Raw genomic sequence first — 72,089 nt, 5'->3', positions numbered from 1 at the left:
CGGCATGTTAGCGAGCGGAATATGAAGTTATTAACAATAAGAAGGATACGAGTCCTCGAAGAAGCTCCCGATCTCGGCGAGGCGGTAGGGAGGGAGCTCCTTGATGTCGTTGAAGTGCCCGTACTCCGGGTCGTCGGCGCGGATGGCGGTGATCTTGTCGTCGGCCTCGCCTGTTCGTTTAGAAATGTGAATGTCGATATTAAGAAACAGAGGAGGCATGTCGGAACTCGGATGTGTGACACAAATACAAACTAAAGCTGGTAAGCTAAGTTAATTTGTTGAAGCAACGACTTACGGGCAGCTTATTATTTCACTTGCGGATATAGTAACTGAGGTGATAAGCACACGAGCATATGAAAAATAAAACATGGTTATTATCGTTTTGATTATCAATTATGCACCAATTAATAGTATTGGATGTACCGTAAATCGCACATTATTTGAGAGTCAGGAGTTGACACAGGATACATAACTAAAAAATGCCAGAACTAAGCCGTCCAAGGTTCATCAATTTGAAATAAAATAAGACTCTTGATTGATGTAACCGAACCAGAACTAAGCCGTCCAAGGTTCATCAATTTGAAACCATATCAAGATCATTTTGTGATTTTCCCTTGTCCACTTATAAAAATTTATCTGTTGCAAGAACTGGATCGAAAAACAAACCACGAAAGTTTTGGTCCAATGAGACTCCAACCATATCTTGACAGTATGTGTTTATCATAATATCTTATCGCCCTAACTAAATGCCCCAACACATGCGCAGTGCAATAGAGCCAGTTCAGCAAACTTCAGTCGTAGCCAAAATAGACACCCAGAAACTTGAAGTGTAATCAAAGCTTCAGAACATGGCAAATCCAGGAAAAAAGAAAAAAGGTGCAGCACAGAAACTAGCCTGCTAATTGGTCCATAGTTCTTAACCTGAACTTTGCCACAGAATGGTCCAGCTTCCCCAAGGTCGTAGCAACTACAATATGATCCAATGCTGCAAAAGGAACAATTTGAAAATCAGGTACGCAGTTCATAAATATATCTAACACATACTCTAGCATGGTGGCTGACCATAGCATTCCAAAACAAAATCCAGTTACCCTAACATAATGCAGGCACTAGGATCCAACCGTACAGGGCAAGATCGAAAAAAAATTCTTTCAGAAATGCCTGCGTCCTGCCAGATTTTGGAGAGAGAAGACAAATAGAAGTCTCACCGTCGGGCGTGGCTAGTTCGCGGCGATCAAGTCAGATAAGATGGCCAGGACGCAGCCGAGCAGATGCACCGGCCGGCCTGCAGCACCCACCCATCGGTCGCGCGCGCGACGCGGGCGTCAAAATCTACGGGGAGCCGAGCACCGCCCTGTCGGTACAGGCTCGCGCCGGCGAACAAGCCGCCATGGACGCAGACACACGCGCGAAGACCCCGGTAGGACAGATCGACGGAGGGCTGCGCATCGTGGTACAGATGCGCGCGCGCGCCGACGAGCAAGGCTGCCGTGGCTCCTGGGCGCAGTGTGGGTCGACGACTTGTAGAAGGCCCGCCAGGCCAGTGCCTGTCGTCCTCGGCGCCGGTCTTCTATGGTTAGCGATTGTAGGGGCTGGGGGATGCGGCGTTGGCGAGGGAAGGAGGAGCCGGCGGGAGGTGCGCCGGCGGGTGGGTGGAGGCTGGGGGGAGCGGCGGCGAGTGGTAGCACAGGCGGAGGCGAGCGGGGCAGAGAGAATGAGAATCAAACTTCGGGGGATGGAGAGGGCGAGGTAGGACAGGAAGGTACCTGGGGGCCGTAGACGGGGTTGGAGGCGATGAACTCGTCGAAGTTGCTCGCCCAGTGCTGCTTCACGCCCTCCAAGTGCTAGCTGATCCCCATCTCCGCCACCACCGCTGCGGTTTTCCCTCGGTCGCTGGTCTGTGCAGATGCGATTCGACGGCGAGCCTTGGTTTCTTGGGAAAGCCAAGGGAGAGCCTGGGTCGCCGGAGTTGGCCGGGATCTAGGCCGGAGAGGAGGGGCGGCGGAAGGGAAATGGCTAGGGTTTCTGGCCTGCGGGGCGGTCTGGGTCGGTTTTGTTGGAGTGGTCTGGTCGGTCGCGCGCGTGGTTTGGTGGTCTGGTCGGTCGCGCGCGTGACCCAAAAATTTTAGGCGCCAATGGGAAAATCCCGCGCGTGGTTTGGTGCGTTGGATGCTTCGGACGGTTGAGATTCAAGTTTGGAACTGATCCTTGGTAGGTTGTTTCCTGTCTTCTGATTGGCTAAATTTTTTTTGGCATGCTAATGACGTTTTGACCTAAATTGCCAATGACGTTTTTGCTCAATAACGTCACGATTTTCTAGGGTTTTGCCCCTCCTGAGTGGCCAAGGACGGTCAAAGCTAGGAACGTCATAAAGCTATGACATTTTGATTTCCAGTCATAAAAAAAGGTAATATTATGGCAGATTTCTTGTAGTGATTCGAGACGGTCCATGCCGCCGTCGGTGGGTGGGGGGAGGAACTACTAGCTAGCTCGCTAGACTTAATTTCGTCTCCTCCTGGATTTTCCCCTTAGGGCATCTCCAGCGGCGAGACGCAAACGGACGCTGAGCGACCGTTTTCGTCCACCGCGTCTGGGGCCTGCTCCAGCGGGGCGACGCAAAGTGACCGGCCCGTCCGCGGAGACGCAAACCTGGCCCAAATATGCGCCAGGTTTGCGTCTCTGCGGACGCTGCACGGACGCAGCGAGCGTCCTCCATTTCTTACCCGGTCCCGCAAGTCAGGGATAGCGAAATCGACCGCTTCGATTTGCTTCTTTTTCCCTTCTTTGCTGCCCTAGTGCGACGCCACCACCCCAGCCCCACCCGCCGCCGTCCCGCCAGCCGGCGCACGGTACTCGCCGTCGGCTCCGTTGTCGCCGCGCGGGAGAGCAGGATCATACTCGGGCTTGGCTCCGCCGCGTACCTGCCTGCTGTTTTGGGGCCAAACGTTGCCGTTTGCGCCATCCGCCCACGACCTGTTCGGTCAATTGTGTCGGTAGGTTTCTTACTCGTGTTTTCGGCGCTATTGTGCGCGACCATTGATCCGCAGTTCGTACCCACGCAGATGGACATGTGGCAGATGTTGGACAAGTTCCGCGCGGAGGTCGTTGACTCCTCTTCCGACGAGGAGTCCGATCAGTCGATGCAGACATTGGCAACTACTGCGGCCTCCATGATCCACGAGTTCACCTCAAACCCGGGGCCGGAGCACCGGGGCTCTGTGAAGGGGCGCTCCAAAAACCTACCGCGCAACAGAGTGGTAGGGCAGACCCGCCTTCACAAGGACTACTTCCACCTCACCAATCCGGTGTTCTCGAAAAAAGTGTTTCGGCGCCGGTACAGGATGTCAAGGGACTTGTTCTTGGTCATTCTACGGGGCGTCAGAAACTATGACCCCTACTTCCAATGCAGGCCCGATGCAACAGGTGCGCTAGGCTTCACCTCCTACCAAAAATGCTCTGCGGCTATTCGCATGCTCTCATATGAAATGGTTGCGGATATACTCGATGAGTATCTTCGAATGGGTGAGAGCACCTGCCTTGAGGCCATGTATAGGTTTTGTCGAGCCGTGATTGCCGTGTTCGGAGAGTATTACTGTAGGGAGCCAACTATTGAGGATACAAGGCGGCTCGTGTCTATCAACGAGTCTAGAGGATTCCCAGGAATGATTGACAGCATAGATTGCATGCACTGGGAGTGGAAAAACTGTCCATTTGGATGGCAGGGTGCATACAGCAGGCATGAGGAGGGACGGACTGTCATTCTTGAAGTTGTCATATCTCAAGATTTATGGATTTGGCATTCATTCTTTCGCATGGCCGGTTCCAACAATGACATCAATGTGTTGCACCGATCACCAGTTTTCAACCGGCTCATGCAAGGCAAAGCTCCCCGGGTGAGCTATGAGATAAATGGAAATGCATATGACAAGCCATATTACCTTGCTGATGGCATCTACCCTGACTGGATCACATTGGTGAAGACTGTCCGTAATCCAAACTCCAAGAAGACGAGGAGGTTTGTCAAGATGCAAGAGTCTTGCAGGAAAGATGTGGAGCGCGGATTTGGTGTGCTCCAAGCTCGGTGGGCAATTGTCCGTCACCCGGCAAGAACATGGTCGCTGAAGACAATGCATGAGGTGATGACATGCTGCGTGATCATGCACAACATGATCGTTGAGAACGAGCGTCCTGATGGCCGCAATGAGAACCCCTTGGAATTCCAAGGTGAGCTGGTGGCGCCACTTCCTGGAGCATCATCTTGGCAGGAGTATCTACATATGAATGTAGAAGTCACTAACGAGAACGTCTGCAAACAACTGCAGACGGATCTGATTGAGGATCAGTGGACATTGGCTGGCCATGAAGATCATGCCTAGAGAAATACTATCTTATTTTCATGTAGACTTTTAAAAATTTAAATGTAATAAGTATGACTTCGTTGAATTCTTTATTTTGTTGTTTGAAAACTTTATAATTGATGCAAACGCGGAAATGCGTCGGGCCGCTAGAGCCACCCCTAGATGCAAACGGACGCGCGAACAAAAACGGTCTGTCTCGCGTCCACCGCGCGACGCAAACGGACATTTCAAACATCCGAAATACGTCGCGCCGCTGAAAATGCCCTTATTGATTCCGTTTGGTTGTTCAGGATTGGTGTCTAACTCGCCGTTTCTTGCTTCCCTGCAATGGCGAGGGAGGACCCATTTCTTTCTCACTAGACACTCCTGTACCGCTCGTTTCAAGTGTCCTCCAAGATTTCAATCCACTATATATTTCGTAAAAAAAGCAAGTGTCCATTTATTTACTCTACCATTAGTTATTTGATTTCCTTAAAACACTTGGTGTATTTGGTTAAATGATCGTTGTGAGAAAAAATATGTAAATCTGGCACGTAGACTTGCATTGGCAATTTGTGAAACTTACAAATAAGATGATGGGTTATAAGTTCTTACCAATGTTCAATGTCTGAGTTAGATTGGCTTTTGAGTGGACTGATATTCAAGGCTGAAAATTACTACTCCCTCCGGTTCATATTAATTGATTTCAGTTTGTCTAGATTCATATGTATCTAGTTAAGTTTTTAGTCTACATGTATGTGTATCTAGACAAAATGGAGTCAACTAATTTGAACCGGAGGTATTTTAGTTCAGTCGAGACACGCATTTTATGCTATTTTTTGATAAAGGGAATATATTAATATCAAAAGATACTAATTACACCCAGCCTCTGCAACAACGTACCACCCTAATGGCACTACAGATGCACACAGCCAAAAAAAGAAAAAAAAACTAAGAAACAAAAGTCCCGCTACAGCATCTCGGGCTTAACAACATCAATTCATCCACCACCAAGACAACACCTGAAATATAGACTCTTCAAAAACGACGCTTTTAAGAAGGGAACAATGCTCTAATACCATCGTCGCCCAATCAAAGATCTTAGGTTTTCACCCTGAAGATAGTCCCCGCTCTCAAAACAATGCCTCCAACAAGGTCATTGTCAGGCACAATCAGTTAAGGACAGACCTTGGATTTTCACCCTGAAAGGTAGAACTCTGAACTTCACAAGTGTTGTCACCCCCACTTTCATACCGCTGCAAAAGATTTAGCATTTAAAATATGCATATACCGACGGGCAAGAAGATGGAATTTGCGTTTACACTCTCATTGCATACACACATTGGATCGCATATTCGCATGCAATGTCAGGCTTGGCGGTTCACCTGTCGCATCATCGCATCGTTTACATTATCATTGCATACACACGTCGGAGGGCAAGGTTGGGCTTGCGCTTCACCACAGGTTGGAGGGTTTCGAGGCTGATGTCGTCGAGGTGGAGGAGAGTTGACGCGGGGTATTTACGGGAATTTCGGTCAATCTCGAAGCAAGTTGGAGAGGGTTTGCAGTCAAGTTTGGCGGCCTCGTGTGTGGCTCTGGGGCTGGGGGTCGTTGGTGTTTGACTGGTCCTCTTCATACAGCTGCCCATAAAGCTTGTCATTTTTCAGATTCTGCTTCCTCGAACATGGCTAGAAGCTGAAAAAGGAGAGAGTCGTCGAACCATCTGTACACAACTGGTATGTAACTGACAACTCCCTATTCCTACGTATTTATGTTCTTGCAATTAGTATTTCGGTTACCGGCATCGCCGCCTGATATGCAACAGCTTCAGAAAAAAAAATGCAACAGCTTCAGAACACTTCAACATGTCTAGCTTCTTTTTTGTGTTTCCCAATTAGATAAGCTAGAGAACACAAGTGAGAGATTCTGAAAGTTTTATATTGTGTAGACAACAGCTTGCAAGCAAATAATATTCATCAAAACCATTTTACTGATCTTGTTGCTTCTTACCGATCAAACACAATCGTGGGGTTCTTGCAGTACCTCAATCTCAGATCTGGTTCCAGTTCTGGTCCTGTTAAGAGCATATCTAGCATACCCTAAATTGGTCAAACCTAGATTTGGGGTGTTGTCTAGTCAAGACACCTCAAAGTGGTCAAACCCGTAAATATTTTGCAGGTATTTTTGCAATCAAACCTGAGACCTCCATAATTGGGGTTTCGAAGGCATTTTTGCAAGCCAACATGTATACCGTTAACGCACTAGCGACGCACTTGGCCGATAGACTCGCCAAAATCCGACCAAATTCCGGCGAACTTCCACGTAATTCGACTGGAGATTAGGCAAAATCGAACCGCGCTCGCCGGAATTGGCCGCCGGTTGGGTTGAATTCGACGAGCGGTAGGGAGGCCGGGCTGCGTGGGCGGGCTGCCAGGGCAAGCGGCCGGCACAGTTGGGGGCGTGCGGGGCTGGGCGGGCGGACGACGGGCGTGAGCGGCGGGGCCGAGCTACCGCAGGTGGGCGACGAGGCCAGTCTGCGGGGGCGGGCTGCCGGGGCGAGCGACCGGCGTTGCTGGGCCGTGGGCGGTGGGGCCAAGCGGGCGGCCGCCGGGCATGGGCGGCGGGGTGGGCGGGCGGTCGGCCGGCCGGCAGCGGGCGGCGCACGGAGATGGCTCGAGCAGAGGTTGAAGAAAGGAGAAAAAAATAAAAAAAAGGCTGAAATATGTTTTTTTTATCCTTTTACGGTCTGATTTGCGAGGCCGTTTTTCAGCCCGGGATGACCTAGATACGGCTATTTGTGATTTGCAGTTTGGAGGCCTGCTAGAGATGCTCGGCTCTCCAACGCTGCGACCCAAACGGACGCGCTGGGCCATCCGTTTTGGATCGTTTGGGTGGCTGGGCCGACATGTGGACGGAGCCCCGCGTTCGCGTGTCCGTTTGGGTCGCGCGCTGCGCCCAACGCGACAGATTTGGGTCGCGGCACCATATAGTTGCTATTTGCCTCTAAATTCACTATAAAAGCATAATAAATCATTAAAAAAAAAGTTTAAATGCTCAAGATTTATTACATAAGTTTATTGTCCACGTATTCAATGACAAAGTATTATTCAAATAAAATGTAAAAACAATACAAATACTCTAGGCTTCGGGATTTTCTTCATCATTGTTGTTTGGAGCATTGTTGCCAACATGCTGCTACATGTGCTCGACCAAATCAGCCTGGAGCTGGTTGTGTACAGCTAGATCCCGAATTTCGTGGTGCACATGGAGGATATCCTAGAATGATGCCGGTACACGGGGATCTGCGAGACATTGTGCTTGTGGATGATCAGCGCATCCTCCGTGAAAATGTCGTCGTCGGACTCCTCGTCTGACAATGTGTCGATGAAGTTCTTGAAGAAGTAGTCGTCATCGCTGTCCACCATGATCTACAGATGAAATGGGACAAATTTTAGATTGCCCATTTCATCGAACACCTCGCAGGCAGAGGCCATCCAATGCGTCCGTAGGGACCTGCAGGCAATGGTCGTCCCGGCCGACTTGCGGTCTGGAAACACGGTGCACGAGAGCTCACCTCTGACGGCAACGGCGAAGCTGCTGACGGCGGGAGGTCTCGCGACGGTGAGAAGACAACAGCGTCGGCGACAGCGTCGGCCGACTCTGCTACGACGCCACGAAAGCAGCGCGGGGCCGCGACCTATGCTTCCGCACCGCTTGTCGGCGTCTCGACGACGGTGGCCGGCGTCAACACCGCTCCCAAATCGCCGGTTCTTGGGTGGCGGCGGAGCGGTGGGAGATGTGTGCGAGGGGGCTGTGTTTTGGAACGCAGACAGGCGGACCAGGGGTGGACAAGGGGAGGACGCGAGCGGCCAGCGATAGGAGTCCGCCGCCACGCAAACTCGTCCCAGATTTGGGCCGGCTTTGAGTCGTCCCAGACGCCACGGCCATCCATTTTTGGGATGGGTCCGCGCGATGGGTCGCTTTTTTGTCCGATTAAACCCATTCGAACGCGCGGGCGTGGGATGGGTCGCCGCATAGCCAAGCTGGTCAACCTTATAAATCGTACACATCGTACTGCAGTACCACAGGCCTTCTTCTCTTTGGCGAGGTAAGTGTCCTTACAAATGCTCTGTTTTCAGGTGCGATTTTGCAAGTTCCTTCATACTGTTCACTGCATATGTTTATAATTAGCACAAATCTTGATCAGCCACTAGCAACTTCCTTCAATACTCAGCATTGGCTCACCAGATCTCTGCTGCATCGAACATTTCTATTTATGTTGAAACTAACTTTTTTGCACGACTGTAGTTGCAAAAGCTAGAGTGGATGAATGGCAGAGAACAAGTAAGCTGCCTGCTGCTGCTAACTTATCTTTTGACGCTTCTTATTCAAGTTGAAGGAAAAGAACAAATGCTTGTTCTGATGTAATCGCATTTTTATTACCAGGAGCAGTAGCATGGGGAAGAAGGTAGATCACAAAAGTAAGCAGCCATGCGAGTTTTCTCACAAACAGATAAAACAGATTACGAATAATTTCGACAAGGCACTACTACTTGGCTCTGGTGGATTTGGAACAGTTTACAAGGTATGACTACGACTGTCAGACAAATTTATATATTCGTTCCCGATACTGAATTTACTTAAAATTTCAGAATTTTCACTGGAAAAGAAATAAAAGCTTCATCAAAACTTGGCATTGTCATCTTTGTAATAGCCTCTATTACTGTACATTCAAAAAAAATAAGTAATAGCAGCCTAGGCATGTAATTATGGAGTAATGTCTCAAAAAGATAACAAAGGGAGCGTAAAAAACAAAAGTTCAACATGCATCTCTTGCTTTTTTCAAATAGGGGAGCACAGCCCCAGCCTTTGCATCAAAATGATGCACACGGCTTTCTTTATTTCAAAGTAATAGTATCAAGTACCAAAGTATATTGCAGCTCATGAATCACATAAAATTGCAACATGGATTAACCAACGAAATAGATAAAATGAAAGGCGTCTAATCATCTTGGATTCTAAGCAATGGGCGCCAGCCACCCTGGTTGAAGATAGCCCGAACGACCGCCATCAGCCGAGTACAACCAAAGTCCATATGTTCTCGCTGCTTCGCGGGAAGAAGGAAAGACCACATGTGAATCCAATACAAAGCCCTGTAGATGACCTGCACAAAATTTGGAACCAAAGTCCATATGTTCTCGCTGCTTCGCGGGAAGAAGGAAAGACCACATGTTTCGACAATTCCATATTGCCCAGACCAATGCACAAACACCCACTCGAATTCTTGCTTTAACAGAAGTTTCAATCCCATTAAGCCAGTTGCCAAACATATTGATTACATTAGTAGGCGGTGGAATATTAAAAGTAAAAAGAACAACTCTCCACACACATCTCGCAAAAGGACATGAAATAAAAAGATGATTAACAGATTCTTGAGCATCACAGAAAACATATTTCGTACACCCATGCCAATTCTTTTTTACTAAATTGTCTTTGATTAGAATAACTTTTTTTATTAAGGAACCACATAAAAATCTTAATTTTAAGTGGCACCTTTAGCTTCCAAAGATATTTTTGCAAGAATCTTGTATGATCACTCATGAAGTCAGCATACATAGACTTAACCGAAAACAGCCCCGAGGTGGTCAGGTGCCAGGAGAATCTGTCGGGTTCATCAACCATTTATATCTACATTAGTCTTTCTACTAGATTCAGCCACATAGGCCACTTATCTCTCGTTAAAGCCCGCCTGAAACTAATATTCAATAGCGAATGCGATAAAACATCAGCGACAGTAACATCTTTATGTCGAACAATGTTGAAGAGAGATGTATATTGAGTAGAAAGAGATTGATCACCTAACCAAATATCATCCCAGAATCGAATTTTCTCTCCATTGCCAATTATAAAAGAGCCTCTATCAAAGAACACATCTTTGACTCCCATTAGATCCTTCCAAAACGGTGAATCATTTGGTTTGGCTTTTATCTGAGTGAGAGTTTTTTGACAAAGGTATTTATTTTGTAGCCGCTCTTGCCACATCCCTTGCTCATTTAGTAACTTAAAAGGCCATTTACTTAGTAAGCACTTGTTTTTTAACTCAAGGACCTCGATGCCTAAACCCCCCTGATCCTTCGGGCAATCCCTTGCTGACATGTGCTAGAGACCTAGCAATCCCTACACTGATATGCAAGGCCATTTCTAAAATATCATCACTCTTCGTAGAATTTATTAAAGAGTTGCTGAACAGGGTATTTTTGAAAACGGACGAGAGATCGCTGTCAAGGTACTGAAGTTCACGTCAGAAACTGATATTAAGGACTTTCGAAAGGAGTTGGAGAATCTTAGAAATTTCAAGCATCAAAATCTTGTTGATTTAGTGGGTTTCTGCAACGAATCAGAACAAGAGGTTGTAGAATATGATGGGAAACAAGTTATTGCTGAAAAACTTCATATGGCGCTCTGCCTCGAGTTTGTACCCAATGGTAGCCTTACCAAGCATATTTCTGGTAATTAAGCTGGTGCACGCACACTTTAAATATTCAGCATGCTTCATCAGCTTACAATTTTTACAGTTCTTTTCCCGTTTTTCTTTTACAGCTGAATGTGCGGGGCTTAATTGGCCTACTAGGTACAAAATAATCAAAGGCATCTGTGACGGTTTAAAACATCTTCGACAGGGACCAGAGTTTTTATTATGGCATTTGGACTTAAAACCTGACAATATATTATTAGATAATGATATGATTCCCAAAATAGCAGATTTTGGCTTATCAAGACTCTTACACGATGAAAACACAAGAAAGACAATCAACTTTCGTGGTTCATGGTAAGCTACCTCACACAAAACATTATATCGGGTTATTAGCTTTAAGGCGTTCTAAAACTGAGCATGTCATTTTTGTCAAAATGTTCCGTTCATACTTTTTTGTTTTGATTAATCATTAACTAAAAACAACAGTACAATTCTAGCTTTACTCTTCAATACGTAATGGCGATGAATGTTGCTGCCACCACCAGTTTTAAAGACAGAATGATAGAAATTAAATGAATGTACGAAGGTATGAGACGTGGAAGTTAAATTTCCATGAATCAAAATATTTATTTGTTAGTATTGAAGAGGAGAATCTGTCGGTAAATTATTATTGTTCGGTAAAAACGCACAGGACTTGCTAGTCAGAAAGTAGGAATCTCAGAACTTGGATGTCAATCTATATAGTTGCTCACGCACAGGAGTATTGTTTAGCATGTGTTTAGTTGTACCTAACCTTATCTAGTTAGTTATATTGGTTAGTACCTAATTTGTCGTTAGTTAGAGTTTTTGTAATCAATGCAATTCACCATATGTATACTTTTCTCTCTCTCTCTCTCTCTAGCTCATGGCCTACACATCAACTCAATGTTCAAAACGCTTTTTGCATGGCACTCTCGATGAGTTCGTCCATAACACCCATCATTGTAAGAAGGAATGCTGAACTGTCAGCTAAAGCGCAACATGCTAATAACGAAATCTGACATCATCTCCCATGTACCGAAAGAACATTTGACATAGGCAAATGAATAATCACAAGAGGAAGCATACAACAAGGTCATCAATAAAAAGAGAGCTGGGTGCTGAAGCTAAAGCCATACGCTACAAGAGAGCAACGACCCATATGTTTCAAGCACATACATAGTACTAGGTAGGGGCTAGCTCAATAATCCTACACCTACGGAATGAATCATACGGACTGCTGTTACGGACTGACATGGAGGAATGTAGTTGGTGGTGATTTTTATCTTTCCTTAAATTGTGGATCACTCTCCTGTTTTTTTCAGTCTCCTGTACAAAGTGATTGTCCTTAAGATTCTTTTTTATAAAAATTGCCCGTAGATTTATTTGCTTGTTTAATTAAAAGATGGATTAAGGAGTCCAAAGCCATGATTTATCAGGAAGTGCCTATGAAAAAACTGGGGTGCTGCGTCGTCTATGGGGTTTGTTGCCCGGACAAGCCTGGTTGTGTTAGTTGTCTAAGCAATTCCATGTAAAGCTTGAAACAAGCCCCTCGAGCCTGCTAAGGTCGCCCACTTCATCGTTTCCATCGGTTTCTCCCCATCAAAAACGGATACATCCCTATTTGTCTTTCTTCGTGGTGTTGATGCTGCGAATCTCTTACTGTACGTTGAGGAATAGTGCTAATCTTCGGTGCACCCAGCCTTGCTTGCTCTCATTACATCTTTGTTGTGGGTTGAATTCTTGATGAAAGACAACATGGTCTTGGATATTTGGCCAACCGCATCCAATGCCAGTATCAGAAAGGAAATTTTGCACTAATGATGTGGTCTTGTGGGACAGCCAACATCCTCAAAGTCAATTTTGGATGTAAGGTTCTAGAAAAACACGGAATTGAACAATGAGCCTCATACTCAAAGACACTAAGACAACATCTTTACAAAGAATTGATGCTTGGGCACCGGTACTGTCGTGTCTAACCAGCAAAACTAAGCCTACACTTTCAGCATGGGTATTGTATACGTACACTGACGCCACGGCCCAGAGGATGCACCAAATATAGGTACCATGCAAGCGTCGAAGTACTTAAAACTGGTTTAGTAATAGAAGATCATCATAGTAGGTTGAAATACAAAATTCAGCTCGTAGCATATCGAGTGAAAAACACACACTTCCACGCCTATTGGTAACTTGCAAGGTTAATAATTTTTTTCTTACTGACCATGGAGAAAATATACATTTCAATGAATAATCTTTAACACGCGTGGTTCAAACGTTTTCCAGTATTTCACAATTCACATGGACATTTATTTTGCTGCACCCACACATACACATGGTAGGTTGATGACTAGCATATACTACCTCTGCCCGTCTTTAATTGACGTAGCCCTCAGCTAATTACATACCTGTGTGCATGTCACTCCGCGTCAATTAAAGACGAACGGAGGGAGTACATACCATGCCACTTATCACCCACCTCCTCCCATTAAGATTCGTAAATAGACATTTCTGGTTAGGGATCTCCATTCCGCAACAATAAACTCTTTCTGTTAGAATTACTGTCGTTACTGCATTGTTTTAGAATTAGTGAACTTTGTTTCAGCATTCCCTGGGCATGTTATGTTTTCTTAATTACCGAAACGAGAAAGTAACTTTTATGTATGATGACATGCAGTGGTTACATGCCGCCAGAGTATGTAGATAATAAGATACTCACAAAAGAGTTCGATATATTTAGTTTGGGTGTTATAATTACAAGGATATTGGCTGGCAATGAAGGCTTCTCCAAATTTTCTGACATGGAAGAAAATAAATTTATTAAGCATGTAGGTATATGTTTATTCTTCACATTTCAGTATCTATGGTAACATTTGGACAAAACATGTTTGAAATTTGCGATATAACGCCATGTTCCAATGTTAGGTACATGACAATTGGAGGAAAAGGCTACATAAGACATTGGCACATAGACCACTTACGGTATATAGCGAACAGGTCAAGAAGTGCATTCAGATAGCAGTACAATGCATGAACCATGAACGAAAAAAAAGGCCTAGCATAGAGTCAATTATCGCTGATTTGAGAGAGACAGAAAAGAAGATATATGATCTAGGGCCACAAACAGATCTGGTAAGGTCACTTCTCTGACATAATTGCCATTTTCTCTTATCAGCATTTATCTTAATCGTTGTACAATAGTATCTAATACGCTTGTAACACTTCGAAGCTTTACAATTGCTTTTTATCACTTAAAGGTACCAGTATTCAGGCATGTGACAAGGTCCATACTAATTTTTTTTCTAAATATATATATTACCTTTGTTCGTAAATATAAGACACTTTAGGAGTTCACTGTCAAAACATTTTTTTATTTAAGAACAAAGAGAATAGTACACATGCGTGGTGTTCTCCCTATTTCATGAAGTAGCGTACGACCAGAAACGGTAACTCGTCATTGAGTGAACACATGTTTGCAGCACCCTCGCTAGCCATGTAAGAGCAAGTGCAGTGTGTGAATAAGAGGGGTGCCTAAGGGAATATTTCTGATAGGTTCGAGTCCATATAATGTGGAATCTTTGCGATATTAATATATGCTCTTTATCGAAAAATATAATGTGGAATGTGGTGTCTAAGAAAATCTTTGAGCCGAACCCTCTGCTAGACACAGGTACCAATTAGAGAAAAGAGAGTGAGAAGAAAAGTGCCAACGTGCACACACTCGGCTGGGTTTTACGGAGGAAAGAGTATTCTTAAAATTGCTAAACATAAGGGAAGGAACACCACGCTGCACGCTGCAAATATTTTGGGCCCGTTTGATAGGCTAGGTCGACTTTTGCATTACTGCGCCAGGCAGAAGAAACTCCTGCGCGTTGCAGATGGGCCACAGACCAGATTCGGCCCATCGTTGGTCGCCTAGGTTGCATCAGTGCGTACACAAGTGTCGGTTTGTTTGGATGCCTGAAAAAAGTGTTACATCTGTGATCAGCAACAACATATGTGTTTGGTTGCCATTTTAGACACACAGCTTGTGCTTCTCCTCACCACGTTTAAATATGTGACCTTACCATCACATAACGGCACATAACCGCACAAAGACGGTCATAAGCATAGCACACAGTTATATACATATGGAATTTAGTACTTAGTACACAATCTTAGCGTCAGAGTGGTAAGACGCCTACTTAAATCTGGAGGCAGACTACCTAGATCCAAAAGCAATGTTCAATAGCCTGTAGAGGCGAACATTACAGGCACATGTGCACAAAAGCAAGTGTTTAACAGCCTTCTGGGGCTAGCACAACAACTAAAACTTCACAAAATCAGAGACAGAGAATAAGCAGAGAACCTTAACGGCGAGGATCAGCATAAAGGCCCTGGCGATACTTCCTGCATCTGGAGATGCTCGAGCAGGAACTGTCCTTAATGTAGACGTAGACCTAGAAGCCATCGTCCTTAGGGGTGAATACGATCGTGTCTCCACCTTAAGGTCATCCTTACCGGCAAACTTGCTCCAGGACTTGATGAAGCCGACGCGCTCGGCCCTCCACTGGAGCTGCACCATGTGCTCGCAGCGCTCGCCCATGTACAAGGCCACCTTCACCGAAGGGCCATTGTTCTTCAGCTTGTACTTCCTGATCAGGAGCTGCTCCATGTAGGGCGGCACGGAGAGGGCACAGAGGTCCTAGCTCTCCAGCTGCACGAAGAACGTAGGCAACCACTGCCTGGGACCGTGCCCTAGGTCTGCCTGAGTCCTAGGCGCGGTGACCTTCCGGTGGGCTTCCATGAACCCTTAATTGGCGTCCCAAAGCTGCACCCGGACGACATAGTACCGTGCCTCCCACTTGGGCCCTTCCGGGAAGGTTTTTAGGAAGAGCCAGTTCTGCAGATGCAATGAGAATGTCAAGATCATCATGCTAATGAGAATGTCAAGATCATCATGCCAATGACAATTTCAAGATCATCATGCCATTGACAAACTCACTATCATCATGCCAATGACAATCTGAAGATCATCATGCCATTGACAAGCTCAAGATTATCATGATAATCATCCTGCTCATCATTGACATGCTTATGACTAACATGCAATGCTTATGAATACACCTGGGCATGGGCAGCCCGGCCCGGACGACCCAGCCCGAAAATCCTGGGCCGGGCCGAGTCGGGTTGCATTTCGGGACGGGCTCGGGCTTGATTTTTTAGCCCGAACATTGGGCCAGGCTCGAGCTTGCAGTTTTTGTGATTTAGGCAAGATTCGGGCCGGGCTTGTCAGGCCGGGCCGGGCTTTTGCCAATTCGGGCCGGGTTCGGGCTCGATTTATAGGCCCGACGGTCGGGCCGGGCTAGGTTCGGGCTTGACATTTTAGCTTCGGGCTTTTTCGGGCTTGGCCCGAAACCCGACCCGGCCCGAGTTTTGCCCATGTGTGCTTATGACTAACATGCAACACACATTGACATCAATCCGATCTACACTGACATTAATCCAATCTACATTGACATCAATCCGATCTACATTGGCATCAATCCGACGAGGAAGGAAAATAGTACTCACAATGGCGCGGAGAGCAAGCGAGCCCGTCAGAGGAGGAGGCCACGCACCAGCGCCGGCATGTGGTGCAGGAGGTCGCACCCCAAATCCAGGAGGAGACGGAGCCAGAGCCGGAGCAGCAGTCGGATAACATCGCCAGAGCAGCTGTCAAAAAACGGGGCATTGGCGGAGCAGACGGCTGCCGACGAGCATGGGGTCGGCCGCAGGGCGGTGGCGCGGCCGGCAGCGTGCCCTTGGGAGCAGCCGGAAGCGGCTGGCCCATGGCATCGATGCGTGCATCGGGGTGGAGGCGAACCCCGGCAGAGGCTCCAATTCCCTATTGGAGCCTGCTACACCCGTCGCCATTGCGGCCGCATTCGCCTAAGGAAACCCTAGGTAGGGCTGAAAAACCCCCATCGCAGGATCCGCCGATCGAATCCCGGCGGCCTGTAGTGCGGCGATGGCCGCGCTGCGCATACCCATGCCGACGGGCCTGGTCGCGGCCGGCGATTCAACACCGGTACTCGACCGGCATCGATCTGCGTCGCTGAATCACGGCCGCCGGTCTCGTACTTCCGGAGGATGCACATCAACGCATCTTTAGGCTTGGTGACCAATCGGGCCGGCGGTGGGATCCGTCAGCGCTGGGGCCAAAGGAGGCAAGGAGGCCATGGGCGGCGGTTGATGGGACAGTGGCGTGTCAGTGAGAGAGTTGAATGGAGAGAGAGAGAGGAGCGAACGGATGACTGGAATTGGGGGGCGAGGGCCAAGACAACGCGGTGTCTCCTGCGCTTCTCCACGCGTGCAACCGTTGCACGAGGGCGTGCAAAAATGGACGACAATGGGACAGGCGAGCTGGAAACTGCCGATTCGGGCCTTCCTATTGGGCTTGTCTCCAGAGTGCTTTGAGAAGTGATTGGGCCACAACGCGGAGGCTTTGGACAATCAAACAGGCCAATATTGCTAGACCGATGTGAGCCAAGGCGCCAGCCTAACAAACGCGCCCTTTACTAAGGTGGGTATCGTATGTTAGGTCGGACTAGACATGTCCAAGAATAACTAAACGTTGTGCATGCTCTAAGTTCATGAACAATTGAAAGTGCTTACGTCCCCCCACCATCTACACCGATAGGTGCACACAGCCATATATTATTGCAAAATATCATTTGGTTAGAGCATCTCCACGTGTACTCCCGTACGGCGTCTGGCGTGGCTGTATTTTGGCACGTACGGGGGGTCACCGACACGCACACCAAAATGGGGGCTGTTGACATAGACATGGATTTTATCGAAGGGCTTCAGGTGGGAAGTAAGAAGGTCATATTGATAGTTGTTAGGGGCTGCACCTTGCAGCCCCTCTTGTTCTTCCGCACAATCTCTCAATCCCACTTGTATCTCACAAACACACACACGCATACACCAAGAAAGAACACACAAAGGCTTTGCCCAGAGACTCTCCCTTGGCATTCACAAACGCTACATTGTTTCTCACTACCCGTAGACTCTACTTTCTCATTCGTTTGTTTAGACTTATACGAAAATTCAATTCGTCTCCCGGGTGCGTATGCTCCCTATACCAACAAATTATATTTCGAGTTGTCGAAAAATTTTGATAAAAAAATCTACATATACATCTCCATAATATAATACTCCCCCCTTTCCCTCCTCCGCACGCACGCACGCATTTACAAACAAACATTGCAATCCAGTCACACCACACCAGTCCCTTGGATGTGAAACATCAGTCCAGGAAAGGCCATTCAACCTTATCATAGACCGTAGACCTTTTTAGAATCAACCTTAAATATGACTCCATCTATTTTTACGCTTATACTCATGAATAGTTTTATGCAAGACATACATCCCTTCTAGGATGTTTGGCCCTTGGCATAAAGCTGTTTTGTGGGTCTAACAACATTATGTGCAATGGACTTAGTATGATTGGTTCTCACCTTAGTGAAAAATTTAAAGATCACATTAAGGAGACAACAAAGCATTTTTGATTGCCTATGTTGGAATAAAATTGGTATTCTGAACCAGCAATGTTGGAATAAAATTGGTATTACCTCGTCCACTTGTAATATTTATTCCACATTAAGTATCTATTACCGCGTACATATGAAAAATCGTTAACTTAATGGCCTAATTGTTTGTTATTCTTGACAGCTGTGGGAAGAAGAATCCATTCTTCTCAAGGAAGGCATCAACGATGGACCTTCAGGTTAGTTCTCATTGCTCTATTTTTCATATACTATCAACTACTATTTCCGTTTTAAAATAAGTATCATAACTTTGTCTAGATAGTGATGTGTCTAGATACATTGTAATGTATAGATTCGCGGAAATCCAAACTGGCTCCCAGGTCCATTTGCTCTCCCGACTTGAACCAACCAGCAGAGAACAGTTGGTCCCCGATTGTGTATATGCTCAAGTATTGGACTTGGTATCCATAATATTGAACAGTAGTATTAGACTAGCCCTAACGCTGGTATCATGACAAGTATCATGCAGTCCAGCAGGCCAAAATTGCTGACGTGGCGGGCAATTAAAGAAGAGAGAGAGGTTTGCGGTAACATAAGTAGATACCGTAACTTAGCGCTTGGAACGAGAAAGTTTATCGCTGAATTGATCCCGTGCGCAGTTCCCACGATCCCACCCTTTCCTTCCTCAACTCCCCCGTCTCCCTCCTACACGGCTGCACCTCCATCTCTCTCCCATGTCACCTCCATATCCTGCTTCTCCTAAGCCCAAATCGACTCCATCTCCTGGCTCCGCCCTCTGTCCCATCTGAGCGGCAGCACCGGCCGCGGTCTCCGCCCTCACCATGGCGAGATTAGGTGCCCACAAGGAGACATCGGCTGTCCAGCCATCTGCCAGCTCTCTACCACCACACTTCTCCCAAGCTCTGATGGTGTCCAACGATGTATGTATTAATCAAAAATCACCAAAAGTATGTTTACTGTACTAGATCTGGTTGACGTTGTGAACTGATTTTGCAATGTCTGGATTCATCAACTCGTTACTCGTAACACAACCTGAATTTCAGTTGGACCTAGATAGGACCAAACTCACGCTTTACAGCAAGCCTCAACTGTCAAATTGTATATGTCACAACTACATCACAATGTTGATGTACTACAATAGATCCCACAAAACAATAAATGAAACACCCTATGTTACAACACCTATGATACTAACCATTGTGGACGTACTAACATAAGCTAGTTTATGTTACTCCCCATTGTGAGTAGTCTTAGGCTCACAGTCCAACACATTTATTACCATCCGTTTGTCACAGGTGCCAGTACAGACGACGGACGAACGTGTTGGACGAACGAGGTTAGTACCGATTTCGCTTGAACAAGCTTAGGGCATATCCAGTGAGCTGACGCAAAACTGACGCTTAAATTGATCGGTCATGTTCGTATGTGTCGGTTCAAATGGTCAAAATCGAATGCGCGTCCGTTTGCGTCTGAGTGTCCAACGATTCGACGCATAAAAAGGAGAATCTTTTTATTCATTAAAAGGCCCATTATTTACATAATTATAAAAATGCAGAAAAAAACACAAAATTTAAAAGGGCCAGCAAGACCTGCTAAACCCTAGCCATGGAATATTGGTCGTCGTCGCTGACAAGGTCGATGATGTCTGGCGTCCGCTGTGGCAGTTGGTAAACCAGCAGGGGAGGAGGAAGGGGAGCCGACGTGGAGGATGGAGGGGATCATGCGGTGACGGCGGCCACGGATCCCATGCCAGGATGGAGCAGGAGACGGCGCGCATGGCTGCGTGTCGGCGTGGCTGCAGGAGTCGTCGGCGTCCCCTGCGAAAGCCAAGATTCATGAAGCTGCATGCCGAGGCCATCCCCTAAAAACATTTGGAGGACACTTTGGGGACGCGGCTGGAGATGCTCTTAGTCACATCTTGGCATTCTCTTTTCTCTTTCTGGTCTCACTTCTATTTTTTCCTGGGTTCCTAGTTCTTCGCTACCGGCGGCGGGCCCTAAGGTTCTTGTCGTTTGTGAACTTTTAAAATTTTGATTTTTTAAATTTAAACTTCTACAAGTTTGAACTTTTATAGATTTAATTTTTTGAATTAAACAATCTTATTTTTGAACAATTTTTATTCTGAACATTTTTCGAGTTTGAACTTTTTTGAATTTTGAACAATTTTTAATCTAAACATTTTTCAGTTAGGAACGCTTTTCATATTTGAACAGTTTTGAAGTTTGAACTATTCTATGTTGCTTGTGCGAATACATAAATCAAATAGCGAAAAAGTGATAGTCACGCTTGGAGGCGCCCCTAGCTGGCGGTCGATCGTCCGCGCGGTCGATTTCCAACCGCCAACTTACCGTTTCGGTCACGCGCGGTCCCGCTTTCCTCGTGTTGACGCGCGCTCACAAATATAACCCTGCGGCGTGAAAAAGTGGGGGCGGCTCTAGCTGGCGTGGTCGAACCTTCCCTTTTCGTCTCGCTTTCCTCGTGTTGACGCGCGCTCACAAAAATAACCCCGCAACACGGAAGATCGAACCCGCGACCTCCAAGGCAACCTAAAGTGCCCACGCGAACCGATTGAGCTACTAATATTTCCCGCAATAAATCGAGACGCACCTGATTTGTACTGCACAATTTTAAAAAGTGAAAAACGTGAAATTTTCATTGATCTAGTAAAACGAATCTAGTGAACCGTGACAACCAATAAGTAGACGGAAAAAAGTCTAACATTAGCCAATATCTTTCTTAATTAATTTTTTTCCATTCAAACGGTAACTTCAAGTTCAAATCCGTTTCCATGAAATAATCGTCCTCAACGAGATTTTCCGAACTAGCACCCGTCTAGATATATTTAGAAACTTTTTTGGTCTAAAAATTATGAACCCAATATACAGAAAATTTAAAAAGTTATCAACCCTAAAAGTTAGTTTCATTTCAAATATTTTGGGAAATATTTTTAACTCATAATTTATCAACCCCTCGTTAGTATCAACCCGAAAAAATAATTTTATTTAAAATATTTTAGAAAACATTATAGCTCACAAATAATCAACCCCTCCACCCGTTATTTATCAATTGTAAATGTGAAAAATTATCGATCCAAAAAAGCTAATTTAATTTAGAATATTTTGGGAACATAATTAGCTCATAATTTATCGAACCCCCTGCCAGTTATTTATCAACGATAAATATGACAAGTTATCAATCCGAAAAGCTAATTTTATTTAGAATATCTTTGGGCCATTTTTAGCTCTTAAATTTATCAATCTCTTTGCCCGTTATTTATCAACGGTAAATATGAAAAAGTTATAAGGCCGAAAACTAATTTTAATTTAGAAAATTATGGGAACATTTTTAGCTCACAATTCAACAACCGCTTTGCCCAATATTTTTCAACGGTAAATTTGAAAAAGTTATCGAACAAAAAAGTTAATTCTATTTAGAATACTTTTTGGGAACACTTTTAGCTCATAATTTATCAACCCGTATGTTCATTATTTATCAACGGTAAATGTGAAAAGTTATCGACCTGAATTATTAATTTAATTTAGAATATTATAGGAACATTTTTAGCTCACAAATTATCAACCGCTCTGCCCATTATTTATCAACGGTAAATATGAAAAGTTATCGACCCCAAAATCTAATTTTATTTAGAATATTTTGAGAACATTTTTAGCTCTTAAATTTATCAACCCTTTGGCCCGTTATTTATCGATTGTAAATGTGAAAAGTTATTGACCTAAAAATATAATTTTATTTAGAATATTTTGGGAATATTTTTAGCTCACAATTTATCAACCCCTCCGCCTATTATTTATCAACGTTAAATGTGAAAAGTTATCGACCCAAAAAAAGTTAACAACCTTGATTAAAAAAATGGTACTTAATTTGAGTGGAAATTAGTAGTCTATTTAAGTTGCAAGTGGTAGTTTATTTGAGTTGCAAGTGGTTTCCCAACCCGTTGTTTGCCTCGTATAACCCACTAGCCCGAAAAAGGGAATTAAAAAGATAATATAGTCTAAATGATATGAATTTTGATACAAATAACACAGACAAGGAACATATAGAATTAATAAAAAATAAATGAGAATTGATAAAAGGGAATTGATAAAAGATAAAGGAAATTAGATAAAGATAGTATAAATAATACAAATTTTAGTACAAAAAACAGTGAAAAAATGAGAAAAAGGAATTGCACTAAGCAGTCAAATAAAATAACTATGTTATGAAATCACAAACATCTGCCTAGCGTTGTGAACCTGGATGCGGAGTTAGTGCTAATCGCTAGCAGAATCGCCAAAGTAACCGCGCAGGCGGTCGACCGTGAGAGAGAGATTTTACACGCGCGTACATGTACGGTTCAACTGAGATAGGCAACGCCTAAACAGGCCAAGCCTATAAATACCGAATTCAATGGAGAGTATGCGGAGCCGATCGTCTGCTCGGCATAAAGCGGACAATAGGTGCCCTCTCATCATGAGTCGGGAATCTTACTTCCAGTCCATTAGCGGGGCGTATTAAGCCATGCACGCATGTGGGAGCGAGCGGGCCACATCCAATTCAATACAGATTTCCTTCTTTTTCTTTATTATTTCGGTTCTTTTGTCTAGTTCTGTCGGGTTTCGTTATTTTTTTGTTTATTCTATTTTTTCCCTTTCTGCTTTTTTTCTTCCTCTGTTTTAAGCAATTTTCAAATTCGAGCAAATTTTTAAACTCGAGTATTTTTAAAATTTGAGAAAATTTTCAATTCAAGCAAATTTTAAATTTAAGCATTTTGTAAAGTCGAGCCAAATTTTAAAATCGAGCATTTTTTAAATTCAAGCAAATTTCAATTTTGTGAAAATTTTGAAATCTGAACATGTTTGTAATTCGAACTGTTTTAGATGTGATTTTTTTCTCAATCACAATTTGTTTAGATTTAATTTTTCCTTAAAGCAAATTTGCTTGAAATCAAAATTTGATCAGATTCGAAAAATAGTTGCGAAATCGTTAAAGCTAGGATTCAAACCAGGTATCTTTGCTAGTGGGTCGGAGGATGCAACCAGCGAGCTACTGCTCCGTTGTTGTACAAAGGAGGAAAACATTGCTCTTCTTATTGGTGCGGGAACAAGTTAATGAACCGGCCCACCTAGGTTTTCCTTCAGGCGATGCCGGTTAACTCCCGCCACGAGTGCAGGAATGTAGTGGAAAATAGCCGACAGGAAAACCTATTCATCACCTATTGGTGCGCCTTACTAGGCTTCACTTTGGCGCAAACATTTTTGGGCCGCGACCCGTTATAAACAAATCTGATGTATTGTTTCATTTTTTCCGGTTTTAGGAATAATTTAGAAGGTTCCGGACTTTGTTTGGTTTTTTGTCTCTCCGTTTGGTTTTTAAAAATTGCTCATTTTAAAAATTGTACAAATTCAAATTTTGCTCACATTTAACATTTATTCAAAATTACTTATTCCTCGGATTCAAATTCTGTACAAAAATATTTTTTTTCCTATATTTGAAATTTCTTCAAAATCATATTTTGCTTAGATTCGATGTTTGTTCAAAATAAATTTTTGCACACATTTGGAATTTGCAATTTTGCTAAGATTCGAAATTTTTTCAAAATAATTTTTTGCTCAGATTCTTAAAATTTTGCTTAGATTCGAAATTTGTTCAAAAAGTTGCTCTGCTTCAAAATTTGTTTTAGTTAAATTTTGTTCATATTCAAATTTGTTCAAGTCGTATTTTTGTTCAGTTTTGGAATTTGTTCAAGTTCAAATTCTTTGTCGGTTTCAAAATTTATTCAAGTTGCGAAAAAATGGTTTGATACCTGCTGCTCGAACTCTTCTAGTCTACAAGGTGATGTATCTAAGCTGCAACCACTGGGCTAGTGTTTAGAGTTGCATAAGAAGAGAGAAACGTTTGTTTAAACAAGGAACATGCGTGTGTGTGCCCTATAAACACATGCTGTTCGTCGCTGGCCCAGCGGCCCTAGCCTGGCTCCGCTCTTCTCCTTCCCCACCTCTGACGCGCTCTTCGACTGCGCCTGGTCCGAGTCGCACGACTCTCTCTGCGTCGCCGCCTCGGGGGACGGCTCCATCCGCCTCCTCGACGTCACGCTCCCGCCCGCGCAGAACCCCGTCCGCCTCTTGGGAGCACGAGCGGGAGGTCCACGCCATCGACTGGAACCCCGTCCGTCGTGACGCCTTCATCTGCGGCCGTAGTTCCGTGACACGACTGCCTCAATTGTGGTAGTTTTTTTGTCATTTACTCCAATTCCGTGCTTACTTCGCAAGCATCTTATACCTAACCCCTCTAACCATTTCCCGAGGTGCTTGACAAGCATGAACAAAATTGGGAGGGCATTTTTGTGGGCCGGCACTAAGGAGATCACCGGAGGAAAATACAAGATTAATTGGAAGGTGGTTTGTAGGCCAAAGCACCTTGGTGGCTTGGGGATTCTTCACCTTTAGAAGTTTGCTCGTGCCCTCCGATTGAGATGGCCTTCCTTTGAATGGCGTCACCCTACCAAGCTTTGGTTTGGTTCGGGCAACCCTTGTGACAAGGTGGATATGGGCATTTTCTATGCCGCCACCACCATCACCGTGGGCAACCGGAATATTGCGCCTTTTTGGGACTTCCCATGGCTCAATGGGAAGCCCCGCAAAGATATTGCACCTCTCATTTATACAGTTTCCGCGAGGAAAAACTGAAGTGTCGAGCAAGCCTTGCATAATAGCGCTTGGATCGCGAAAATCCAGATGGATGCCAACTTGACCATTGCTCACATTCACAAGTAACTCCTTTGGAATGAGCTCAACAACTTTCATCTAAACGAGGAGAATGAAGACTGCATTGTTTGGAACCTAATTTCTAGTGGAGAATACTCTACGACCTGGGCTTACAACGTCCAATTTTTCGGAGCGATGCACACTTGCATGATGAAAATGGTGTGGAAAGTATATGGGGTCCGTCTAAGGTTAAGTTATTCACCTGGTTGGCTATTCAAAATAGGCTTTGGACGGCAGATCGCCTTGCAAGGAGAGGTTAGACAAATTGCGGACTTTGCCCACTTTGCAAGCAAACTCAAGAAACGGCGGCACACCTCTTCTCACATTGTCGGTACACAAAGAGCCTTGGGGGGTTGATCAAAGAGTGGCTTGGACTTCCTTCCATACACACACATGAATGGACGTCGGACACCTCCATCAAGGAGTGGTGGAGCACCATGACTTGCAAGGCAAATACAAACCGGAAGGCCATTTTCACCCTTACCATGCTTGTTAGTTGGATGGTTTGGAAGAAAAGAAACCCAAGAGTTTCCACAAGAAGTTCGCCCCAACTTCAATGCTCCTACAGATTATTAAGGGCGAGGCTAGACTTTGGGCCCTCGCGGGGGCGAAACACTTGAGCAATGTATTTTTGAGAGAGTGATCCTTTTTGTTCTCTTGGTCCGTTTCGTTGTAACAAACTTCTCTTTAATTAATGAATGAGGCAAAGTTTTTATTTCCGTTTCAAAAAAGAAAAAGGAAATGAGCGCTAAATATTTGCTTCCATCTACAGATATGGTAGCTGACGCTATCAGACGTAAAGCCCACAAGACTGTCCTGAGATTATTACCCAAGGAAATGACGTTAGACTTCTTGCAGACCATCACGGCTCAGTTTTCAAATGAGCTGATTATTTCTCGTTGCGCGTTCGGAACATCGTATAAGGTACAACTTTACCTTACTTGTTCCTGTCTTTTCATATGAAACTCAAAAGTAGATGCGACTATATCCATTTTCTATGATGTTAAACAGGGATTTCTTCCAGACGGCGAGGCGATTATCGTGAATAAACTTGCGGAAAATGCGCCACTGTCACGTGACAAAGCATTTACTAACGAGGTTCAAAATATTATGGCCCTCCAAAATGAAAATGTGATACGGCTGCTTGGCTACTGTCATGAAGGTCAGAAGAAAGTGGTGCTGCACAATGGAAGATATATTGTTGCAGACGTGTTCGAAAGTTTGGTCTGCTACGAATATTTACCTAAAGGAAGCCTTCAAAAAAATCTTTTCGGTATGCAATAAACATTCTGGTATAATTTTGCGTTTCTATTTTACTTCTGCATAATGTTCGCACTACTGATTGGAGTTTGGGCAGCCGGTTTCCGTAGGATTACATCTTTATTTGTTTAACTGGTACAGAGTGGCACAAAGTGTGATGATATTTTATATCATTAGAAGGAGAAGCAAATTAGTTATTTTTGTCGAAACATATCATCCACTTTTATCTAAATATATATCAATATATGTAGAGCTTTTGGATGAATTTGCTAGGTGCATATATTCTAATATGACAATTTTACCCACGGCTACGTGTACCGTACCCGCGGGTAACATACCCACATGGACTGGGTATGGGTACACTTTTATACCCATGAGTAGTACCTATAACCTAACGTTAAGTTATGGATAGAGCACGGATATAGCCTTATACGCGTGGGTACACCCATATCCTACCGGTCTATTGTTAATTTGTCATGTGACATGTCTACTCTTGGTTTTGACTTATGAGTTAGAATATGATGTTGTCTACATTTTGATAATTGTTATGTACTCAACTACTTGTTAATGAAGTTGAGATAAAAAAATTAATCAAATTTGCTATCGATTTGACCTACCTGCCGGGTATCCAGTGGGTACATGTACCCTTCAGGTATGGGTATGGATATGGGTATAGGTATGATATTGCTCTACCCTACCCATTACCATCCTTTTTCTAGCGAACCTTTTTTTAGATATTGACATATCTTGTGTTGTTAGTATTATAACAAATAAATACTACTGGACACAGCTGATCATCTTAGAGTGCTTAAATAGTTCAATGCTTTACTTCTTTAGAAGAACCCAGTAAAATGGATTGGGGGACACGGTTCAAAGTAATTAAGGGGATTTGCCAAGGTTTACTCTTTCTACATCGCATTCCTATTATCCATATGGAAATAAGGCCTGAAAGCATACTGTTGGACAATAACATGCGGCCAAAAATTGCATGTTTTGGTCTCTCGAGACTATTCGGTCAAGAACAAACAAGGGCGCACACGCAAAATGTCGTGGGATCATAGTAAGTCAATCACAAAGTATGATGCTAGTTTGTTCATTTATTAGAGTAAATTGCATTTTAACCTATCCAGTAATACTTATAATGCTGTTAATGTTGATGATATTCAGTGGATATGTGGCTCCGGAATATCTGTACACAGGTGAAATCTCGGCCAAATTGGACATATACACTTTAGGCCTACTCATCCTACAGACCACCACCGGAGAGAAAAATATTCCCAAACAGAATGACCCAAGTGGACGGGATTTTATTAAGAATGTAAGAGAAAATATGACTTTGTAATTTTAAGACCGAGATTCAGAAGCTTGTATTACATTCTTTTTTTATGGCCTCGAGGTATCACAATTCCAGTTCTGTATGTAGGTACATCAAAAGTGGACACTTGAGCACATAGATTGGGAGTACCTATTCTTGGATTCAGATGGCCTCCGGCAAGTGCAAACTTGCATCGAAATTGGACTAGAATGTGTGGAGATTGATCGGCACAAGAGACCATCCATAGAACAAATTGTAGACAAGTTCGACAGACTTTCGCAGATAAGTTCCGATAGTGTTCTAAGCCTGCAACCCCAGCGGATAAACTTCCCCATTAATCCGAAAAGATTGACCTCCAGCTCGCTTTACCTAATAAACAGGACAGATGACCGTATTGCTTTCAGGATTGTGACCCAAATCCCAAAGAAGTACCGTACAAAGTTACCATTTTGTGGCATTGTGCTGCCAAAGTGCACCTACACTCTCAACGTGATAACACCCGAACAGAGGAAGGCACCACCCTTGGAAAGCGACAACTCTCTGACACTGCAAAGCAGTAAAGCACTCCATGACGATGAGGACCTCGACAGTATGGACCCAGTTTCCGTGGCCATGTTCCTTGACACCGCCGGAGATAAGGTGCAAGAGGCGAAAGTTGTGGTTGCTTGCGGGCCATTAACTGAAACTGTCTCTAATCAGGTTAGTTCAGTTGAGACTTGATACTACAGCACTGCACTAATGTCCAAACTGTAATTAATATTTGCATTGTCTTATTTTAATGTGGTTTCCACGGTGGTCTGTCTTTTCTGTTTTTACTCGACTGTGAAAATTTTCCTAACTTTGTTTCTTTATGGTTTAGGTCATAGACGGTCAGAATTACCGCGAGGTGTTGTCCGTAGATGTCCATCCAACAAAACCATGGTGAGTGCTGCTAATCGGTGTAGCCATATCAAATTATCAATTGTTCCTTTCCGTGTTTTGATAACCCATCGTTGAATGCAGGATCTTGTCGAGCAACAACAAGGGTTATGTTTGCATTTGGAACTACCAAACGCAGGTAGGTTTCCATCCTTTTATGGTTATCACAGTGCGTTTAGCTGAGCTAGATCGTGCACTGAGTATCTGGAACTGATCAAACAATGGTCTTCATGTGCAGGCAGAGATGGAGTCCACTGAAGTCACTAGAGAACCAGGCATGCTTCCTAACCTTTTGATAATAGCTTGGTTTCCTTAAGGAATTTTTACGACTTAATAAGTAGCAGTAATCACCTTCAAAAACTACCACTCTAATATTATATTTTCCATCGCAGTATATTCGGTAAAATTTATTGAGCGAGAGGAATGGTTTGTAGTTGGTACAGGCAATGGGTCCATCTATGTGTTCGATTATAATACCATGGAAGAAGTCGAAGAGATCGAAGCTCATGATGGTCATGGTATCATGTGTCTGGCGGTGAATCCCACGTCTTCATATGTGCTATCAGCATCTGATGACCGTACGATTAAGCTTTGGGACTGGACTAACGAATGGCAGTGTACCCGAACTTTTGAGGGGCACGAGGATACAGTCACACAAGTAATGTTTGACCCGAGAAATAGCAAAAGTTTTGCGAGTGCATCCTTGGATCGCACCATTAAGGTTATATTTTCCACTCTTCTGAATTTGGTAACAAAATTATACAAAGTACTTGGTTGGAAGCTACATTCTTTGGTTCATGGACCGCACTATCAAATGCTAGCAAAAACAATTAGGCCAATGCTTGTAATGTACAGATCTGGAATATTCACTCTGCAACGTGCAACATCACATTGGATGAGCATCAGGATGGTCTACTCTGTGTTCATTACCACCCTCGGAATGTTGAACAGATGATTTCCGGATCTTCAGATGGAGCTGCAAAGGTATATGGCTTCTTAACACAACAATCCAATATACAGTACCTATGTGTGTATACTAATGTGTTGTTTTACTTTATTATTCAATAAGATCTGGGATCTAGATACGGACAGTTGTGTTGCTACGCTCCAAGAACATGCAGAAGGTCTCAGTGCTCTCTGTTGGCACCCTGAACTTTGGTTGCTAGTTACTGGTTCGCTTGATGGAACTGTGCGAATCTGGAATTTTAACTATACAACCGATACGTATAGGTATTTCCTTCTACTTCTGTACAGTCTTGCACTAGGATAATGCAGAATCTACCTCGGAAGCTATAGATCACCTTTTGATTTGATAGGATCTTGAAATAACATCTGATGGACACATCAAAGTGATTACTGCCCAGGGGTGTAAATAGATAGGGTACTTTCCGCACTGAACTCGTTTCCAAATCCATTTTAGAGAATCCATATCCGATTTGATGATTAAATAAAAGGCGTATGCTGATGCAGAGGCTGAGGCTCCCCCATTTCAAAAAAAAAAATCCAATTTGATGAAATCCGATACCGAACTTGACACCTAATGCGGTATAGGATATGGTACGACAATAGCACCAGAATATCCGTATTCGAAACTATTTAGGATTATCCAATGGTTTTTATCCGAATAATCCGAATTTGATCCATAACGAGTCGAAGATAATAGAGCATATTTATTAGTTAGTGAGTTACCGAGTTCATCCATTAAACCATAGCTCATTATCATAGTCACTCTATTGAATATGGAGCCAAATTTGTTAGGATATCCATTTACTTATGCGCATACGTATCTGATTAATTTTGCTTCCGCCCGAGTCCACCATATTGATGCGCCGGGGGTAACTTGATTACCGCCGGCGCACCGTCCATGTGTTATGTGATCTAGTTTTAATGAAAATTTTAAAACATTAATTTTGACATATTATGCATAATGACGTCATGTTTCGGTAATACGAGATTTCTGGTTGCATACGACCTCCGATGAAAAGCTTTTTTATATAAAAATGTATCTAGGCAAAACAATTCATCCGATTTCAATCACCTATGGTCTTTTAGACAATTTTTGGATTCACCAAATTAAAAATGGAAACATGAGTTTTTCAGGTTTTAGATTTTGATGAAAAAATAAAAATTACCCCCAGGTATATATGCCAAACCGTCCCTCTTCCTCTTCTCCTTCTTCCTTTTTCCCTCCTCCTCCTCCTCTTCTCCTTCCTCCTCCTTTTCTCTTCACCGACGACCTCCTTCTACTGCTGCATGGATGACCTTGCTCCTCCACCTCCGACCTCCTCCTCCGGTAGCCTCCTCCCCCTCCTCCTCCTCCTCCTCCTCCTCCACCTACACCTCTGGGCTCCTCCTCCTGCACCTCCTACACCGGCGTGGCAACGACAACAGGGCGGCCCACGGCCATGGTTTTCGAGAACGAGCCCGAGCTAAATCTAGATCTAGATCAGTGATAACTCGTGTTACCGCCGGCGCATGCCCCGACGGAGCTATTACCACCGGCCTATTCCCACCGGCGGGCGCTGGTGCGCCGGGGATAACTAAAATTGGTGCGCCGGCGGTAGGGATTTCCCTAGTAGTGAAAGCGCTAGTTTGAAACAACACCGAGTTCCATGAGCCATGAAAGTCTCAGGATTGTTGGTTGACCTCACTCAAGTCGGAGGGTAGTGAAGACCAACGTGGCCCTGCCCCCTCCCCTTTAAGCATGTATTCTTCTTGATAGGCAGCTTGGAGCTCAGTTGCTAACTGAGCAACAAAATTACAGCTTAGTTCATCAAGCAAGCAATGTTAGCCTCTCCTCAATATTTTTGAAGCGGAGGCCAGGCCTTAATTTTGTATCAAGCTCCATCAGTAGCCTTTCCTGGCGTGCACTTAAGATTTGAATAACTACCTGCTGTAGAAGCCCAGCCCACATAAGAGTGAATTTAGAGCGACCTCTGACTTCTGCAACAAAGAGATGTCAGCTAATACATCCTTCGGTGAGCTACCAACATGCTAATACGTTTTCCACTGTATTTTTTTTTATCTTTTGAGTTCCAGCATGAGAAGTAGAAATATGAAAAGATAAGTGTTCTCTCTCAGGCTACCACTCTTAGAAATTGACTCTGAACCCAGAAAGTTGTTCAAAAAGGCACAAAATAAACTTGATTTTCTACAGATCATTGAAAGAGCATCAGGAACACTGAAATAACTTCAAGAATGATTTAATTGCAGCTCTATGCAGCTTCATTCTTAGGGTTTACATAATATGTGTGTGTCTGTATAGAAAGTCAAATGCGTTGCGTTGTGCCCATTTGCTCCCATCGTTGAAACTTTCTTCAGGCTGCTCATTTCTAGCTATATAATTTCTAACATTTTCTCTGGAAGTTGACAGTGGCCGGCCTTCTAATATTGCAGGCTCGAGAACATCATTGCACTTAATCTTGGTGCTGTTCATGCTCTTGGATACCTCAATGGATTGACAAGGTAACAAAAAAAAAATTGTTATCTTTTATTTCAGCTAGTAGAACACTTGGCACCAACCTGTAGGGCTGCATGAGCTAGCAATTTTGTACAAACATAAATATATTAGAAGAATTTACCTCGCAAAAACAAATATTAGAAGTTTTAAATATAATGTGTGAATGTGGCATACTGTAAAAACATAGACACGCGGTTTGAAATTAGTTATTATTGAAGAATTGCAATAGTTTTACTCAATCACTTGTAGGCCTTGTTTGGTACTAAATTTTTTGTGGGGATAATCCCCACTTATTTCTAAAATCATGTTTGGTTTTAGTATATTGGGCTAGTTTAATCCCCACTTTTTCCATTTTTTTCCTAGATCTTAGTGTATTTTCTCTAATACCTAATACACTATCCCTATCTAGTGGATTGTGGATTGGGGTTTTATGGGAATGAGATTGGGTGAAGGTAGGTTTCACCCAATTCCTGTGGGGATTATCCCCATAAAAACTCTAGTACCAAACAAGGCTGTAGGAATAAAATATATATTCCTTCAAAATCTCGGGTTATTTATGTGTTCTTTTCGTTACATTGTATATTTATATGTAACAAAGTGTGCCTGGCTATAGCCCATTAGTCTTAGGGTTAATTAGAGATAATGATCGCTTGCTTAGGGGTCAAGCAAACCTCTCTATATAAGGAGAGGAGACGTATCAATCTAATGAAGCAAGAATTAAGAAGGAAATCCCTTCCCTCTTGCCACTGGCCGTGGGCAAGGCCCCCGGCCGGCCCTCTCGCGTCATCCCTCTAGCAGCACCATAACATTTGGTATCAGCTTTCCCGGGTTTGATCATGTCCAGCCCTCCACCGAGTTCTTCCCACCCGCCGCCGCCGCACTCCGACGTCCCCGCCGTTCTCTCCCCAACAGAGATCACCGCAGCCCTCCGCCATCTCGCCACCGCGGTCCAGGAGATCCACCTCTACTTGGCCAGCCCCTACGGGCCGCCGCCGGCCGCGCCACCAGCCGCCACCACCGGGCCGCTGCTCCTGTCGTGGCAGCCGCCGCATCTGGAGGTCTCCGCCGCGGTCGCCGCCACCACCCCGCCCTGGTTGTCGTGGCCATCCCGGCCCCTCGCGGGCCCCATCGCGGCCGTGGCCTCGCTGCTGCAGCTGGTGTCGCCGCCGCCCTGGTTGTCATGGCCGTCCCAGCCTCTCGCGGGCCCCATCGCGGTCGTGGCCCCGCTGCAGCAGCCGGCGCCGCCGCCACTCAGCCCTGGTCCAGCTACGACCGCGCCGGCGGGAGTTCCGATCCAACAAGTTCGGTACCCGCCCTCGCCGTCACCGCTTCCGTCTTGGATCGCTACCCGCCACGTGTCGGCAGCGGTGAGGTTGTAGGCTGCTGCGCGCGGCCTCCTAGCGCGTCGGCGTGTGCGGGAGATGTGTGGTCTGCAGCTGCCGCTCCTCCAAGTTGCCTTTCGCTGCTCACATGACCTCGCTCTCGTTCGCTGCGTCGGGGCTCTTGGGCATGCGGTTTCCCCCACGAGCGGTGGGCATGCTGTTTTTCTCGTGTGCAGCGACCTCAAAGTCTGCAACATCGGCGGTTGGGGGCGCACCCCTCCTCGACAAGAGCGCACCGTGTAACACCACTGCATTCCGCCGCTAGCCTCCGCGAGGGCGCCTCCGCTGGTCGCTCTTGCGACCTCTTCCAGGTGGCCATACACATGCACTCCTTTTGCCCAGCTGGTGTCCATGGGACCTAGGTGGTTGTACACGTCCACGTACGTCGTGCGAACGGTGTCCACTTTTTGTTAAGGGGTCCAAAATAGAGCCTCCCAGACCATTTCAGGTTGAGAATAATAAAACAAGCCGAGATGTAAAAGACTTGTTTTTAGGTGTTAGGTTTGTGTCGAGTCAAGTCATCGTTATAAGTTGGTTAGGTTGCAGCTCGAGGACGATCTGCATGTCCAGGTGGGGTGTAGTGTTAGAGTACGTCATGGGTCTGGCTATAGCCCATTAGTCTTAGGGTTAATTAGAGACTAGATGAATAGGCGAGCTTCGCCTGGCCGCCTACATGAGCGTTTGGCACAAAATACACATTGTTATAAATATAATTATTTACAGTTTTGCTTTAAGAGAAATTTGGGTCCGTTGTTTCATTAAAAATCATATGGGCCTTCTAACACATGAATCCATAGGACTCCGACAGAAATCAGCAGATTTCCAAACCAAGTCCTGGTCCAGATCCTTGAAGGACATGTAAATAGTAGAGTCATCCCTACATGCAATTGTGTTAAGAGAAAAAAAAGACCTATCAATTATACCAAGCTCAGCAGCAAGATTGCAGAGCTGAAAGGATGGAATTTCTTTTAGCACAATTCTTCTTTAGCTTGTTCTCCAGATAAGTTGTCGCTTATATCATGGGAGAGTTGTACTACGTGCGTTGCTGGATAGGTAAGACAAAGGCATGACTACCAATAACAACATATATCTTCAGTAAAAATACATATATAAAACGTCAGCATAAAAATAGGCAGAACCTTTCATCCAAGTTTGGAGCCCAAATCTGAAGTAAACGAACTATGCTTTGTTTTTTAGATGAAAGTGGGTTGAACCCACCCCATAAAATGAAACCCGGAAGCCAACTGTCTCAAGTAGAAACTGGAAGTAAAGTTAGGAAAACTTAATTTTCTTGAATTTGGCCTAAGCTCACAGAAAGTAAAGTCCCACGCAGAGGAGTAAGAAGCACCTTGATCAGGTCCACATATTTGCAGATCTCAAATTACTTAGGCATTGCCATAGTTGACGAAAAGTGCTTTTAGCACACGAGCTCCAGTGCTCTCGCTCAGTTAAAAAAATTGAAAAATATATTTATAAGTTATAAAAAATCATGAAAATAATTCTGTAGATTACCAATGATACATCCCACAATAATGGAAAATCCTAATCCGAAATTCTTTTTATTTTGACCTGGACAAAAATGACAAATTCTGATATGTTTTGGAGATTTGAAAATGACTACTCAGATCTACGATTTTATCATTTTTGTGTAGCTCAAAATATTAAGTATTTAAAATTGATTTTTTGCCCGTCTGTGGGATACATCATTGACTATGTGTAGATTTTTTTCCAGAATTTTTTACAACTCAAAACTATTATTTAAAAAAAAAACGAGATCACTGGTGCCCATGTGCACCAAATCTCTGTCCCATAGTTGAGTCTTATGTTAAAAACAAATAGCCCACCTCTTTGCATTTTCCAATTGACAAAAGTGCATCTGGCAGCTCAAGTCCAGCACCTTGATCTTCTCCTCCAGTTATTCACCAATGGACTAGTGGCATATCCGCTTATCCAATAATTTTGCAAAAAGAGCTGGCAATGGGGTGCCCAGCCCAATTAATTAACTTTCATTAATAATTCTCTTCACATGTTTTGCTCTGATTCATCAGTAAGCAACTTAATTTTGCAAATAGACACTCCTTCATGGTATGTAAATGTTGGAAGGCACCCGAGGATTCGGTTAGCCATGGCTTGTGTAAGCAAAAGGTTGGGAGGAGTGTCATCTATAAATAATGAAACTAAAATACATGTGTAAACAAAAGAGAAGAGGGATGATCTACCTTGCTGGTAGAGATAACGTCCTTCATGGGAGCCGCTCTTGAAAGTCCGGTTGATAAGGTAGTTAGAGTACCCATTACCATTCGTTGACAACAACAAACACCTCTCAAAACTTTACTTTCATGCTCTCTATATGATTTCAAAACTTAAAAAGCTCTAGCACATGATTTAATCCCTACTTCCCTCTGCGAAGGGCCTATCTTTTACTTTATGTTGAGTCAGTTTACCTACTTCTTTCTATCTTAGAAGCAAACACTTGTATTAACTGTGTGCATTGATTCTTACATGTTTACCTATTGCACTTGTTATATTACTTTGTGTTGACAATTATCCATGAGATATACATGTTGAAGTTGAAAGCAATTGCTGAAACTTATATCTTCCTTTGTGTTGCTTCGATGCCTTTACTAAGAATTTATTGCTTTATGAGTAACTCTTATGCAAGTCTTATTGATGCTTGTCTTGAAAGTATTATTCATGAAAAGTCTTTGTTATATGGTTCAGTTGTTTACTCATTGTCTTTACCATTGCTTCGAATCGCTGCATTCATCTCATATGCTTTACAATAGTATTGATCAAGATTATGATAGCATGTCACTTCGAAATTATCCTTGTTATCGTTTACCTACTCGAGGGCGAGTAGGAACTAAGCTTGGGGATGCTTGATACGTCTCAAACGTATCTATAATTTCTTATGTTCCATGCTACTTTTATGATGATACTCACATGTTTTATATACATTATATGTCATTTTTATGCGTTTTCCGGAACTAACCTATTGACGAGATGCCGAAGGGCCAGTTGCTGTTTTCTGCTGTTTTTGGTTTCAGAAATCCTAGTAAGGAAATATTCTCGGAATCGGACGAAATCAACGCCCAGCATCTTAGAATTCCACGAATCTTCCAGAACACCGGAGAGGCACCATAGGGGAACCCTAGGGGGCCCACACGTGGTGGCAGCGCGGCCAAGGAGCCAGGCGCGCCCCCCTACTGTGTGGTGGCCCTAGGCCCCCTCCAACTCCGCCTCTTCGCCTATTTAAAGGTCCCTGACCTAAATCTTCGATACGGAAAAGCCACGGTACGAGAAACCTTCCAGAGCCGCCGCCATTGCGAATCCAAGATCTGGGGGACAGGAGTCTCTGTTCCGGCACGCTGCCGGGACGGGGAAGTGCCCCCGGAAGGCATCTCCATCGACACCACCGCCATCTTCATCACCGCTGCTGTCTCCCATGAGGAGGGAGTAGTTCTCCATCGAGGCTAAGGGCTGTACCGGTAGCTATGTGGTTAATCTCTCTCTCCATGTACTTCAATACAATGATCTCATGAGCTGTGATACGTCTCCGACGTATCGATAATTTCTTATGTTCTATGCCATATTATTGATGATACCTACATGTTTTATGCACACTTTATGTCATATTCGTGCATTTTCTGGAACTAACCTATTAACAAGATGCCGAAGTGCCGGTTCCTGTTTTCTCGCTGTTTTTGGTTTCAGAAATCCTAGTAACGAAATATTCTCGGAATTGGACGAAACAAAGACCCGGGGGCCTATTTTTCCACGGAGCTTCCGGAAGACCGAAGAACATACGAAGTGGGGCCACGAGGGGCTGCCACCATAGGGCGGCGCGGCCCGGCCCTTGGCCGCGCCGACCTGTGGTGTGGGGCCCCGTGTGGCCCCCCACGCTGCCCTTCCGCCTACTTAAAGCCTCCGTCGCGAAACCCCCGAGGCGAAAAACCACGATATGGAAAACCTTACCGAGACGCCGCCGCCGCCGATCCCATCTCGGGGATTCCGGAGATCTCCTCCGGCACCTCGCCGGAGAGGGGATTCATCTCCCGGAGGACTCTACACCGCCATGGTCGCTCCGGAGTGATGAGTGAGTAGTTCACCCCTGGACTATGGGTCCATAGCGGTAGCTAGATGGTTGTCTTCTCCTCATTGTGCTTCATTGTTGGATCTTGTGAGCTGCCTAACATGATCAAGATCATCTATCCGTAATACTCTATGTTGTGTTTGTCGGGATCCGATGGATAGAGAATACCATGTCATGTTAATTATCAAGTTATTACATATGTGTTGTTTATGATCTTGCATGCTCTCCGTTACTAGTAGAGGCTCGGCCAAGTTTTTACTTTTAACTCCAAGAGGGAGTATTTATGCTCGATAGTGGGTTCATGCCTCGCATTGACACCGGGGGAGTGGCGAAACCCCTAAGGTTGTGTTGTCGTTGTTGCCACTAGGGATAAAACATTGGCGCTATGTCCGAGGATGTAGTTGTTGATTACATTACGCACCATACTTAATGCAATTGTCTCGTTGTTAGCAACTTAATACTCGGAGGGGTTCGGACGATAACCTGAAGGTGGACTTTTTAGGCATAGATGCGGTTGGATGGCGGTCTATGTACTTTGTCGTAATGCCCAATTAAATCTCACTATACTTATCATGTCATGTATGTGCATTGTTATGCCCTCTCTATTTGTCAATTGCCCGACTGTAATTTGTTCACCCAACATGCTTTTATCTTATGGGAGAGACACCTCTAGTGAACTGTGGACCCCGGTCCATTCTTTTAATACTCGAAATACAAATCTGTCGCAATACTTGTTTTTACCATTTTCTCTGCAAACAATCATCTTCCACACAATACGGTTAATCCTTTGTTACAGCAAGCCGGTGAGATTGACAACCTCACCGTTTCGTTGGGGCAAAGTACTTTGGTTGTGTTGTGCGGGTTCCACGTTGGCGCGGAATCTCCGGTGTTGCGCCGCACTACATCCCGCCGCCATCAACCTTCAACGTGCTTCTTGGCTCCTCCTGGTTCGATAAACCTTGGTTTCTTTCGAGGGAAAACTTGTTGTCGTGCGCATCATACCTTCCTCTTGGGGTTGCCCAACGAACGTGTGAAATACACGCCATCAAGCATATTTTACGGCGCCGTTGCCGGGAGATCAAGACACGCCTGCAAGGGGAGTCTCCACTTCTCAATCTCTTTACTTTGTTTTTGTCTTGCTTTATTTTATTTACTACTTTGTTTGCTGCATTATATCAAAACACAAAAAATTAGTTGCTAGCTTTACTTTATTTGCTATCTTGTTTGCTATATCAAAAACACAAAAAAAAAATTAGTTACTTGCATTTACTTTGCTTATTTAATCATGTTTCCTTTTAATTTTACCACAAAGAACATACCGGTAGGACGCGGGTCTATCATTGGGAGAAACAATATAGAAGAATTTTTCACCCATGTTAGTACCATTGAAGATTTTGAAGATAGACACTTGGTAGATCTTGCTCCCACTTATGAAATTGCTGCTGCTGCTTTAGTTCGCTTGTTGGAAACTAAATTTGTTAATCTAAATCCTATAATCCAACACATGTTTCTTACACTTGGTGATATGGAAGAAGGGGAAAAGAAAGATTTTGTTTTAGAAACCCTTCTTAGAGAATTTGGTGGTCTAGCAAGAGAGGCTAGAAAGGTCTTTGCTAAATTTAATATGCTTGGTTCTCATACTAACTTTGTTGGTCTCCTTGGAAAAATGGATATGGATAGAATAAGGTACACTAATAATGCTAATGATGGTGGGGAGATCAAAGCACCAATACCATGTAAACTCCTAGCTATGAATGATGCACTAGAACATAACTATGCTTGGCTTGTTCTCGAAAATTTGTTCGATGAGAGTAGCAAGCCCAAGACTAATGAGAAGGGAGACGCTGAAACTTATGTATCCAATATACTATGCATGGTTGAGAAAACTCCAAACCCCGCCTGTAGGTGCACCACCCTTCGATAACACTTGATATACACTTTCTGCGCCTAGCTGAAAGGCGTTAAAGAAAAGCGCTTATGGGAGACAACCCACGTTTTTACTACAGTATTTTTGTTTTATATTTGTGTCTTGGAAGTTGTTTACTACTGTAGCAACCTCTCCTTATCTTAGTTTTGAGTTTTGTTGTGCCAAGTAAAGTCTTTGATAGAAAAGTAAGTACTAGATTTGGATTACTGCGCAGTTCCAGCATTTCTTTTCTGTCACGAATCTGGGTCTATCTCCTCGTAGGTAGCTCAGAAAATTACGCCAATTTACGAGCATGATCCTCGGATACGTACGCAACTTTCATTCAATTTGAGCATTTTCGTTTGAGCAAGTCTGGTGGCCTAATAAAATCCATCTTTACGGACTGTTCTGTTTTGACAGATTCTGTCTTTTATTTTGCATTGCCTCTTTTGCTATGTTGGATGAATTTCTTTGATCCATTAATGTCCAGTAGCTTTATGCAATGTCCAGAAGTGTTAAGAATGATTGTGTCACCTCTGAACATGTGAATTTTTATTATGCACTAACCCTCTAATGAGTTGTTTCGAGTTTGGTGTGGAGGAAGTTTTCAAGGATCAAGAGAGGAGTATGATGCAATATGATCAAGGAGAGTGAAAGCTCTAAGCTTGGGGATGCCCCGGTGGTTCACCCCTGCATATTCTAAGAAGACTCAAGCGTCTAAGCTTGGGGATGCCCAAGGCATCCCCTTCTTCATCGACAACATTATCAGGTTCCTCCCCTGAAACTATATTTTTATTCCATCACATCTTATGCATTTTGCTTGGAGCGTCGGTTTGTTTTTGTTTTTGTTTTGTTTGAATAAAATGGATCCTAGCATTCACTTTATGGGAGAGAGACACGCTCCGCTGTAGCATATGGACAAATATGTCCTTAGGCTCTACTCATAGTATTCATGGCGAAGTTCTTCTTCGTTAAATTGTTATATGGTTGGAATTGGAAAATGCTACATGTAGTAATTCTAAAATGTCTTGGATAATTTGATACTTGGCAATTGTTGTGCTCATGTTTAAGCTCTTGCATCATATACTTTGCACCCATTAATGAAGAAATACTGAGAGCTTGCTAATTTGGTTTGCATATTTGGTTTCTCTAGAGTCTAGATAACATCTAGTATTGAGTTTTGAACAACAAGGAAGACGGTATGGAGTCTTATAATGTTTACCATATGTCTTTTATGTGAGTTTTGCTGTACCGTTCATCCTTGTGTTTGTTTCAAATAACCTTGCTAGCCTAAACCTTGTATCGAGAGGGAATACTTCTCATGCATCCAAAATACTTGAGCCAACCACTATGCCATTTGTGTCCACCATACCTACCTACTACATGGTATTTATCCGCCATTCCAAAGTACATTGCTTGAGTGCTACCTTTAAAATTCCATCATTCACCTTTGCAATATATAGCTCATGGGACAAATAGCTTAAAAACTATTGTGGTATTGAATATGTACTTATGCACTTTATCTCTTATTAAGTTGCTTGTTGAGCGATAACCATGTTTCGGGGACGCCATCAACTATTCTTTGTTGGATATCATGTGAGTTGCTATGCATGTCCGTCTTGTCCGAAGCAAGAGAGATCTACCACCTTCATGGTTGGAGCATGCATATTGTTAGAGAAGAACTTTGGGCCGCTAACTAAAGCCATGATTCATGGTGGAAGTTTCAGTTTGGACATATATCCTCAATCTCATATGAGAATAATAATTGTTGCCACATGCTTATGCATTAAAGAGGAGTCCATTATCTGTTGTCCATGTTGTCCCGGTATGGATGTCTAAGTTGAGAATAATCAAAAGCGAGAAATCCAAAATGCGAGCTTTCTCCTTAGACCTTTGTACGGGCGGCATGGAGGTACCCCATTGTGACACTTGGTCAAAACATGTGCATTGCAAAGATCCGGTAGTCCAAGTTAATTAGGACAAGGTGCGGGCACTATTATTATACTATGCATGAGACTTGCAACTTGTAAGATATAATGTACATAACTCATATGCTTTATTACTACCGTTGACAAAATTGTTTCATGTTTTCAAAATAAAAGCTCTAGCACAAATATAGCAATCGATGCTTTCCTCTTTGAAGGACCATTCTCTTTACTTTTATGTTGAGTCAGTTCACCTATTTCTCTCCACCTCAAGAAGCAAACACTTGTGTGAACGGTGCATTGATTCCTACATACTTGCATATTGTACTTGTTATATTACTCTATGTTGACAATTATCCATGAGATATACATGTTACAAGTTGAAAGCAACCGCTGAAACTTAATCTTCCTTTGTGTTGCTTCAATACCTTTACTTTGATTTATTGCTTTATAAGTTAACTCTTATGCAAGACTTATTAATACTTGTCTCAAAGTACTATTCATGAAAAGTCTTTGCTATATGATTCACCTGTTTATTCATGTCATTACCATTGTTTTGATCGCTGCATTCACTACATATGTTTACAAATAGTATGATCAAGGTTATGATGGCATATCACTTCAGAAATTATCTTTGTTATCGTTTTACCTGCTCGGGACGAGTAGAACTAAGCTTGGGGATGCTTGATACGTCTCCGACGTATCGATAATTTCTTATGTTCTATGCCATATTATTGATGATACCTACATGTTTTATGCACACTTTATGTCATATTCGTGCATTTTCCGGAACTAACCTATTAACAAGATGCCGAAGTGCCGGTTCTCGTTTTCTGCTGTTTTTGGTTTCAGAAATCCTAGTAACGAAATATTCTCGGAATTGGACGAAACAAAGACCCAGGGGCCTATTTTTCCACGGAGCTTCCAGAAGACCGAAGAACATACGAAGTGGGGCCACGAGGGGCTGCCACCATAGGGCGGCGCGGCCCAGCCCTTGGCCGCGCCGACCTGTGGTGTGGGGCCCCCGTGTGGCCCCCCACGCTGCCCTTCCGCCTACTTAAAGCCTCCGTCGCGAAACCCCTGAGGCGAAAAACCACGATACGGAAAACCTTACTGAGACGCCGCCGCCGCCGATCCCATCTCGGGGGATTCTGGAGATCTCCTCCGGCACCCTGCCGGAGAGGGGATTCATCTCCCGGAGGACTCTACACCGCCATGGTCGCCTCCGGAGTGATGAGTGAGTAGTTCACCCCTGGACTATGGGTCCATAGCGAGTAGCTAGATGGTTGTCTTCTCCTCATTGTGCTTCATTGTTGGATCTTGTGAGCTGCCTAACATGATCAAGATCATCTATCCGTAATACTCTATGTTGTGTTTGTCGGGATCCGATGGATAGAGAATACCATGTCATGTTAATTATCAAGTTATTACATATGTGTTGTTTATGATCTTGCATGCTCTCCGTTACTAGTAGAGGCTCTGGCCAAGTTTTTACTTTTAACTCCAAGAGGGAGTATTTATGCTCGATAGTGGGTTCATGCCCGCATTGACACGGGGGAGTGACAGAAACCCCTAAGGTTGTGTTGTGCTGTTGCCACTAGGGATAAAACATTGGCGCTATGTCCGAGGATGTAGTTGTTGATTACATTACGCACCATACTTAATGCAATTGTATGTTGTTAGCAACTTAATACTGGAGGGGGTTCGGACGATAACCTGAAGGTGGACTTTTTAGGCATAGATGCAGTTGGATGGCGGTCTATGTACTTTGTCGTAATGCCCAATTAAATCTCACTATACTTATCATGTCATGTATGTGCATTGTTATGCCCTCTCTATTTGTCAATTGCCCGACTGTAATTTGTTCACCCAACATGCTTTTATCTTATGGGAGAGACACCTCTAGTGAACTGTGGACCCCGGTCCATTCTTTTAATACCGAAATACAAATCTGTCTGCAATACTTGTTTTACTATTTTCTCTCGCAAACAATCATCTTCCACACAATACGGTTAATCCTTTGTTACAGACAAGCCGGTGAGATTGACAACCTCACTCGTTTCGTTGGGGCAAAGTACTTTGGTTGTGTTGTGCAGGTTCCACGTTGGCGCCGGAATCTCCGGTGTTGCGCCGCACTACATCCCGCCGCCATCAACCTTCAACGTGCTTCTTGGCTCCTCCTGGTTCGATAAACCTTGGTTTCTTTCTGAGGGAAAACTTGCTGCTGTGCGCATCATACCTTCCTCTTGGGGTTGCCCAACGAACGTGTGAAATACACGCCATCAAGCTGCTTTACATGATTGAGATCCATATGATGAGCTTGTAATCTAGATGTCGTTATGCTATTTAAGTGGATTTTACTTATGTGATCTCCGGAGACTCCTTGTCCCACGTGTGTAAAGGTGACAGTGTGTGCACCGTGTGGGTCTCTTAGGCTATATTTCACAGAATACTTGTTCACTGAGTAATGATTTGAGTTGGATGTCTCTATGAAATTGTGGTGTGTTAGTACCTCCTATGAATGCTCACAGTGACAGCGTGGGGTGTTTATTAGTACTTGGGAATACATCTTTAAGGTTTGCCTACATGATGAATTAATGTTCGTTATCTTGCCAGAGAGTAATTCAGAATAGCATAGTGAAGTGCTTATATTTATATTCCTTTATGATTGCAATGTTGAGAGTGTCCACTAGTGAAAGTATGATCCCTAGGCCTTGTTTCCAAATACTGCAATCATCGCTTATTTACTTGTTTTACCGCATCTTTACTTCCTGCAATATTACCACCATCAATCGCACGTCGGCAAGCTATTTTCACGGCGCCGTTACTACTGCTCATATTCATTCATACTACTTGTATTTCACTATCTCTTCGCCGAACTAGTGCACCTATACATCTGACAAGTGTATTAGGTGTGTTGGGGACACAAGAGACTTCTTGTATCGTGATTGCAGGGTTGCTTGAGAGGGATATCTTTGACCTGTTCCTCCCTGAGTTCGATAAACCTTGGGTGATTCACTTAAGGGAAACTTGCTGCTGTTCTACAAACCTCTGCTCTTGGAGGCCCAACACTGTCTACAGGAATAGAAGCGTGCGTAGACATCGGTGGTGAGCAATGTCGAGTGGAGAGAGTGCGAGGAGGCTCAGAGGAGGGAGGGGAGTGCAATTGCATGCTCAATTGAGGAGGAGGGGCTCTCCTTTTATAGGAGCTCGAGGTGGCCGACGGTCTGCGGCGAGGTCGACAGCGGCGCGGCGATTCCGGCGAGCGAAGGGGACAGGCGAGAGCAGCGCTAGCTAGGTGAGGTCAAGGTGGTGCTAGGGAGCCTGCTGGCGAGGTGGGGGACGGCCAGGTGAGCGCGGGCGAGGTTGATGCCTGGCGGCACGGGTGCGGGAGAACGGCGAGGTTGTCGACGGCGACTTCGCTTGCGAGGGCACGGGCGCGTGTCTGGTGGATTCGTGTTGCGGCAGCGAAGCTCACGGTGCAGAGAGGGGGTCCGGGGGAGGCGCAGAGCGTTGGAGTGGCGCGTGTCCAGTGCGTGTCCATGGCGCGACGCCATCGGCATGGTCTGGCCATCCTGGGCGCGCGTCGTCCGGCGGCTGTCGGCCTCTTCCTCGACCAGGGCTGGTGTAGGCTGGTGTAGGGGAGCTAGGTGGCGTGAATGGGCACGGTGGCCAGGGCTGGTGGAGGAAGGAGCAGAGGGGAGAGTGGACATGGTGCCCATGGCCGGCATGGCCATGTCCATGCTATGCTTAGCCTCCTCCCTGTAGGGTTGCTATGCAAGGTTGAGGTGGAGAGGAGCCAGGGGACAGGTATGGCTCAAGTGGTGCTCAAGGTTGGGCCAAAACACTATTTAGAATAGTGTTTGAGATTAATGCCTATTTGTAAATTGCAAATTCTTGCCAAATTTGGTCAAAGCAACGTGGTTCCAAAATTTGAAATTGAGTTGCTTGGATGAGTTGCAAATGACCAGAGACAAACATAGGTGGTGGTGGAATTTTAAAAATAAAAGAAATGCAAAATCTCAAAGTGTGAGATTGTTGGCAAAGTTAAAAAGTCTCAACTTTGCATGAGCATAGTTTTTGATCCAAGATGATTTTGACATGGTGGTATTTACAGAAGTTGTTCACCTTGATGTGTAATTTGAGGTGGTGCAAAGAATTGGGAAAGTTTGGTTTGAAAAACTTGAAATCTAGGGGCTCAAAGTAGTGACCAGACTAGAATTGGCAGATTTGACCAATATCATATGTGATCACAATTTGAGTTCAAATTTGATTTGATTTGAGTTTCTTTGGTTCCAAAAGTTGTAATAAGTGTTTAATAACATAATACAACTAATGGTGAAGGCCAAATTGGTCTAGGTCAAAGATTTGTAAAAAATGGCATAAACCATATGTGAGGGTTTTGTGATTTTCTAACTTTTATTCTTTTCTTTTTCTTGGCTTCACTTAGGCATGTGTAAGGTTTATTTAGTGTTAGACTAAGTTGGGTAAAGGGTTCAAACCATTTTTGGAAAGTGTGGGTGCATAGGTCAAGAATTGATATTATGGCTAAGTGCCACATATGCCTCTATGCATATGTTTTACTTATTTTTGTTTCTCACTTGAATTGGGTTGGTAAGCACTAGGTTAGGTTTGTTGAAGTATTTCAAACCATCTACTCATGGTAGACAAAGCAAAGTTTATTATTTGTAAAAATAGCCATAGGCTTACATATGCCTTTTTCTTATTTAATATCCTTTTTTTTATTTTGGTTTCTCATATTTGATCCACTTTGTTTTGAGATGGTTAGGGTTTTAGGGTTTTGGAAGTAGGTTCAAAGTAATAACAAACAATCATGGGAAAGCACAAGCATTAGGTATGAGTACTAGGCATAACACTTTATTTAATAAAAGTTTTTGTTGGTTCTCATTTTTGGAAAAAGGAAATTCATTTTCTTCTTTGTTTCAAAATTTGGGATGTTACAATCCCCAAGTGGTTGGAGGAGGCGGATGATGTCTACGGGAGCTTCTATTCTTGTAGACAGTGTTGGGCCTCCAAGAGCAGAGGTTTGTAGAACAACAGCAAGTTTCCCTTAAGTGGATCACCCAAGGTTTATCGAACTCAGGGAGGAAGAGGTCAAAGATATCCCTCTCATGCAACCCTGCAACCACAAAGCAAGAAGTCTCTTGTGTCCCCAACACACCTAATAGGTGCACTAGTTCGGCGAAGAGATAGTGAAGTACAGGTGGTATGAATAAGTATGAGCAGTAGTAACGGCGCCAGAAAAGTGCTTGCTGGCGTGTGGTTGATGGTGGTAATATTGCAGGAAGTACAGATGCAGTAAAACAATAAACAAGCAGCGGTAGCGATGATTTAGGAACAAGGCCTAGGGATCATACTTTCACTAGTGGACACTCTCAACTTTGATCACATAACAGAATAAATAGATAGATGCTAGACTCTACACCCTCTTGTTGGATGATGAACACCACTAACTGTGTAGGATTACACGAACCCTCAATGCCGGAGTTAACAAGCTCCACAATATTCAATGTTCATATTTAAATAACCTTAGAGTGCATAACAGATCAACATAACCAAACCAAGTACTAACATAGCATGCACACTGTCACCTTCACACTACGAAAGGAGGAATAGATCACATCAATACTATCATAGCAATAGTTAACTTCATAATCTACAAGAGATCACGATCATAGCCTACGCCAAGTACTACACGATGCACACACTGTCACCATTACACCGTGCAGGAGGAATAAACTACTTTAATAACATCACTAGAGTAGCACGCAGATATATTGTGATACAAAACACATTGCAATCATAAAGAGATATAAATAAGCACATCACTATGCCATTCATAACAGTGAATAAGTATTCTGTGAAATATAGCCTAAGAGACCCACACGGTGCACACACTGTCACCTTTACACACGTGGGACAAGGAGTCTCTGGAGATCCCATAAGTAAAATCCACTTGACTAGCGCAATGACATCTAGATTACAAGCATCATCATATGAATCTCAATCATGTAAGGCAGCTCATGAGATTATTGTATTGAAGCACATAGGAGAGAGATTAACCACATAGCTACCGGTACAGCCCCGAGCCTCGATGGAGAACTACTCCCTCCTCATGGGAGACAGCAGCGTTGATGAAGATGGCGGTGGTGTCGATGGAGGAGCCTTCCGGGGGCACTTCCCCGTCCCGGCGGCGTGCCGGAACAGAGACTCCTGTCCCCCAGATCTTGGCTTCGCGATGGCGGCGGCTCTGGAAGGTTTCTCGTACCGTGGCTTTTTCGTATCGAAGTTTTAGGTCACGGACCTTTTTATAGGCGAAGAGGCGGAGTCGGAGAGGCGACGAGGCGGTGACACACAAGGGGGGCGCCCCCCCCCTAGGCCGCGCCGCCCTGTCATCTGGGGGCCCAGTGGCCCCCCTCTGGCGACTCTTGGGTGTTCTGGAAGCTTCGTGGAAAAATGGGATGCTGGGCCTTGATTTCGTCCGATTCCGAGAATATTTCCTTACTAGGATTTCTGGAACCAAAAACAGCAGAAAACAGCAACTGGCCCTTCGGCATCTCGTCAATAGGTTAGTTCCGGAAAACGCATAAATATGACATAAAGTATGCATAAAACATGTAGATATCATCAATAATGTGGCATGGAACATAAGAAATTATCGATACGTCGGAGACGTATCAGCATCCCCAAGCTTAGTTCTCGCTCGTCCCGAGCGAGTAAACGATAACAAAGATAATTTCTGAAGTGACATGCCATCATAACCTTGATCATACTATTGTAAACATATGTAATGAATGCAGCGATCAAAACAATGGTAATGACATGAGTAAACAACTGAATCATAAAGCAAAGACTTTTCATGAATAGTACTTCAAGACAAGCATCAATAAGTCTTGCATAAGAGTTAACTCATAAAGCAATAAATTCATAGTAAAGGCATTGAAGCAACACAATGGAAGATTAAGTTTCAGCGGTTGCTTTCAACTTGTAACATGTATATCTCATGGATAGTTGTCAATGCAAAGCAATATAACAAGTGCAATATGCAAGTATGTATGAATCAATGCACAGTTCACACAAGTGTTTGCTTCTTGAGGTGGAGAGAAATAGGTGAACTGACTCAACAATAAAAGTAAAAGAAAGGTCCTTCAAAAAGGAAAGCATCGATTGCTATATTTGTGCTAGAGCTTTGGTTTTGAAAACATGAAACAATTTTGTCAACGGTAGTAATAAAGCATATGTATCATGTAAATTATATCTTACAAGTTGCAAGCCTCATGCATAGTATACTAATAGTGCCCGCACCTTGTCCTAATTAGCTTGGACTACCGAGATCATCGCAATACACATGTTTTAACCAAGTGTCACAAAGGGGTACTTCCATGCCGCCTGTACAAAGGTCTAAGGAGAAAGCTCGCATTTTGGATTTCTCGCTTTTGATTATTCTCAACTTAGACATCCACACCGGGACAACATGGACAACAGATAATGGACTCCTATTAATGTATAAGCATGTAGCAACAGTTAATGTTCTCATATGAGATTGAGGATATATGTCCAAAACTGAAACTTCCACCATGATTCATGGCTTTAGTTAGCGGCCCAATGTTCTTCTCTAACAATATGCATGCTCTAACCAATAAAGTGGTAGATCTCCCTTACTTCGGACAAGACGGACATGCATAGCAACTCACATGATATTCAACAAAGAGTAGTTGATGGCGTCCCCGAAACATGGTTATCGCACAACAAGCAACTTAATAAGAGATAAAGTGCATAAGTACATATTCAATACCACAATAGTTTTTAAGCTATTTGTCCCATGAGCTATATATTGTAAAGGTAAAGAATGGAAATTTTAAAGGTAGCACTCAAGCAATTTACTTTGGAATGGCGGAGAAATACCATGCAGTAGGTAGGTATGGTGGACACAAATGGCATAGTGGTTGGCTCAAGGATTTTGGATGCATGAGAAGTATTCCCTCTCGATACAAGGTTTAGGCTAGCAAGGTTATTTGAAACAAACACAAGGATGAACCGGCGCAGCAAAACTCACATAAAAGACATATTGTAAACATTATAAGACTCTACACCGTCTTCCTTGTTGTTCAAACTCTTTACTAGAAATTATCTAGACCTTTAGAGAGACCAATTATGCAAACCAAATTTTAGCAAGCTCTATGTATTTCTTCATTAATAGGTGCAAAGTATATGATGCAAGAGCTTAAACATGAGCACAACAATTGCCAAGTATCAAATTATTCAAGACATTTTAGAATTACTACATGTAGCATTTCCCGATTCCAACCATATAACAATGAACGAAGCAGTTTCAACCTTCGCCATGAAAATTAAAAACTAAGAACATATATGTTCATATGAACCAGCGGAGCGTGTCTCTCTCCCACACAAGCATGTATTTATTCAGAGAATGAAAATAACAAAACAAAAACAAAAATAAGAGCACAAAGACGCTCCAAGTAAAGTACATAAGATGTGACCGAATAAAAATATAGTTTCAAGAGAAGAAACCTGATAATTTGTCGATGAAGAAGGGGATGCCTTGGGCATCCCCAAGCTTAGACGCTTGAGTCTTCTTGAAATATGCAGGGGTGAACCACCGGGGCATCCCCAAGCTTAGAGCTTTCACTCTTCTTGATCATAGTATATCATCCTCCTCTCTTGACCCTTGAAAACTTCCTCCACACCAAACTCAAAACAAACTCATTAGAGGGTTAGTGCATAATTAAAAACTCACATATTCAGAGGTGACACAATCATTCTTAACACTTCTGGACATTGCTCAAAGCTACTGGAAGGTAATGGAACAAAGAAATCCACCCAACACAGCGAAAGAAGCAATGCGAAATAAAAGGCAGAATCTGTCAAAACAGAATAGTCCGTAAAGACGAATTTTATTGAGGCACCAGACTTGCTCAAATGAAAATGCTCAAATTGAATGAAAGTTGCGTACATATCTGAGGATCACTCACGTAAATTGGCATAATTTTCTGAGTTACCTACAGAGAATTAGGCCCAGATTCGTGACAGCAAGAAATCTGTTTCTGCGCGAGTAATCCAAATCTAGTATCAACCTTTCTATCAAAGACTTTACTTGGCACAACAATGCAATAAAATAAGATAAGGAGAGGTTGCTACAGTAGTAACAACTTCCAAGACTCAAATATAAAATAAAAGTACTGTAGCAAACTAAACACATGGGTTATCTCCCAAGAAGTTCTTTCTTTATAGCCATTAAGATGGGCTCAGCAGTTTTAATAATGCACTCGCAAGAAATAGTAGTTGAAGCAAAAGAGAGCATCAAGAGGCAAATTCAAAACACATTTAAGTCTAACATGCTTCCTATGCATAGGAATCTTGTAAATAAACAAGTTCATGAAGAGCAAAGTGACAAGCATAGGAAGATAAAACAAGTGTAGCTTCCAAAATTTCAGCACATAGAGAGGCATTTTAGTAACATGAAAATTTCTACAACCATATTTTCCTCTCTCATAATAAATTTCAGTAGCAACATGAGCAAACTAAAAAATATAACTATCACATAAAGTATTCTTATCATGAGTCTCATGCATAAAATTATTACTCTCCACATAAGCACAATCAATTTTATTAGTTGTAGTGGGAGCAAATTCAACAAAGTAGCTATCATTATTATTCTCATCATCAAATATAGGAGGCATATTGTAATCATAATCAAATTTATCCTCCATAACAGGGCGGTACTAAAAGACTACTATCATTATAATCATCATAAATAGGAGGCAAAGTATCATCAAAGTAAATTTCCTCCTCAATGCTTGGTGGACTAAAAAGATCATGCTCATCAAAACCAGCTTCCCCAAGCTTAGAATTTTCCATATCATTAGCAACAATGGTGTTCAAAGCGTTCATACTAATATGTTCCATAGGTTTTTTAATTTTCGCATCAAACCATCCATGTCTTAAATCAGGAAATAGAATAAGAAGCTCATTGTTGTCCATTATGCCAAACTAGTGTAAACAAGAAACAAAAAGATGCAATTGCAGGATCTAAAGGAAATAGCTTCGAGCACACACACAACGGCGCCGGAAAAGTACTTTACCCGAGACCGGAGTATGAGAGCCTTTTACCTTTCCTCCCCGGCAACGGCGCCGGAAAAGTGCTTGATGTCTACGGGAGCTTCTATTCTTGTAGACAGTGTTGGGCCTCCAAGAGCAGAGGTTTGTAGAACAGCAGACAAGTTTCCCTTAAGTGGATCACCCAAGGTTTATCGAACTCAGGGAGGAAGAGGTCAAAGATATCCCTCTCATGCAACCCTGCAACCACAAAGCAAGAAGTCTCTTGTGTCCCCAACACACCTAATAGGTGCACTAGTTCGGCGAAGAGATAGTGAAATACAGGTGGTATGAATAAGTATGAACAGTAGTAACGACGCCAAAAAAGTTATTGCTGGCGTGTGGTTGATGGTGGTAATATTGCAGGAAGTACAGATGCAGTAAAATAGTAAACAAGCAGCGGTAGCAGTATTTAGGAACAAGGCCTAGGGATCATACTTTCACTAGTGGACACTCTCAACTTTGATCACATAACAGAATAAATAGATAGATGCTAGACTCTACACCCTCTTGTTGGATGGTGAACACCACTAACTGTGTAGGAGTACACGAACCCTCAATGCCGGAGTTAACAAGCTCCACAATATTCAATGTTCATATTTAAATAACCTTAGAGTGCATAACAGATCATCATAACCAAACCAAGTACTAACATAGCATGCACACTGTCACCTTCACACTACGAAAGGAGGAATGGATCACATCAATACTATCATAGCAATAGTTAACTTCATAATCTACAAGAGATCACGATCATAGCCTACGCCAAGTACTACACGATGCACACACTCGTCACCATTACACCGTGCAGGAGGAATAAACTACTTTAATAACATCACTAGAGTAGCACGCAGATATATTGTGATACAAAACACATTGCAATCATAAAGAGATATAAATAAGCACTTCACTATGCCATTCATAACAGTGAATAAGTATTCGTGAAATATAGCCTAAGAGACCCACACGGTGCACACACTCGTCACCTTTACACACGTGGGACAAGGAGTCTCCGGAGATCACATAAGTAAAATCCACTTGACTAGCACAATGACATCTAGATTACAAGCATCATCATATGAATCTCAATCATGTAAGGCAGCTCATGAGATTATTGTATTGAAGCACATAGGAGAGAGATTAACAACATAGCTACCGGTACAGCCCCGAGCCTCGATGGAGAACTACTCCCTCCTCATGGGAGACAACAATGTTGATGAAGATGGCGGTGGTGTCGATGGAGGAGCCTTCCGGGGGCACTTCCCCGTCCCGGCGGCGTGCCGGAACAGAGACTCTTGTCCCCCAGATCTTGGCTTCGCGATGGCGGCGGCTCGGAAGGTTTCTCGTACCGTGGCTTTTTCGTATCGAAGTTTTAGGTCGGGGACCTTTTTATAGGCGAAGAGGCGGAGTCGGAGAGGCGACGAGGCGGTGACACACTAGGGGCGCCCCTAGGCCGCGCCGCCCTGTTATCCGGGGGCCCGGTGGCCCCCTCCGGCGACTCTTGGGTGTTCCGGAAGCTTCGTGGAAAAATAGGATGTCGGGCCTTGATTTCGTCCGATTCCGAGAATATTTCCTTACTAGGATTTCGGAACCAAAAACAGCAGAAAACAACAACTGGCCCTTCGGCATCTCGTCAATAGGTTAGTTCTGGAAAACGCATAAATATGACATAAAGTATGCATAAAACATGTAGATATCATCAATAATGTGGCATGGAACAGAAGAAATTATCGATACGTCGGAGACGTATCAGCGGATTACTACCGTATGCGCTGCCCACTCATATGCATGTGGCTTGTTGAATACTACCAGCCGCACAGAGTGATAAGACAGTTTGGGCTATCAGGAGAGCCCACCTCAGTGTCAAGACACGGACCGCGTGCTCCATAGGTAACTTGTTGATACAAGCGACGGAAGCATATTTTATCCATTGTTCTATTCAATTCACTATACAAAAATATGCTCCAATGTCTTGCAGGCTTGATAGGCAGCGGCAGAGGAAGATCACGAATTGGCCTGACCATCACAGGAATCACGTGACAGCGTTCGCGCATTGTTTGGACGTGGTACGGAATGGCGGCCATGTCGTGCTTAAGCCGTACGACTCGGAAGCTTTCAACGACTATCTCCGGCCATTGGTTTCTGAGGAGCACGCATATAGAGTTAGTGAACCATGCATACGAGGAAGAACTGTTGGAATAGACCATCATGTTTGACGAGGTTGCACAAAGCCAGTACGACAGGATTGTTCGAGGAGGGAGGTAGACTTCTATTGCTTCCTCCTTGAACTTTGAGGAGGGAGGGAGCCTTGAAGATGAAAATGCAAGCTCAGTAGTCCGGAATTTCATTAAGGTATGGTTACCAACTTTGAACTCTAGCAATTGCATTTGGTGACTTTCTAACTCTGAATTTCATGCCACAACGCACTTCACAAAAGTTGCGGCGCTTAGGCAACTTGCTTGGTTGTCGTGATGGAGAAATTGCTACATCATCTTCTGAAGAAGAACGACACGGTGCAGAGGTATGGACTCTTTTCTTGCCGTGAAACATGTGCTTAGTAATTTCAGTTTTTCATGACTGTTTGTTCATGTTTGGCAAGATTCCTGACGACGGCAATCTGACTCAAGCTCAGAAGGACCCGCATTTCAAAAGGTCTGCTTACCAGTTGAAGCCTAGGGGCAAGGCTCTGAACCGTTACACTCCGGACGATTATGTGAACCGAGGAAAGAAGGTTGTGCTTGAGTCCGATGAGGAGCCACCACGGAGATTAGCTTTGAGGAGGATGAGGAACGATGAGCCGTCATCTTCAGAGGAGGAGGAGCAGGAGGAGAAGGAGGAAGAAGAGCGACCGCCACGGCCGCCACGGGTGGGCGTCCGGAAGCAGCCCGCGAGGAGGGACGTCGATCTTAGATGGATTTGCTACGTGTTGTGTGAACTCTATCTTCGATGAACTCTAGATATGTCATTTCGGACCATGTCGTCATTTCTCTATGTTGTTTGAATTCTATCTTAAAATGTATGAATCTATGTGCTATGATGTGTGCTATGATGTTTGCTATGATGTTTGCTATGTGTATGATGCGTGTATGAAATTGCTATTGACATGAATATGTCACTTTGCAACCATGCCAATTCATTCTCTAATTTTTTACACAAGTCCATGTGTGGCGCCGATGCCATGGGCGCCACATAATTCAACTTATAACTCAAAAACATACTATAAAAAAGTTCGCCAGGGACTTAGCCGTATTGGCGAGGCTGTTTGTGTGGCGCCGATGCCATGGGATCCACACTTCACTGTGTGGCGTGCATGCCATTGGCGCCACACAATTCAACTTATAACTCCAAAACATCCAGGGTCTCCGGACGCTTAGTCCTAGCCGTTTTGGCGAGGCTGCTTGTGTGGCGCTGATGGCATGGGCGCTACACAATTCCTTCCATAGCCGGTCCCGTTCGGCCTGGAGCTTCTGATTCCTCTTCTTCTCGCACCATAGGTATTCCTCATACTCCCTTTGCATAAGGGCACGGTCGGCCATCTTCTTGTCTTCCTCCCCCTTCTTCTTCCTCTCAATTTGTTTTGTCTCCCTCTTCTGCACCGTTCTCACAGCCTCCTCCCAAAAATACTCCTCCTTGTCATTGCCCTCCCACGCCTCCTTCCCCTTGATGGGTTGAGTTGCCATACCTGAAAACAAAACTAAAAAAACCAAAGTGAGTCACGGAATTGGAAAATAGAAAGTACAATACAATTAATATATTAGAGACACATATGGAAAAGGCCCCGCTAGGTATCCTAGCATACTACTACCCTGACGTCCACCATGGAGACATCTAGTAATCCCTACATGAATCCTTGGTTGCCTTGGAGGTTGTCGCCATTGTGATTGTTGCCTTGGAGATTGTTGCCTTGGGGCTTGTTGCCTTGGAGCTTGTTGGCTTGGACCTTGTTGCGAAGGAGCTTGTTGGCTTGGACTTTCATGGCTTGAATTTTGTTGGCTAGGACGTTGTTGGCTTGGAGGTTGATTTGAGGCTTGTTGGCTACTTGATTGTTGGCTTGTGCTAGCATCATTTCCCTTTGACTTCTTGCCATTTGAACATTTTCTTCTATTGTGCCTCTTACTATTGCATGATCTACAATTAGTTGGCTCGCGAGCCTCTTGGAATAATTTTTTTCCCGAATGACCCCATCTATCCATATCTCTGTGATACCTCTTTGTCTTTCTTCTTCCATGTTTCACAACCTTCCATTACGGATCTGGCCAAACTTGCACTCCATGATACTCCGGCCATTGTGATTGGTCCAAGTAGGGATAAAACCTTGGAGCCCGTGTCTTTTTGTGGCTTCGATGGAGAACTCAGACTCCCAAACGGTGAGCGGGTGATTATAGTCCACAGGTCTAGTGCGTGCGGCTGTGAGCAAGTGAGAGCAAGCCAAATGAAGCAAAGATGGCCTCCTACATGTGCATTCCCATGTCTTTAGGGACACATGGAAAGCCCGTCCTCCGTGTTGGACACTACCTTGTGTGGTGCCTCCCGGCTCATTCACTTGATAAACCCAATCAACATTTTCATAACATGTAGCCGTTTGGGAATCCGCCTTCCTCGCCTGAAATTCCATGAACTCTTCAACCTTCGTTGGGAACTCGCAGTTCCTAGCAATTTCCTTCTCCGTTTCATCGGTGTAGTTCTGGAAATTGACATTCAACTTCTCAAATGTGTATTGAATTATTGCCGTCACGGGCAATGCACGGACACCCTTCAGCACATTGTTGAAGCATTCATCCATGTTTCTTGTCATTTGACCATATCTCCTCCCATCCTCATCATAAGCTCGTGCCCACTTTGAGTTAAATATAAGGTGCCTCTGAAGAAACTCAAAACCACCTGCTTTGAGCTGTTTGTGCTTCAGCAAGCCGTTGTATAGGTTTGTGAAGCGGTGCTCCGAGTAAGCGAGGCAACAATCTTGAAGAAGGTCGGACAACTTTTGTTCTTACATGCCCGGTAGAAGTTTGCACAAAAATGCCTCATGCACCATCGGTGGTGCACGGGAGCATGCCCGGGAATGTCAAGCTCCACCGCTTTGAGAATTCCTTGATGACGATCCGAGATAACACACACTTCCTTTGAGGATGGTATCACCCTCGTCCTCAATATATGGAAAATCCATTCCCAGTTATCATTGTTCTCAATCTCTATCAATGCAAAAGCCAATGGTACTAAACAGTTGCTCGCATCATTTGCACCAATAGTGTGCCCTTCTACTGCCCGGTTAAGAAGGTATCATCGACGGCGATGACCGGACTGCAATGTTCGAATGCCCTCGTGCATTGCTCGAATGACCAAAATGCACGGTGAAATACCATCACTCTTTTACCGGCATGCAATGTAATTTTGGTACTAGAAGGCTCCACCACATGAGCCATGCCCGGGTTAGTAGCGGCCATCGTAACAACAACCTAGGGACTCGGTTGTATGCTTCCTCCCAATCACCGTACAACATCTTGAATGCGACTTGTTTGGCCTTCCATGCCTTCCCATACTTGACTTCGTAGTCAAAGAGGGATTTCACCGTATCCTTGCACGGACCTAATGCTCATGGTTGGAAGTGATGATATCTCAGCCGAGAGCTTGTACGCAATGAACTCGGATGTGAGTTGACGGTGGTCCGGCTGCGCATCCTTGCCATCAAGCTTCGGCCCCCGGCACATGTGAGTGTCTACACAACTTGTTATGTGCCAAGAGGGCCCTTTTTTGAAAGGTCTTGCATGGAGAACCCATGGGCACCTTTTATCTACACATTTTAGCATGTACCGCGTCTTCAAGTCCGAGTGAACAACGGTGTAAGGGCGATGATGCTTAACCGAGAACTCCTTCCCATACCTTCAATTCCAAGAAGGTATCAAACGTGAGCCCTTTAAAGATCATAGCCGTCCTCGCATCCACATCTCTCTTGGAAATTGGCCTTGCTCCAAGAAGTAAACTTTTGCCACCATCAACCACGGCTCCATCCGCAAGACTAACATCATGGAACAATGGTATCCAAATATCACGTCTGGTTACCTTCTTGAAGATCTCGGCTCTTTCGGCTTCCTTAGCCGTCAAGCCATCCTCATCAACTTCTTCATCGGGTCCATCATCATCCGAGTCTGAGGCATAGCATCGGGAATAAGGAATGGAGTGGTCCATGTCCTCTTGCGTCAAGTATGCATCCAAATCACCGACATTGTTGTAATTCATCTCGAAACCATTATCACCATCATCATGCTCGTCATAATCCTTATCCAACGGTGGATCTTGGGCAATGGGGGATTGGACAATGGGAGATTCGGTGGCTTCTTCTTGGCTCATGGGAGGTGGACTCCTAGCTTCAACCGGGGAGGAGCACCGGTTAAGGTCAAGCTCGATATGAGCATCAACCGTCTTGGTTGCAAACAACTCCAAAGCCTTGTCTTGTGACTCGGCCACCGTCTCCTTGTAAACGGACCAACGTTGCTCAGAGTTGATACGCATTGTCTTCCAACGGGTGTGCATTCCAAACACCATATTATGTCTTCCCTCTATCTCAACACCATCATTTCGTCCATTCCAATTCAAACTCAATCCTTACTTTTTCTACCACCTCGGCAAAGCTAGGGCTACGGTCAAACACCAAGTCAACCTCTTCCGGGTCCGGCTCTAGGTTTTCCTTCAAAAAAGCATCCTTGTCCACATGATGAACATGAACAATTTTTTCCATCCCCTAGCATAATGTGAACAACACATACATACATGTGCTCATTAGTTACCATAATCAACACAAATCAACCTAGGGTTTCTACCCATACAACCTAGCCCTATCATTTCTCCTACTTCTACAAACCCTAAGATCCAACCAAATCTACATCCACCCTCAAATCAACTTAGGGTTTTATATCTAGGGTTTCACATGTAGATCCAACCAAATTCATCAATTCATTGGATGAAAAGAAGGGGAACGAAGAAGATTACCTCAAGAAACGGGTTGGGAACGATCTCCACGGACAGATCTGAGGAAATACAAGGGATTTGGGTAGGGATTTAGGGGGGAGAGAGAGCCGCCCGCCTTGTTCTTGAGCGAGTGAAACAGAGAGAGGAGTGTGGCTGGGTCAGGCTCGGGAGGGCGCGGGCGGTTCACTTAAGTGAATGTGTGGCGTCCTTACCATCGGCGCCACAGTTTCAATGTGTGGCGGCCATGCGAACGGCGCCACACATCCTACCACGTCGGCTGGTGAACGGCACACAGCGTCGACCGCGCCACGTCGGCATAGATGTGTGGCACCGTTTGCATGGGCGCCACACAAAAGGGTTAGACCGGTGAAATAGTTTTGCTAGAGGGTCATTCTATGCTTTTCTTTCACAAATAGGTTATTTTTGTCAAAATCGCCATGGCAATGTCTTGCTGGCTATCTAGGATCGGTCATCACGGTACCCTTTTTATTCTTTTATCATCGGCCATGAAAGTTTGTTAAGCGGCTGCCAGTATTCTTTTTTATAGTTCGTATTTCCTCTGTATATAAAAAGATGTCAAAGATTTAACTAAATTCTGAGAGTATGGATTTTGTACACGCAGGTATGAGTAAGGAAGTAATCTGTACCGTCCAGAATGGGTTTGCTTTAAGATCCGGAGAAGAGTAGAGGAAGAAGAATTCTTGTGCGTGCACTTGTTCCGTCGTGTGGGGTCGCTCCTTTCCCCTGCTATTACTCCGGCAGACACGGAGATTCTGTCTCGGAGGAGACAAGAAAGAGCGACTACGGCGGATACAGTTGACTTTGGCCATTGCCCACGTCGCCCTCGAAAATCTCTCGCTCAAAAAAATCCCCCACTCCAGATCCTGTGTCGCCGCCGCCGCCGTGCCTGCTCCGTCGACGACCATCTCCGCTACGCGCGCCCTTTCTTTTCTGGCCGGTAGCGGCTGATCTGCGGGCGGCGGCTGCTCTGTCTCCCGGCCTGTCCGCCACCAGTCGCCGTCGTCGGGGCTGCCGGCGTTGCCTCCTCTTGCAGGCAATGCCAGGCGGGTCAAGTCCAGGAAGAGTACCCTCCAATCCTTTGGTGGGGGCAGTATGCACAGATGATTTCTACCCCATGCCGGAGTACGTTGCCTCTCTGATACCTCCCGCCGGCGAGCCGGTATCCTTTGGCCGTTCTGTGGCCGAGCATGGGCTTGAGGACGAGAAAGAGGAGGCCTCCTTCTTCGCCGGACCACAAGATGGCAGCAGCGGCATCGATGAACGGGGCGGCAAAGGAATTGGCAGCAGCGTCGAAGACGGCGGCGATCAAGAAAGGGGCAGCGACATCGACGACCGATGCGCCGAAGATTTGGGGAGCGTCGCCGGCGGCGCGCACAATTTGGACAGTGGCAGCGACGTCCCCCAAGAAGGGATCCTCGGCGTCGACGACGCTGGTGTCGGATACAAGAAAAGGTAATGAGGCATTTTGGAGTTAGTATTGCGGCTGTTTTTTGTTGCCCCTCGCTTTTTAGCCTTTCGTTCATTTAGCTCTACTTACAGTTAACTAAAATAGCTTGTTTGCCCTCATAAACTCGATATGCTTGCTCATTAGATAATCATTTTCCTAATGGCTCGTGTGGAAGTTGTTCTAGAAATTACCTTTGCGATGCCTAATCGCTGTTGGCAATTTTTAAGAGTGAAAAAACTTAAGGGGAGGGGCTGGACCGGACACCATTTGTTTAGACGGAGCCAGTTACTTTGGTTGTGCAAGGAAACTACTTCGATCCAAAATGTACCAAAAACCTTAGCTCAACCTGCCAAACACCATCCTGTTGTTGGAAAGCATGTTGATGCTGTTCGATTCTTTAAAAAGAGTTTGGAATTTTCAGCTGCAAAAATCCCTCCAAACCCAGCAAAAATTGGTTGTGATAGGTTGTAGCTCTCTGCATAATCCAACTGTAATACCTGCAGAGACACAAGCTGAGCCTTCAGCTCACTAATTGCAGCCTGGTGGATGCTGCCCTGCACCTCCATCTCCATCTCCCTGCAAACTAGTGCATCAGTCTTCACCTGCAGCTCTCTCTGTACGGCTGCAAGCTCTTTCTCAAGAACCTCCAGGTTTCTTGTTCGCATACTGACTAACTGCTCGACATAGTCCCGCACCAGATCGACCCATATCCATGTTTTGCATGAGTACGGCTCCTGGGGCAAACATTAGACAGGAAAAACGGGAGAATTAAAAAAAGAAGTCAACCACGCAAAAACAGAACGAGGCACACAAAAAACGCAGATCGAGATCCAAAAAAATCGAATGGATAAAATTCCTTACATTTGTTCCTATTCTACTGCAGGCATAGAAATCTCGGTTAGGGTTCCTAGTGGTATTTGATCTTTTTTGGGATAGGGGGATTTTGCAAGCGCAGAGAAGCTTGGGGGCGGAGATCGGATCGGAGAGTTCTTCCTCGATGCTGCGGGTCTGAGAGCATCTCCAGCCGCGTCCCCCAAACCGTCCCCCAAACCGCGCCGGATTGAGCGTTTGGGGGACGTGTTTTGTTCGTGCCGCGTTTGGGGGACGTCGCTCCCAGCCGCGTCCCCCAAACGCCGCCCCCAAACATTTAAAATAATTTTTTTGGCTAGAAAGAAACTATTTAATAATATTCAAATCGGTTGAACATAAACAAATTATATATAAAACTTCGAAAAAATATAATTAAATACATATAAACTATCTACTTCTTCTTCTTCGCCATGGCCCCGCCTCGTCGTCGTCATCGCGGTGGCGCTTCCTGCTCGTCACCTCTTCCGAAGAGGCGGTGTCGGCGCTCGACGCGTCGTCGTCGCCGGTGCTCGTCGGCTGCGCCTTGGCCTTGGCCTTGGCCTTGGCCTTGGCCTTGGCGGCCTTGGCCTTGGCGGCCTTCGCCTTGGCGGCCTTCGCCTTGGAAGCCTTCGCCTTGGCCGCCTTCGCCTTCGCACGGGCCACCGCCGCCGCCGCGGCCTCGCTCTCTTCTTCCTCCTCCTCCCAGCCCAGCCATTCCTCCTCGCTGTCAACCGGCGGCGGGGAATCGTCGCCGCTGCTCGGCGTCCCGGCTTTGTCCCACCAATGGCGCCGGCCAGCCAGGCTTTCCCTCGCCTGGAGGTGTCGGACGGGAGCCGGGAGATGTAGCTCATCGTCGCTGGAGGTGTCGGATGGAAGCTTGGATGAATGACGGCGTACGTACGGGTCTTATTGAGCGCGGATGAACGGCGGCGCAGAAGTCGAAGAGAGCAGCGGTTGCTCTTCCGAGGAGTCGGCGCTCCATTCCGGCGGGGTTGGCGCGTCGTCGACGCGCTTGCCAATGCGACGGTTCCGCTTCCTGTCAACCGCACCGTCGCTACGTATGTGGCGGTTGAGCGTCCGAGCCGCCGACGGGTCGGCCCCGCGCCTCCTCGCCTCTCATTTCGTTGTGTCCGGCGTGCCCGGTGCGTCCCCTGTGGGACGGGGACGGGCTCGGGACGCCGGACACCGTATCGGGGCGCGCCGGACAAAAAAGGGCTTTGGGGGACGCGGCTGGAACGCTTTTTTTGTCCGGCACGCCCCAAATCCCTTTGGGGGACGGTTTGGGAGACGCGACTGGAGATGCTCTGAGACCATGGGGAGCCAGATCCACAGCTGCTGCGGCGGTGGGCATTGTCGCCGCTGCTGCTGCGTGAGCGAGCCGCCAGACATCGCCGGGATGCAGAAAAGGAGGCGCGGGAAGGAGATGGAGAGAGGAAACGATAAAGCAGTGGAGTGGATGGCGATGCGAGAGGGACAGGGATGGCGTGTGCTTGCACGATGGCCAGGAATCTCGGGCAAGCTGACTACTTTATGCCGTGTCTCACGGGGTGCTGCTACTGCTGTAGTCCACAGTGTGGTGCACATCTCGTGCACAACTGCAATCCTCTCTCATTCATTTTCTCCGGATCTCAAAGCAACTTTCCACTGTGAACGGTACCGATTGCTTCCTCACCCATTCTTGCGTGTACAAAGTTATTTCCGAAATTCTGATGTATAATCTTCAACATCTTTTTATGGACATATATGGTATTTTAATTTAAAACTAAAAAATAAAAATAAAATTTTCAAATGAACTGAAAGTGGGATGTTGACGAACCCTTTGCATCCAACCATCGGGGGCATATTTGGTTTATGCAGATAGTTTGTCTTATAAAGGGGAGCGGACAAAATCCACAAAGACTAGTTGTCTCCATAAGGGAGAACAGCAGCGGATACTATGGAGGAAAAGTGAAGATAACATACAGGGTCAAATAAATAAATTCATAGTTGTTCACTCCTTTGATTCATAGGAAAGATACCGAGAAAACTAGAGGGACTTTTCCTTTAGATCTCACTTTCAAGGTAAAACTTAGAGAAAAAGGAAAATTCACTCAGACATCGTTCTTTCGTTTCTAACTTTCTATGCACAAGGAACAAGAAATTTTACATTTGCCATCCTTTCCTATTCCTACTCATTTTCTACTTTTTTATTTTTCTATCTGATGAATTAAAGAGGCCAACTTTAGGGAGTAGGAATCTCCAACTCCCTAGCTTTGGTTACCTTTATGTTTACAAGTTTTAGGAAATGTAAAATTGAACTCTTGATGTACTTAATGATGTATCCTACAAATTAAGATTTGAAAACCTCTATATCTGATTAAAAAAATGAAAAGTAACGAAGTGATGCAAACCCCTAGTGCCGCCGCCACTAGGGGTTCCAGGTGCAAATCCTAGTCCAATTCAGACTAGGTGGCAGCGTGATGCATCTTACTTCTTGGGGGCCTTCTCATGGAGCTTAGAGCATCTCCACTCGTCTCCCCACAGAGCCCCCCACGGCCACTTTTTTTCATCCGGACGGCGACAACGGCCGATCGAGCCCCGGTTCCTCGTTTTGGTCCGGATTTGAGCCTATTTTCGTCCGGACTCCCCATGCCATCCTCGGTTTCCCGGGGGTCTCCCGGGGACTCCGGATGAAGCTAAACCAACCGTCCACGCCCACGTGTCTCCTCTTTTGTCCGGATTCCCCGAGTCATCCTCTTTTTCCCCGAGAAACGCCGCTTGGGGAGCACACGACTGGGAAACTACTCCTCCCCACGCCAAATCTTCCTCCAATCCGGACGAAAATTTCGCCGGATTTGGGCGTGGGGAGCGCCAACGAGTGGGGATGCTCTTAGGTTTCCATTTGTTGCAGCTTGGAGGATGCTTCATCCTGGCGCGGAGCTTCTTCGGTTCCGGCATGGTATGGCCTGGCTGATCTCATATCTTTTACATGTGACCTTGTTGGCAAGAACGGCGCTCCATGTCCCGGGGCGAACGGGTAGGCATCGCTCTCCAGCAGTGGCTTGGTGGGTCTGGTGCAACGTGCGATGGTTTTCTCACCAGGCGAGATTTTGTTCTAGCTCGGTAGTCTAACTAGTTGTCCTAGTGCTAGGTTTGGTGGTTTCTTTGGGCTTTATTTATAAAGCGGAGGAAAATCCTATTTCAAAAAGAAAAAGAATGTATGGACCTGACTATATTGTGAGTTGAGCATATTTTCAAGACTATATTTTTTTGTTATATTTTAATATTTTTATGTAGCCGACAATGCAAAAAAAGGAGGATCTATTACGTGTTATGCGCCATCACAGGTAATTATAGGCAGAACAACGTGCGGTGTCTTTGGATACCCTATAAGAAAGCTGACGTCTTTTCTTTGGATTGCCGCTTAATTATAAACTAAGATCAAAGTGGTGTACATGGAGTTTGTTAATTAGGAAGAGACAAACTCGTGCGTGCACTGATTCGATTCCATCGCGAGCGGCAACTACACTATGGAGAGAGGGCGAGAGAAGATTCAAGCGACAAGTTTTCTCTAATGGGGCTCACAGAGATCTGATCGAACCTTTTGACTCGAGACACCGCATGAGCGTGAGCGTGCATTTTGGCGTGTGCATGACGGTGCGGATCACCGCTAATGATCAGCTGTATGTCGACTTGTCGATTAGTCAAGCTGATACGTGCCGATTGGGAATTTGAAATACTCTCTCCAGGTTAAATTAATTGGAGCAGTGATATACTACTCCACTACAAGCTACGTTAGTTAATTAAGTTGGCCGGAGGAAATGTTTTGATAATTAATACTTCCTTCTAGTATTCATATTCCCTTTATCGAAAAAAAATATTAGTTACCACTAATATAGATGCATCTAGATATATTTTAGTTCTAGGTACATATCCATACTAGTGACAAGTAATATGGATTGAAGGGAGTATTATATACATTTAAATTTAAATAAATCTCCGACATAATTTTATGGACCGAGAGAGTACCATGATATGTTTATGGTAGCAAATAGTATATGGTAGGGCTACATAAGCTATCTCCATTGATTAAAAAGGAAAGGAAAGGCAATTTTTCAAGGTTTTTTAACTTTTTCTGTTGGACAAAGCGATACCTAGGCAATGCTTTAGCACACTTACACACTAGATAATGGACAAACGCCTCGCCTAGAACATAAGCGAAAATCTACGCAGCATGCAACTAAGAAATTTTCCTCTACAACAAGAAATCATGCCATATTGATGGGCCATATTCCATTGGTATTTGTTGGTATTTTACACATCTACATGCTATAAATTAACATTTAGTCACATATAATAACCCACATACACATTCCATGGTAAAATTGTGTACCCACCCAGGCCACGCCTAGGGTGCTTAACCACAGCCTAGGCACTAAGCAGATGCTAACCGTCTCGCTTACGCCTAGCGCTTTTTTCAACCTTTAATCATGTAATTTTTTAAAGCCACTTGTACAAAAAATGGCATAGATATCAAACCATAAGTTTTACCATAATTTTGAGACCCAATGTCAAAACTACATATATAATAATGTTACAACAATTATTGATGAAAAAAAAGTTGTTGAAACATGTTAAAATAAATCTTGCTAATCTTCGGTTCAACACTCGAGAACTTAAAAATAAAACTTAGATAATCTTTTGTTGCTGTCATAATTGCATTTATTAGACTAAGGCATTGATCACTGGTAGGGTCCAAATATAATTTATCAAGTGACACGGGAGGAAGCTAAAAAAATATTCTACTCTCTCCATTTGTATTTTTTTGTATTCATCTAAATTTAAATATATTTATACATTAAATAGTGTTAAAATTTAGATCTATCTATACACTAACTAGTGTCTACATACATATAAAATTTAGTGTCTATATACATCTAACTTTAGGCAAATTCAAGACATCCTACTCCCTCCGTCTCAGTTTACTAGTCTTTCCCGTATCTCTAGATCGCCAATTTAATCTATATAATTTAAATTATATAATGTAAAATTTATAACATTAGAAAATAGAACATCTAAACTTTCTAATGATATAATTTTTATAATATATAACTAATACTAAGGTACGCACACGACTGTGAGAGAGAGAGAGAGAGTATTACAGATGAAGAGAGTAGTATATACATTATATGCGATAACTTTTGGAAAGTAATTTTACCACGTTCGATGGTTGGATGCTTACCTAGACACAGATTGCGATTCTTGGTCATGCCGTGTGTCATACTCGAATACTCGATGCACGGAGCGTCAATCTCACATTACAGATACTGTATATAGGATCTGGTCCCTACTGTCAAAAGGAAAACAGGATCCTATTCTGGCTAAAAAGGTGAGCATTGGATCCAAAGGAAGAAAAAGAGCATAGGATCCTGGCCCAATAAAATTTCCGCTGAAAATTTAGGATTTGAAGTGGAAGATCCTAAAAGGCAGCAACTAAAAGAAAAATGTACAGTGATATACATAACCAAAAGCGATAGTCAGTAAAATGTCTGTGATAATTTATAAGATAGTACATGTACTCCTTCTGTTTTAAAATAAGTTGTTCAATAAACTTAAGGAGCTTTTTTTTTGGGGGGGGAACGGAGGGAGTGCCGTTGTCGATTTGATCGAGCATTTGGCCGTCGATGCAGGCGCTTCCTTTTCAGATGTGGTAGCGACGTAGCGTTGCTGGTTTTGGCTGGTCTTGGTCTCTGCGATGCTTGGAGCAGGATAGCCCGATAGGATACGCGCATCAAGATCGGACGCAGACGCCTACTACGACGTCACGTAGTCGTGCCGTGTGAGGGAGCTAGCGGCCCCTGCGCCACTCGTGCTTTCGCTGTCGCGTCTGCCGTGCCATGGACCTGGCTATGGCAACTGGTCCATCGATTCACACGGATCTGCCAGTAGGAGGGCTACGTAGCACTGTACCAAGGGCTATTTGTCTTGCTGCGTTTCCTTTTTCCTGAGGAGGACAATACGAAGAAGTACTTCTATGAGGGTACTGCTTCTCGCCTGCCAAAAATAATTAGACTATCCAAAATGGATATCACAAAATGGATATCATGCATTTCTTATATACAAAAAGCTGATTATCACTATAATTAATGGTGAGTAAGATCATAGTAATATCATGGCATGTAGAACTTTTTCGATAAAGGGAATATATTAATATCAAGAAGATACCAATTACACCCAGCGTCTGCAACACGCACCACCCTAATGGCACTACGGATGCACACAGCCAAAAACAAGAAAAGAAAACTAAGAAACAAAAGTCCCGCTACAGTATCTCGGGCCTAAGAACAGCAATACATCCACCGCCAAGACAACACCTGAATTACAGACTCTCCAAAAACGACGCCTCCATGAAGGGAACAGTGCTCAAACACCGTCGTCGCTCGATCAAAGATCTTAAGTTTTCACCCTGAAGATAGTTCCCGCTCTCAAAACAATGCCTCCACCAAGGACATTGCCAGGCACAACCAATTAAGACCAGACCTTGGGTTTTCACCCTGAAAGGTAGGACTCTGCACTTCACCTGTGTTGTCGCCCCCATTTTCATACCGCTGCTGTGAAGCCCGGAACACCAAGCAAGTCCCTCAACAACGCAAAGACTTGAACCTCCCTTAGCTAGTCCTCCCCTCCGACCTTCATGAAATTCTCTTCTTCCGACTTTCATCATGGATCCATAGTCACTTGATGTCAACAAAGAAAAAGAGCTTCGCGCTGCTCCCTCCAGAACCAATCGGTCGGAATAAAAACATGGGTGCGCACGATCGAATACCTCCGATCCAACAAACTCCAGGCAAAAGCACTGTTACATTCACCGGCGGAGCCTTCCGGAACTCAACACTCCGGCCGGATCACGAGTCCGGAGCCTCCGGTAGGTCCTCCTCTTCACGCAAGAGAGGCCCTAGGACCGCCGCCTTTATTCAGGTCGGGCCCCCACGTCGGCGACCATCCTGGGCTGGCCACTCCAACCCTCCACCGGTGACACCATCGCCGGCTTCCAAGCTCCTCCATCTCGCCGCCGGAACGAGTAGGTTAGCGATAGTTGCTTGACGATGCCTTCAACAAGATAACGGCGCAGCACGCCGCCATCGCCCGCCATGACCGGAGTCGGCTCGGTTTTCACCGGCTACTATGCCTCCCCGTCTCGCTGCCGGCGCTGAAAGTGGGATAAAAATCCAACACAGCCAGCCCGGCCGACCGCCTTCGGTGGATGAAGTCGGCCACCACCACCATGCCCGGGCCGAAGACCCGGACGTCCTCAAGCCGCGAAGAAGACCCGGCGAAGCCTCCTCGTGCCATTGACGAGACGCAGCCACGATGGATCGCGATCCGAACCTCGGGCCCAGATCCGACCACACCGCAGCCAACATCCGCCGCCGGCCGCCGGAGATCCGCCGGCCACAGCCATCCCGCTGCGTTCAGTCGACGGAGGAGGAGGGTGTAGGCCGCCGCCCCCACACGCTCCCGCGGGCCGCGCTGCGCTCTGCCGACGGAGGACCGAGCCGCCACCGCCGCCTCACCACAGGGGCTTTGCCCCGCGGCGTCCTCGGCGACGGCGGCGGAGGAGGGGGGCCTGTAGGGGACGGGAGGATGGCGGTGTGGAGGGGAACTCCCCGGGGACGGCGGGCGGCGCCGCCGCCTCGGGGGAGAGAGGTTAGGTCAGATGGGAGAGGCCTAACAACAGCAATACATCCACCGCCAAGACAACACCTGAATTACAGACTCTCCAAAAACGACTATGTATGAACTAAAATTAATGTCAAATAGATTGTGTATTGTAGTACATAGTTTTACATTGAGATTTTACAAATTAACTACTATGCTAGGTCATACCTCATGAAAAAAATATTCTACAATCAAACACACTCCATCTTTCCATAGAATTCAACTAGACATCCGCGACGGAATATGGACCGGGCAGAAGACCAGCCAGTTCAACACAGTACAACAGACCATAAGTGAGATGTCTAGTGGGCTGAATTCATGCCAAATACTAAGTGAATGCTAGAGAGAAGGGTGGGTCACGGTCTAGTATGGCCCACCTATAGCATCGTCAATGGTAGACATGACATCTCAATCATATGCTTTTTATATTTCTATATTTTTTCTACCCTATGAATCAAAGGAGCTCTTAAGGTCTGTTTGATTTATGGCCCAGCTGGCCCTATCAAAATACTGGTCATGCATATTGCTCTCACACTTGTTTGGTTTGCAACCAATCTTTTGGCTGCATATGCATTACTGCCTTAACAGACTGTAGCCAAAAAAATTAGCCAACCGTGGGTGGTGGAATCCTGGGTCAAATGTTTGGCTAACCAATTTTGGCAGGGTTGGTGTGGGCATCGTGCAAACACACCCTTAGTTGAAGTCAAACTTTGTAAGTTTTAGCCAAAAGTATAAAATAAACATTTACAATATCAAATGCATATAATATGAAAGTATACTTTAATGATTCTTTTTCAATAAGGCAATAAAAGGCCGCATGCACCAAATGCACCAATCGATGCGGATATGGGGTTTCCATTTCGAAAAAAAACTCTATGACAACTAGATAATGCCCCGCGCATTGCTGCGGATCATGCGAATATAACATATGAGATAATCTGCCAAAAAAATTAAGGCTCAAATTGTGGTATTTCATATATTCCATCACCCACAAATGCTAAATACAAATGTATGGTCATATATAAACAATTACCCCATTACAGAAATTAAGTGCTCATGAAAATTATCTACTTGTTTGATGCTGCTCTCTAGTTTTTAACGAATGATAAATAAGTTGAATCCTACTGAGCTATGTGTAACCTTCTTCACAGTCTTCCATAAAAAATTCGCATTATGTCGGGACACACGGCATTGCTCGTGCACGTGTGTGTCGCACAATATAGCAACCCCAATTGAAATTCCTCGAAGATGGGAATCGCCTTCATATAGAAGCAAGCATCAGTGTAAATAACAAATGTGCAAACATAACATAGTGCTGAAAGTACTATACTGAGAAAATGATTTAGAATTATAGGCAATATTATGCAACACAGAATAGTATGATCACAGTAAAATACAATCTATGAATACAGGGAGAACCTAAAGCATGGAAAAGAAAGGGGCTTTCAAAAAAAATTGGAAAAGAAAGGGAATCAAAGACGGAAAATAATGACATGGAATTGCATACCTTCTCTTTATTTTATTTTTTGCAAACCTCTAAAATAGAATTATGCAGTTTTCAGCACTTCACGTGCCTTTTCTCTTATTGGATGGCTAGTTGCCAATTTCAGCTGCAAACAAAGCATCCGCCAGAAATGAACACGTACGTAGACAGAGGGAGAACAATTATAAATGATGACATAATCCTTGGAGAAATTATACAGGACTATAAAAAGTGCGATGAAATAAAATTGTGCTCGCACATCCCGCAAATCAATCACCTACATGAATAGACTTGGATTAAATTGGCAAAGATATAGGCAACGATGGGAAGGTAGATAGATGCTGGCCGAATCATTTATTAGCTCTTGGACACTACCGGCCATCTTCACTCTTCTCAGTCTTCTGGACATCTAATCAAACTGCAAGCATTAGGATTTTGCAGCAACATACAATGATACAAGTACCTAAACAAACCAACCTGCACGCATAGCCCTCTGGAAGTGGAATCTTGGTCTCTCTCCTCAACGATACGATCTTGAACCTGACCTCGCTCGCCACCGGTGAAAGAAGCCGTCAGAGATGAACAGGTAAGGATAACCACCTATAAGAGCTTGAGAAGCGGTCAGATAAAATTTCACCCTCATCTATGTGATACAGAGTCACCATTTGTGTTTATCGTAGATGGAGCAACATAATTGACAGGGGAGGAGCTGCAGCCGGTGAACTTGAAGAGTGATAGGCCTCACACTTCAGTGGCATGTTAGAATAAATAGGTGGACTTGTTGCTCGATCGCTCGCCTCGTTGGTGGATCCGTTTGCCCCTAGTGTTGTGGGAGAGGAAGGGGTGAAGCCGTGAAGGTGCAGGCCAAAGTAATGATGTCGTCAATGCTGTGACGATTTGAGAAGAGGAATGGCCAATTGACCGATCGGCTACAATAGTGGCGAGGAGATAGGCTAAATATTTTCAGGTGACGTTCCATAGAGATAATAAGTGGTGAACAAAAAAACACAGGCATCATAGCAGTTGTGATTCGTCTGCATGTACCAGATGACATGGACTTGAGTTGAGTAATGTGGTGGGACCGCTGATGTGGCATAGTTGCATGTTTAGAGAAATAGGTTAGTGGGGATGAACTACTTAGTTATACTAGATTCTAATACCATACATTTTATATTGTAGGTGTTAATATCTTTTCCTAAATAGTTGATCAAGAAAATCTCGTGAATAGGATATTTGTGTGGCTTGTGTAAAAATATTTTTAAAAAAATATCTCGAAAATAGGTATTTTGGAGGATCAAATCTTTCTTTCCTTTGCACATGCCATAAAAATGTGTTTTCTGAGACTTTGTGTACAAACGTAAAATGTCTAGATATACATGCAAAAGGAACTATCGTTTTTTCAAGAATGCATTCTGAAAGGTATATTAATTGCATATAATTTTTTTAACATTTTAATATATTTTTACATAATAAGTACATATACACATAGGAGTCAAAATGGATTTCCGACAACCACAAGTGCTTTGGCCTTGTTTCAAATTCGTACACTCTACTTTTCAAACTGTGAATCGAATGCCAACTTGCAAACCCGCTCCCCCGCTCCCTGAAAACCCTAGGCTCCCACCCCCCGCTCCCCCTCCTCCGCCGCCGCCAGAGGTCCCGCCGGGCAAAGCCCGGGCGGTGACGGCGGCGGCGGGGCCTCTCCCTCGCGCGGTGGCGGCTTCCTCTTCCGGCGGCGGCGGTGCGGGACGCGGCGGCGCTCCGGCGGCGAGGTGCTGCAGGAGGCCGGCGTTCGGCGCATCTCCGGTCGGCGGTGGAGCTGCTCTCCCCGCGAGGAGGCGTCCCCGCGGCGGCGGCCGGGATCTCGGGGCCCGCCGTGGCTGCGAGGCCGGCGCGTGGACGCTCGTAGGCGTCGGCTGCCGGGCACCATGGAGGTGTCGGCGGCCGGCCGGGCGGCGGCGGGCCGGAGCCTCACCCTCCGGTCCCCGTTCTTCGTGTGGTGAGACGGAGGTCAGCACCTCCCTCTCCGACGACGGCAGCGTCGCTTCTCGACGGCGTTGTGGCCAAAAGGCGGCTCCTTGCGGCGCTTCTTCGATGGGCTTGGGTTTG

At 44.7% G+C, this 72,089-nt stretch overlaps 2 protein-coding genes across 2 annotated transcripts; both read left to right on the top strand.

Annotated features, from left to right (window-relative positions):
• The first annotated feature begins 1,390 nt into the window (after nt 1-1,390).
• Nucleotides 1,391-11,170, top strand: LOC124648649 (cysteine-rich receptor-like protein kinase 40). The gene is made up of 6 exons (XM_047188370.1): nt 1,391-1,575; nt 8,418-8,445; nt 8,646-8,681; nt 8,779-8,922; nt 10,588-10,846; nt 10,938-11,170. Exons 1-6 carry the CDS (start codon nt 1,391-1,393, stop codon nt 11,168-11,170), a joined length of 885 nt encoding a protein of 294 aa, XP_047044326.1.
• A 14,775-nt stretch (nt 11,171-25,945) lies between these two features.
• Nucleotides 25,946-29,886, top strand: LOC124648648. The gene is given in 10 exon segments (XM_047188369.1): nt 25,946-26,047; nt 26,135-26,396; nt 27,221-27,443; nt 27,551-27,701; nt 27,807-28,406; nt 28,558-28,619; nt 28,701-28,759; nt 28,934-29,274; nt 29,472-29,600; nt 29,686-29,886. Coding segments are annotated over 10 exon segments (2,115 nt in total). The 5' UTR covers nt 25,946-25,960.
• Nucleotides 29,887-72,089: the final 42,203 nt, after the last annotated feature.

The sequence above is a fragment of the Lolium rigidum genome, chromosome 4, assembly GCF_022539505.1.
Source record: "Lolium rigidum isolate FL_2022 chromosome 4, APGP_CSIRO_Lrig_0.1, whole genome shotgun sequence".
NCBI classification, from domain to species: domain Eukaryota; kingdom Viridiplantae; phylum Streptophyta; class Magnoliopsida; order Poales; family Poaceae; genus Lolium; species Lolium rigidum.
This window is presented reverse-complemented; position numbering and strand designations above follow the sequence as displayed.

Coding starts and splice junctions, on each gene's coding strand:
- LOC124648649 (XM_047188370.1), top strand. CDS start 1,391: ATGGACGCAGACACACGCGCGAAGACCCCGGTAGGACAGATCGACGGA. Junction 1,576..8,417: donor CTCGGCGCCGGTCTTCTATG/GTTAGCGATTGT, acceptor ATCGTACTGCAG/TACCACAGGCCTTCTTCTCT. Junction 8,682..8,778: donor GGATGAATGGCAGAGAACAA/GTAAGCTGCCTG, acceptor CGCATTTTTATT/ACCAGGAGCAGTAGCATGGG.